The sequence below is a fragment of the Diplotaxodon limnothrissa genome, linkage group LG1 (assembly GCF_057381915.1).
Source record: "Diplotaxodon limnothrissa isolate DT_005_m linkage group LG1, D_limnothrissa_male_GT1.1, whole genome shotgun sequence".
NCBI lineage: Eukaryota > Metazoa > Chordata > Actinopteri > Cichliformes > Cichlidae > Diplotaxodon > Diplotaxodon limnothrissa.
This window is the reverse complement of record NC_140596.1, coordinates 12,510,123-12,571,070: the sequence shown is the minus strand read 5'-3', so window position 1 is coordinate 12,571,070 and position 60,948 is coordinate 12,510,123. Positions and strand designations below refer to the sequence as shown.

The 60,948-nt window shown below is 40.5% G+C and overlaps 3 protein-coding genes across 4 annotated transcripts in view; all 3 read right to left on the bottom strand.

Moving 5' to 3' along the window:
- Window positions 1–1,805: 1,805 nt before the first annotated feature.
- arpp19a (cAMP-regulated phosphoprotein 19a) lies at window positions 1,806–7,045 on the bottom strand. Its single transcript, XM_085352861.1, has 3 exons — window positions 6,859–7,045; window positions 6,042–6,164; window positions 1,806–3,238 (listed from the first exon to the last, which is right to left on the bottom strand). The coding sequence occupies exons 1-3, from the start codon at window positions 6,913–6,915 to the stop codon at window positions 3,068–3,070; spliced, it is 351 nt and encodes a 116-aa protein (XP_085208987.1). The 5' UTR covers window positions 6,916–7,045; the 3' UTR covers window positions 1,806–3,067.
- Window positions 7,046–9,135: 2,090 nt separating this feature from the next.
- Window positions 9,136–44,718, bottom strand: atosa (atos homolog A). Its single transcript, XM_085366084.1, has 12 exons — window positions 44,631–44,718; window positions 20,760–20,944; window positions 18,352–18,548; window positions 17,145–17,270; window positions 15,027–16,908; window positions 14,679–14,804; window positions 14,040–14,128; window positions 11,762–11,858; window positions 11,310–11,468; window positions 11,121–11,189; window positions 10,524–10,723; window positions 9,136–10,393 (listed from the first exon to the last, which is right to left on the bottom strand). Exons 1-12 carry the CDS (start codon window positions 44,659–44,661, stop codon window positions 10,240–10,242), a joined length of 3,315 nt encoding a protein of 1,104 aa, XP_085222210.1. The 5' UTR covers window positions 44,662–44,718; the 3' UTR covers window positions 9,136–10,239.
- Window positions 44,719–54,225: 9,507 nt separating this feature from the next.
- onecut1 (one cut homeobox 1) overlaps window positions 54,226–60,948 on the bottom strand; it is an 8,235-nt gene continuing 1,512 nt past the window's right edge. For both annotated transcript variants that reach the window (XM_085365899.1, XM_085365976.1), the window contains exon 2: window positions 54,226–56,533. In XM_085365899.1, coding sequence (XP_085222025.1) covers window positions 56,244–56,533 — 290 coding nt within the window. In that variant the 3' untranslated portion in view covers window positions 54,226–56,243. The remainder of the gene's footprint in view (window positions 56,534–60,948) is intronic.

The following is a 60,948-nucleotide window of genomic DNA, read 5'->3' as shown; positions in this document are numbered from 1 at the left end:
TTCCTTCCTCCTTATCATCATCATAAATGCATGAAAACCACAAATGCTCTCTTGGCTGTTATAATATTTTACACATTTGTCCCCAGAGTTGGCACAAACTGAAGGCTCAAGAAACTGGCTTGAGATGATTTGATCTTTGCGACAATGTGTGTTATCCTGCTGTACACTGTGTGTATCCACTGACATGGTCAGCAACAATACTCAGGTAGGCTGTGTTGTTTAAAACCACCCATGAGTGGCACCTGGTGTACTTTTTTTGCTGCTGTAGCTAATCTGCTTCAAAGATTCGACATGTTGTGTCCAGAGATGCTCTTCTGCGTACCTTGGTTGTAATGAGTGATTATTTTAGCTTCTGTTACTTTCCTATTAGTTCCAAGCAGTCTGGCCATTCTCCTCTGATCACTGGCATCAACAAGCCACTTTCACCCAGAGAACTGCTGTTCACTGAATATTTTCTTTATTTTTTTCAGACAATTCTCGGTTAACTCTAGAGATGGTTGTATGGAAAAATCTCAGTACATCCGCATTTTCTGAAATAGTCAGATGAGACCATCTAACTGTCATAAGTCCATTAAATCACCTTTCCCCCCCTCATTCCGATGTTTGAAATCCAGCAGGCTGTCTTTACCATGTCTTAATGCCCAAATGCAATGAGTTTCTGCCATGTGATTGATTAAATATTTGCCTTACCGAAGAGTTGAACCAGTGTATAATTCATATTCATCTTCACATGACATTGTATTGTAATTAGTTTTAAGTATTTAGCTCCTTTTTGTTCTACCAAGCTGTTCTTGTATTCTTCACCCCATTGATGTATTCATTCTGTTGTATTTTAATGACAGCCCAGGCTCCATTTTGTTTGGAGTTTTTGGCCCTGGTTAGGTCTCCCAAGGCAAATTAGTCCTGAGTGAGGAAATGGAAAAGAGAACAAGGGACCAGCTTACCCTGACTGGGATAGGGCTACCTAGGCCTCACCCTGGAGTCAGGAATGGGAGGGAGCTTAAGGGAGAGCACTTAGGCCTTAACCCATGTAGGCCACCTGGAATTGCCCTTAATGAGAGGCGGTGGGCAAGGGTGGGTATCCTTGTATCCCTATTGCTTGCTGTATGCACCCTGGGGGGTTTCGCCCATGGATGAGGGGGTTGCTTACCTGTGCCAGTGACTGGGTTTGTGCCTATGGACCGAATGATATTTTAGAGAACACAGCCTTCTGGGAGTGACGGGGTGTGGCTCTTGAGTGTCCTCCATTTAGTGACTTTGTCATCCTACTGGTGGACTTGAATGCTTACAGGGGAAACGACACTGAGACCTGGTGGGGCGTGACTGGGAGGAACGGTCTGCCTAATGTTCTGTTCGAACACCATGTTCGAACAGAAGGGTGCCCCTAAGTGCACATGACACCAGGACACCCTGGTTGCATGTCGAGGGTGGATTTTGTAACAGTATCATCAGATCTGCAAGTATATCTTCTGGACACTTGGGTGAAGAGAGGAACTGAGCTGTCAACTTATCACCACCTAGTGGCGAGTTGGACAAATCTGGCGTGCCTAAACATTTAGGCTCCTCTGCTTGTGTGACCATATTCCAAGGTAAGCAGAAGAAAATGGATGCTTGAATATTTATTCTTATTTAAAGCTGTACTTAAATTCTGGCTCCTGGAACACAGAAATATTCTAACTTCTAGAAAATAAACTATTTTAAATCTTACTATGTAAACATTAGATTTACCATGTAAACATTAGCAATCTGAAAGCACCTTAAATACATCGTAGGTCTTTAAAGATTACACAAAAGTATTGTGCAAAACTACTTTATTTACAAAACAAAATGGCACAATGTGACAGCAGGGCAGCCATGTACATGCACAACTTGGACAGATGTCCTAGCTTTGATTTATCACACCACAAGTAAATTGCATCTGGCCAGTAAAAACTTCTGGAAAAGCACTATGCAGGGCTAAAGATAAAACTACTTTAAGTCATGATTACACAAGATTATTTCCCCAAAACTTACACTATTTGTTCCTTGTTTTTGTCCACCAATGTATACAGCATAAAGACTGGTCCCTCTGAAGGATTTTACCCTTCAGGTCCTGTATCCCCTCTAACCCTTTAAAACCTGATTCATTCATGATGACTCCATCCTTAGGAGAGGACTGTGTCGGCATATAAAATGGAGCAGCACACAGTGTAAACTTAAAAACACTGCATTTTGCTCTTTTAAGAAGAGGATCTATTTCTGACACTTCTTGAAGGAACTACCTGCTACCAGCATTTGAGCCGCACCCAAGCTTTTTAGCATCTCTTTTAAACATCTGCTCAGTGCACCTTGATGAATAAAAATGCAGTATGTGAAGCTTCACCTTCGGGAGCCCAGCATCACACATGCAGTTCAAAGTGACACCCCAGCCTTTACTGCAAGGTCCTTTAATGCAGACACAATCATAGTGTTAATAAAACGGAACTTGGCCTCTGAATTACTATATTCAATCATTCAAGCATATTGACAGCATAATTTAGAGTAAGGTCATACAGTGAATAATACAAATCTGATGTAAAACATTCTGCCCCTGTGCCAGACAAATATATATCAGATACATACACACACACACACAATCATAATCTCCAGACTGAACACCACACTAAATCCCCCCCGCGCCCAAACCTCACAAGATGCAAGCTTCTGCTGCTCGCCCCTCACTTCAGCTCGTAAACAGTCATATCTGCTGTCCATCCATTGTTCAGAGGCATCACAGACCGTTTCTTCAGTGTACATGGACAAACATGGAGGTAAAGACAAGACATGAAGGAAATGTAGGAGGACAATAACAGAGGAAAGGATGTGGTGGCAGTAGAGAAAAAGCCAAAGGGTGGGTTGAAACAAAAAAGAGGATTTGACATGGTTGACCTGGAGGTGTGGAATCCAGTTGGGTGGGGCCCAGGCCAGTGTGGAGAGGGTGGAGTGATAAAGTGAGACATAGGAGAGGTAATATTAAATCTCTGAGACTTAAGTGGAGAGGATTAGGGGCTGGGAGGTGCTGAGGGGGCCATCTGAGGCTGCGTGTACATCAGCCTGCCAGTTTACTGGCCACAAGAGAGGGTTTCCTCTGGGGCAGGTCCTGGGGGGTGGGGATGTGGTCCCCTGTGATCTCGGTCTTCTCTGGTGCAGCTGTTGGCAGCTGTTTGTTCTTTATCTTCGCTTTTGCCATGTTGTAGTCACCAGAGTCAAAGTACTTTTGCTGCAGAAAAACAGAAGATTCAAATTAAACAAAAGTGGCACCAATGAAAATAGACACCAATTTAAAAATGTCAAATTTTTTTAAATGTCAGAGTAAATCCCACAAACTGCGATCTACAGGGTGGGCCATTTACACCGTAATAAAATGGGAATGGTTGGTGATATTAAAGTCCTGTTTGTGGCACATTAGTATATGTGAGGGGGCAAACTCCTCAAGATGGGTGGTGACCATGGTGGCCATTTAAAAGTCGGCCATCTTAGATACAACTTTTGTTTTTTCAATAGGAAGAGGGCCATGTGACACATCAAACTTACTGGTAATGTCACAAGAAAAACAATGGTGTGCTTGGTTTCAACGTAACTTTATTCTTTCATGAGTTATTTACAAGTTTCTCTTTGTTCACAGCCATTGACATGTCGAAGAGGTTAACACGTGAGGAGCGGATTGAAATTGTGTCGATATCTGGTGAACGCAGTAACCGGGTCATTGCAGCAGATTTCAATGCAAGACACCCTGCGAGACCACCAATCTCACATGCTACAGTTAGCAAACTGCTTGCTAAGTTTCGTGAAACTGGTTCAGTGTTGGATTTGCCAAAATGTGGTCGCAAGAAATCTGTCACTAATGAAGAAACATCAGTGGCTGTCCTAGCTTCATTCAGCAAGAGCCCACAGCGTAGCACTCGCCGCATGTCGCTGGAGAGTGGCATTAGTCGAACATCTCTTCGGCGGATATTAGCTACTCACAAATGGCACCCTTAACAACTCCAGCTACTGCAGCATCTCAATGAGTTTGAGTCTAAGGTTTATTTTTTAGCACCTGGCGGCTCTTTTTTTACTTCTCATCTGTAAATAATCTGCTCTTTCACGTGATTGTTTATTTTGAAAAGTCTCAGTATATGGGGTACAATGATAGTGGGTCCATTCTTCATCAATGGAAACCTCAAGGCCACTGGATATTTGAAATTGCTACATGATGATGTGTTTCCCTCTTTATGCACTGAAGCTGGCACGTTCCCTGAGTTTTTCCAGTAAGATGGTGCACCACCACATTATGGGTGCCAGGCATTCCTAGATGAACAGTTTCCTGGAAAGTGGATTGGTCGTCGTGGGCCAGTTGAATGGCCCCCAAGGTCTCCCGATCTGACCCCCTTAGACTTTTATCTTTGGGGTCATCTGTAGGCAATTGTCTATGGTGTGAAGATACGAGATGTGCAGCACCTGAAACTACGGATATTGGATGCCTGTGCTGGCATTTCTCCTGCGGTGTTGCTATCAGTGTGTGAAGAGTGGGAGAAGAGGGTTGCATTGACAATCCAACACAATGGGCAGCAAATTGAACACATTTTATAAGTGGTCAGAAACTTGTAAATAACTCATGAAAGAATAAAGTTACATTGAAACCAAGCACACCATTGTTATTCTTGTCACATTACCAGTAAGTTTGATGTGTCACATGGCCCTCTTCCTATTGAAAAGACAAAAGTTGTATCCAAGATGGCCGACTTCTAAATGGCCAACCTGGTCACCACCCATCTTGAGGAGTTTGCCCCCTCACATATACTAATGTGCCACAAACAGGACTTTAATATCACCAACCATTCCCATTTTATTACGGTGTATCTATATAAATGGCCCACCCTGTAGATCAAAAAGGTACACTCCTGAGATTTTATTAAGGAATTTTAACCAGGTCTTTCTTTTTTCTTATTGACAACTGGTGGAGGCTTTCTGTGGTCTCTCAGGGTATCACACAGGAAATATAAATGCCAAATTGCCAAGACAAACTTTCCTCAGAGAGGACCATGCAAACACTGAAAGAAAAACATCCACTATGAGAAATACACACAGTATAACATTAGAACACATACACTCAGTAACAATCTTGATCAGCAAATTAAATGCAAAAACTAGAAAAAGAAAAAACTAGTGTCACCCAGGTAAGGAAATCCCAAAAAGTTGATTCTGTTCATCTGGACATAGCGCTTTAAGTGGGAGAAAAGTTTCATCACTCATCCAAGTGACTTCTTCAGTTTCAGCTGACTGCAGGTTTCCCCACCCTTATAAACAGTACTTCTGCACAATGACTGAAACTAGCATCACTTGCGAATAATAATTTTAGGGAACATCAGTTTTTCAAAAAGAAATTACTGCAGCAGGTAATTTCTTGTGAGAAGTACAAGAAAAATATTTATTTATTCAAAGAAAATTAATCTTGGTTAGTGTATTATTATCACAACAAACATGATTACTAAAATGTTCTAAAAGAGAATGGAAAATTTCCTGGAAGCTGACCACACAGGTTAAATCATGCTGTGATATATTATTAAGCCCTTCAGCAGATATTAGATTGTCTTCTACTGACAGGTGATTACTTTTAAAAAGTCAAGTAATTATTACGGTGCCAATCGCAAGTTATTTAAACCTAAACCTATTTTCGATTCTCTGCTGTCCCAGATTTTACAACATGACAGAAGCAGAAAATCCTTAAATTGCATCCACAATCAAAGTTGATTTTACCGAGACTGAACTGTTTTCTATGGAAGACAATTCTGGAAATATACTCATTTTATAAGTTAAAAAAACCAAAGAAAAATAAAACAGAAACCCCCCAATATGTGTCAGTTTCTCAGTTTAATTTCCTGATAAACTGGGCTGGACATATTTCTCTATTAACTATGTCCAACACCAATAACTTGCTAGTCAGGACCGTGTAGCGCACCTATATAAAATAGCAAAAGCTTCAAGGACAATCCTAAAGTGAACCCTTTATGTTTTGAAGACAAACACATGAGATTACTCACCCCTTTCTGAAGGCGTTTCCGAAGTAAATCCGACCCTCCGGGTTTATTTCCCAAATTTGGATATCTTGCTTTCAGTTTAGCCTCTTCTGCCTTCTCGGGGCTGATCGTCTTTTCCTGAACCTCCTGTAAACAAACAGAAGCATAAGATTAGATTAATCAGCTCTCGGTCAGCTGGTAGCTCCAGACAGCACCACACTTACACAGACGTTTAAGCCCGTAAAACTATGAATAAAACCTATCTAATGACGTTTGAAGGCTGCTTATTGAACAACTTTACTGAATACGTTGGTGGCAAAGGGTGGTCCTCCATGGAAAAGCGTTTAAATTCACCGCTCCCGCTAAACAAGCTAGACAGAAGCATTAGCATATCCTACTAGCTAGTAATGTGTAGGTTGGACCACCGGTTGGGATACTCGTTTCTGTTTTAAAAAAATAAAATAAAAATCACGCTATCAATAGCCAGGCTGGCAAGACAGTTAATTAGACAGGCCCTGATTTAGCATTTCTAGTTTAAAGAGAACTGTCACTGTGCTGAATGAGCTAAGCTAATTTTTTTTAGCAGCTAAGCTAATAGACGCTTTGAATGTCACGTCAGCTAGCGTCAAAACACTTCCAGCTGAAAGACAAAGCGCGAATTACTACGTAATAGAAGATCGTTAGGATACCCGACGAACAATATTAATCTACCTGGGTCTCGGTAGCTAGTTGTGATTTATATGTCAACAACGAAATAGAGGAAGAGGAGAAGCTAAGCTACAGTGTTAGGTTACCACGAAGCAACCGTCCCCGGGGCTCGTGAGGAAAAGCCCGCGTTTACCTTCTCTTCCACCGGCGTCTCCTCAGCTGTCTGAGTCTCTTCGTTATCCCCCGACATGTTTAAACAGTTGTGATTTTTGTCAGGAGACCGCTCACCAGCCGAACAAGTGTTCCACAAATCCCCCGCTCGCGTGTTGCTCGCCCGATTCGACTCTGACTCACCGAACCCAACCGAGAGCTGCCGAGCGCTCACTCCCGCACACAATACTACGTCACATGCGGAGACACCACGCGCGCTCCCGCCATGCACACGCACCGGGTACGGAGTTCAGATTTAGGTTGCATAATGACACAAAGATCAGCTGCTGGGTCCATGTGCTGTGTCACAAATCCAGATCTCAGAAAATAATCCGCAGATCTGGAGGATGGAGAGCTCGGCACCGCTTAATGCTGGCCGATTTATTTTCCGTTTCCTCACTACATCTCATTGCACAAAACCAAGAGGAATACAGCTATACAAAATAAAGTGTTTTCTTTTTATACCCACCCCCAGAGTAATTTGTTTTTCCTTCTGATTTAAAAAAAAAAAAAAAAAAAAAGAGCCAAATATGAGCACGTGCAGCGTAAACGAATAATGTTTCAGAACCCATTTGTCATTTTTTAGAAATGTATTGACATGTTTAATGAACCAGTTTGAAATGATTTGAGCTTTTGTGACATGATGCGTTATGCTGCTGGAAGCCGCCATTAGAATATGAGTACACTGGCCATAAAGGGATGACACGATCAGCAGCAATCAACACGTTGGATGTGGGATTTAGCTCAGATCATGCTAAGGGCCCCCACAGTGTGCCAAGAAACAAGTTTAAACTAGTCTACTTGAACAAGTGTACTTGCATTACTTCTTAAACCCTTTTACTTAAAATCAATGATATTCACACTACCCCTTCAAAAGGATCTTATTGTATCAAAAGTAAAACTTTTCTAGTCATCTCCAATCATTGTATTGACAACAAAGAGGATCCTTCAAGCTGTAAACGACCAGTCATTTAATCTTTGTTATGATACCTCAGATTCCAGAAATCTATCATTTTAAAGGCAAAATACCTGGAAATACCTTGCATGGTGGATCCGGTGGTTATGTAAGCTGGAAGTCATGTCAAGTCATTCTTTCAACAAGTTAATTAAAAGAATTTGGTGCAATCCATTTATTATTTGGCTCTATATCTATCTATAGATAGATATATAGATATCTATATATGTCCCTATAAGCTGCACGCACGCAGCTTATAGGCAACATTGCTCTTAACATCAAGTTTTCACAGATGCCATTCACAATTTCCTTTCCTCTTTCTCAGACACACACTGAAGGACAACAGACCACAGGCCTAGACCCTGACAGTGCCCAACAGGTGTGTGTCAGATACAATACAAGCCCCCAGTTTCTTAATAAAAAATATGAAAAATTATGTAATTTTCTAAATAAAGTCCTCCAATATAGGAAACTATTCAGTTGGTTTGATTTTCAAAATAAAAGCCCTGGAAACAGTATAAAAGTTGATCAGGATTCTCTAAAATTTAACTTTTTCAGAAAAGAAAAAGTTAGTTTTCATCAGAAATGTACGATTTTCAAAAACATCGCAGTTATTTATTTTATAAATTTGGTTAAGTTTAGCCTATTCTCAGTTTTACAAATTGAGAGACTGATAAAAAAAAAATAACTGAAATATCTGAAATGCATTTGGGGTGTATGGTAACAAAGACTCACTGTTTTGAACCGGAGGAAAACAAAACGAAACAAATTTCTGTAATTACATAAAGCAATTTAACTTGTGTTTAAACTTTCACTTACACTTCAGATATACCGTTTTTACTCTCATTGTGATTAAAATGGTTCATGTGCATATACTTTTACTGATTACAGCCTAATATACAAGGAATGCTTGTGACTCATCCCAAAGAGTGCGCTATGCTGTCTGTGTTTGAAAAACATCAACAATGTACTAAAAACAAGGGCTGTCAGTAACAGATCTCAACACATGTATTTATAGTGTTGTTTTGCACCAGGATGAGTCAGTGACTACTGGCCAATGTTTAAAAAAAAAAAAAAAAATGTGTGGGGATGTGACAGCTGAAAATCAGCTATCACACCCCACACATCATTCTTGCCATTCCCACGTTCTCTTATGCACCTTTTATCTTGCATTTAGCAGAAAACCAGTTACTGTTTGCACATAAAGACGGAGGTGAGCATCAAGACACATCAAAAGGCAGAACAGGAAACATAGTGTGAGAATTAAAACCACAAAGAGACACAGCAGATTCCAAATTGCTTTAGAAGATATATAGATATATTTTTTCAGATTTGAATATTAATGTCAAAAATACATACTATGATATACAGTTTGCACTACATCATCTTAGCATGGCAGACGTCACAAGTAATAACTGAAATATTTAAATATTAAATAAACCGATGGTAAGTAAACTGAAAGTGAATGTGTAAACACTAAACTAAGGTTATTCTTTCTATTGCAACACTTCCAATAAAGTGGTTTTGTAACAGTACAAAAGTATTAGAATATTTCTATTTTCTGTTTCATTTCCAGTTACATTGAGAAAAAAAAATCCACAGTGCACTTCTGATGTTCTGCTGTGATGCTTTCACGTAAGTCTATCTTGATTGCTCGTTCGACTGGTTTTTTTTGGGTTTTTTTTTTTGTTGTTGCTGTTTTTTTTTTTTTCTTTCAGTGGTCCATGGTATATGTTGCATCGCAGTTTGCCATAGGGTTCTTCATCTATATGCACAACCTCTGCTCCGAGCTCAGGAATCACAGAGAGAAAACTGAGTACACGTTCAGCTGGGTCAATCTAATCTTGAAAAATTTAAAATCGGAATCGTTTATTATTAAAAGGCCATCACATTCAATTAGAAACAAATTATTTCTTATTTCACACTCAATAGGTCCAATTAACATTTCGATTTAACGCCTCGACTCTTTTCAAATAAATTTTTTGTCTAACTTTATGTGTGTCTACTCTCCTGCAAGACGCTGGAGGGGATACACACAATAGAAGGTAAGCATGTTACCCATGAAATCTGTTAAACACATATTGACCAGGAGTACAACATTAGAAATACATCCTAAAACCGAAACTTTTGACTCAGCCACTCTGCTCCAAAGCTGTAAGCTTAACAGAGAACAAGCTTTTATTTCTGATGAGTCTCCTAGGATCTCAGCTTGCTGCCCCCTTTGCCAGTTTTGGATGACAGGGGATGAAACATAAGTTTGTGGAGACAGACCATGAGAGGCTTTTGACTCTGGTCCTTAAACCTCGTCTCTTTTCAAATGGACTAACGGTCTGAGTCTGTCGCTGGCATCAAGTTGTGACTAATGTTTCAGTAGTGGCCTGCCGGGTGGAGGAGGGAGGGCTTCAGGCCTCAGCAGCGGGAAGAGTACGGCGGGTCAACAGGGGACTCTGTGAAGGACTGGAGCTCGTAGGCAGCACCGCTGTCCACCTCCATGGACTTCCTGGAAAACAGCAGACGGATGTCCCTATGGAGGTAGATCTTCCCAGACTTAGAGCTCTGGAACCTGGTAGAGGTTGGGAGAGGGAGAAAAGCATGAAATGACAGGCCAAAAGCATGAAAATGGGAGTATAAACATGGGTGCTGCTGGATATGCTCCACTTTGAGTGTTCAGACAAAAATAACAGCCATCTCACCTCAGGTGAATGAGGTAGCGCAAGGTTCGTCCCTGGCCCAGGGCGAGGGGTTTCCTGCTGGTCTGATTGTTTGTGTCACGACGGACGGGAACAGAGAAGGTCCTCTGGCGTAAGAAGGTCTGGTGTCCAGCTGGCATGGCTCGTAGGTCGTACATCACAACAAACATCTTTACCACTGTCTTGTTAGGGTTGAATAAGGTCTGAGGGGTTTAACCGGAGAGCATGGCAGGGTTAAAACCATTTTAAAGTCAGGCTTTGTAATAAGTTTTAACACTGTCTTTCATTTAACTATAGCAAATATTTTTTTACACTTTACATGCTGTGATCAAGATACATAATATGACTATTCCTCTATACCTACAATCCCAACAATGTAATCCGAGTATTAAGGAGATAAGAGCTTTCTGCACTATAAATGAAACAAAACAGCCTTGAACAGGTCCCTGTATGTTTAATGATGCAGTTTCCTCTACATCCACAAGGAGTCTCCATTCACTTTTGTTACTTCCTGTAATCTGCTCTTTGTTCTCAGCCACGCTGTGATGTAGCTATATTTTGAAAACATGTCTACTGTCAATTGTGAAAGAAAATCCTCACCACTTGAATGGTTCCTGATGGAGGTACACGATAGCCCCTTTTTCCCAGGGACTCCAGGTTTATCACACCCTGCCAGAAAACACATGGCAATCAAAAACAGGCAAACAGAAGTAACACACATGAGCTAATATGGTTTTATCTCTAGGCTTAGGGGGCTTTATTATTACTTTATAGAAAAAGAAATTTTACCATATATGGTGAGGGAGCGTTGTCATCAGAGACACTATAGAATGACACATCTGCAGGTAAGGTAAGGTGACTGGGGCAGAAGGATCCGCTGGCGCCGACCTCTGCTGTGAAACCCTCCACTGTCCCTAAAGGCTCCAGGCGGTAGTTCAGCACACACTCCTAATGGGACATAAGTTCAGCTTTAAAAATGTCACTCTTACTTTTCTACAGGTTGACACAGTTTTGGTTTTCACTTGAAAGTTTTAAAATCAGGACTTGTTAGACCATGTTTCACAGCTATGTTTTCATTTTTCTTTAAAAAAAAAAGTACAACCTGCAGTATGGTGGTTGCTCGAGGTTAAATCCCTTTGAGAATGTGACAGTTTAGGGATCCAAAAAGGAGAATCGGACTTGAGCTAATGTCAAAAACGATAGCTGAAGAGAACAGATGATTCTGTGTTTGTGTGCTATACCTCAAAGTTTCCCAGCAGGCTGAGACTGGCAGGTGGAGAACTAGCACTGAACAGCTGCTGTGACTCATCAGTGTACCCCTCTCTCTTTAGACACACCCTGTAGTAAAAAAACACATGCTGGATCAACACGTTTTTAAATGCGTTATGTAAATTAGGGCTGCTCAATTAATCGAATTTTAATCACGATTACGATCTGGGCTTTCAACGATCATTAAAAATGACTGAGCCGATTATTAGCCCCTCCCTCATTTATCCGCGACACCTTAAAGGCCGGTCCGTGAAAATATTGTCGGGCATAAACCATCCGTGGCGCAAAAAAGGTTGGAGACCGCTGATTAAGAGGACCCGAGGGAAGCTCGGAAAGCTAAGCAGAAGTTATTTGGAGAGGAGACTGACTGCTGTTGGTTGAAAAGAGAGTTTAAAAAAAAAAAAACTTCAGTGGTGTTGCACACTATTTTATATTATTTTTTTAAAGTCATTGTTAACCCTTTAAAGCCGGTCAGAGCAGCACGCTCCGTTTTGCGTAACTATTTTTAAATCCCTGTAGAACCTGAACCGTGTAAGCTAGCGCAATAATTTGTTTTGCATATGAAACCGGAGGAGTTGTACTTACATCTTATGCCATCAGCTTGTCCTCGGTCACGGTTTCGTTCCACATATAGCTTTGCAAAAATTGCATAAAAAGCGCTTGCAGGAACAAAAACATAATATTCCAGAAACACGCTTTGCCGTTCCTATCAGCTGGTCGTAACACTTCCCACAGTGAAATGATGCACATGCTGTTTTCTTTGCAAATTTGCATCATAGGATTGTTTTTTGTTTTTCCTGCAGTATATAAAAATTGCTGTATCTCCAAAATAAAACTATGAAGACACTCAAAATAAATTTCCTGTGGTGGGAAACTATTTTTTGCAACTTTATTGTATTTAAAGTTTCGAGGGATAAACCTCTTAAATTTCTCCAAGTAGAAATATATGTAAACAAAACAAAAGCGATTTTCAATTTTTTTTGTAGTTTATTGCACTTTTTTGCAATTTATGTAATTACTATGGACTTAATGCATACATATTATTAAAATATGGGCTATAACAGTTGTATTGATGTATAGCAACTTGAAATGCTCCCACAAATGGCACTACAGCATGTAAAAAAAAAAAAAAAAAAAGCTCTGGTGGACTTGGTTCTATAGTAGGTCTTAAAGGGTTAAATAAATATCGTCAAATAATCGTGATCTCAATTTCAGTGAAAATAATCGTGATTATCATTTTTGCCATAATCGAGCAGCCCTAATGTAAATGCCTAAAGGTATTTACATGGCACACATTTCTAGTGTGCCTTAATAGATATGAGTCTCAGGTGAGCTAAAATGATCTCAAACCGGCTTCCATCTGTGTATAAACACGAGTGGCAACTTGAAATGTTGGTTACTCTGAAATCCTAATTCATTTGAAGTGCAAATAAAGTGTTCAGGCCCACAGGTCACAACATAGAAACTTTACATATGACTCTTTCAATCAACCATATGTTTTTGGTGAAATATAAACAAATAATATCATATAGTGCCTTTTACCAACCAGAGCAAAACAGCTCTTTTAAACAGCTAAAATGACCTTTCACCCCCGAATACCAAACTCTTCAAACATCTGCTGTACAAAAAAGCAGCACTGAGCTTCCACCCACATTTGCTGTGTGTAGGCAGAGCCATGAATCTCTGTGTATATAAAGCCAGTTCAGTGCTGTCTGCCATTTTGAGCTGCGTGTGTGCATTTCTAGATGCAGTCACAGTACAGCAGAGCTTCAGCAGGTGGCACTGTGAGAGGAAAAGTCAGCAGAACGGGGCTGACCCAGCTTTAGCCCTCTGTGAAGCTGCTATGGTCTCATCTTTTCTCACACAGCCTGATTTATGCAACTGTTTATCTGAGGCTTTTGTATCCAAGGGTTCGGGTGTGATTAGGATCTGAATTTTCTGTACTTTACAATATAAGCTGTATAATAAACAAAATACCTCCATCTTCAAGTTTTTCTCGATATTTGTTACATATAATAAAAGCTGTGAGCCTGGAAAGTGAGCGAAACATGTAGGTTTTAAAAATCATGATGAAAAGTATGAGTAACTAGATCCAGATGGTACTGTAATCATCAGATAATGTGGGAGGTAACTGTAAGACAAAAGACTGCATTGTAACTAGTCAAAGCGCCCAAAACTTAGTTTCTTGTACAAAATGAGTTGGAAACTAGTAACTATAGTAACACAGATCCCAGGTGAGAAAATGTATACCTTTTCCCAGAGGCCCAAGGCAAACCCTTACAGCCAGCCACAGAGGTGTCCAGGTCAAAGTATCCTGTTTGACTTTTCCTCTGAGGAACCTGTAGCAGACACACAGGACACCATCAACACATATTTTTATTTATTTATATTTTTTATAGAGAGAGTGTCATGACCTGCATGTGTCAGCTTGCTGCTGGTGAGACTTAAGTGTGTGTGTGTGTGTTTACAGTATGTGTAAAAGTGATCAGAAGAAACTGTGATGATGAAACTTGTGACTGGTGAGATGCTGATGAGTCATTTAGCTTACGTATCGCCACGTGTGCACATCAACGCTGAAAAACTACTCAGTAGCCCAGCAGCCCAAAAAAAAAGCTATCCTAATCATCAACATTTAAAGTACTGTAGTATATTCATTGGTGAAGCACTGTGAGTAATGCTTCAACAAGAGGTGGTGAGCATGGTGTTATGACAAAGACTTGCATGGACTCTGACAGTGACTATTAAAGCATAGCTAAAACATTAGGTAAGCCTGCATCTGACTCAAGTGTCTTTTCCGCAGATGTTCAATTTTGAAGCTGAGAACTGTTTCAGTTAGAAGACATGAAGCTACTGTACATGAATGTGTGTGTGTGCTTGTGTGTTACTTACAGGGCTGGAGAGCAGAGGCAGGCCAGTGCAGGGGTGGAAGGCCTTGGTTGCTGTAGCGTCTAATGAGTGGCGATTCTGTTTCTTCCAGCTGTTGCAGGGACGCAGAGGGGAGGGACTCTGAGTACGCTGGGAGTATAGAGAGAATACATTAAAACAGCTTGCAAGTGGACAAGTGAACTTACATCATCTTCCTACCCCAGCTGAACTTAGAATAAAGCATGTTACTCTGTTACCTTTTTTTTGTCTTACATATAAAACTGTGATGAGCACAGGTGTGATACATTATTGATGACTAAAAAGGGTATCACACATACTGGACAATGCTCATTAGAGAAAGAATTGTCTTACGAGAACAGTAGAAGGTGGAGTCATATCTAGACTTGATGTGCTGGAGCATCCAGAATCTGAGGGTGCCTGGTTCTCATCCTGGAGGGTCGGGGCCTGGGCAGGTTTGCAGTTTTGCATCTGCATTTGCATCTGGGATTGAGCTTGAGGCTTGCTGTGGTCGTGGCTTCTGTTACAGTTCATGTTTGGGCTGGCGTAGTCGCAAGTCCAGTTCGAAATCTGGGCTTGCCAGGAGCGGTTTTCAATGAGGGGGGAGGCAGGGGGGGATTCATGGCTGCTGGGTGTCCTGACTCTGAGCTTTTCCTTTGGAGGAGTTCGTAAACGCTGACCAGCCTGTGCATGGGACTGGCCTCTGAATGAGGGTTCTTCAAGTGTAGACTGAGCACCATTTTGGGCCCGGGGAGAATGGCATTCGGAACCCCGATCAACTCGGGGCTTGTCTGTGCAAACAGGCGTGTGTGTGGCAGCGGTGTGCGTGCTGCCTCTGTGAGGTTCGTGGCTAGGTATGTGGCCGTTGGTGTAGCCGTTGGTGGCAGTGTGTGGGGCATGTGGGATGTGTGTGGTGTGCGAGTATGTGCGGACTGTGTGTGTCACTGTTGTTGTGTGAGTATGGTGCAGAGGGCTGCCGCTTCTGCTGTGCCGGGGGGACAGAGAGGGGACAGACAGTCTCTCCTGGATGAGCCTAGTAATGTCTTGAACTGCTTGGGCAATCAGAGAGCTGTCTGTATCCCTCTCCCTGTCTTTCTCCTTCTCTCTGTCTGACTCCTTCTCCCCGTTCCTCTCCTCTTCTCTGTCTCTTGTCTCAGTCATTTTTAGCCTCCTGCAGGCTGCAGGTTTAGGGGAGGAGCTTTCCCATTTCCCGAAAGAAGTGTCAGTCACAGGTGTGTTAAACGGGGTGGGCCACACATGTCCCACAGACTCATAGGGCGGTACCTCAAGCTCTTTGGTCTTACTGGCAGTTATATCATCATGGTTACTGCCCCACATGGCTTTGGGAGGGTTGTCAGAAGCAAAAAGGCCGGGAGGGAGTGGGGGTGCTGTGGGGTCACAAAAGTTGAGCCTCTGTGCAATACGGGCAATAACTTCCTGTCTCTCCTGCAGCAGGGAACCAATCAGTGGGTTTGTCTCAGGTGCAGCAGGCCTCGGGGAGGGGCAGCGGGGTGGCTCGGCCATGGAAAAATTCTTAAAAGCTCTCAGAGGCTCGGGGAGTGCACTCTTTGACCTCTCGTTGTTGTTGCTGGTACAAGAACCATAGTCTTCTACCTGTGTGGGTTCAGATGAACCATTGAGAGCTGAGTACAGCCACTTCCCTGCTTTACTTGTAGGAAGTGGGGAGGGGGAGTGGGAGCGGGATGGCGTGGGGGAGTGAGAGGGCCTGTGGAAGAGTGGGGAGCCCTGACGTTGGGGGGCGTTGCCCTGTGGGAGCTCTCCGTTCTGATACGAGTGATTTTCACCAGGCTCTTGGCTCTTCTTGCTGTATGGATGTGGCACAGATGTGTGAGGAAGGCTGTTAATGGGGATGTTGTTGATGGGGAGATTGGGAATGGGTAAACCATTGAGGAGAAGGCTGGACATTGAGTTGGAGCTCTTGCTGTACGTATTAGAGTTGTTGAGGAGGTTGTCCTTACTGGGGTCCTGGTTCTTTTTGAGGGTGGGCAGGCCACCATGGCTGTTAAGGTTTGGGTTGAGGCTGGGAGTCTTACTGTAAAGCGGAGGAAGGCCGGTATGGATGCTGCAGGCTAGGGTGGGATAGGTGGGCTGTCTGGGGAGCGACTGGACACGGACCTGCAGTGCAACACTCTGGGAAACATTGGGGACTGGGAATATGTGCTCTGAAGGTGGTTGGGAAAACTGCCACACCAACTCTTCATCAGCAGCACTGATCCTATTGGATGGAAAAATCCTGATTCAATAAACAGGGTCCCGTTAACTGTTAAGTTTAAAAGAACGTTCTGGGCTGTAATAACATTTTAGCTATGCACACAAACCTTACACATGTGTATATAAATGTGCAACTAACATAACTTTCGCTTTAGTGTGGAACTAGCACTAGTGTGGAAGCTTGACTGAACAGTCTTCAGCTCATCACTGTTAAAGTCTTCAGTGAGTGTTACATCTGACCTGTACAGGATGTTTCTGGGGACGATGCCATGTGAGGCGCTGAGCCAGGCGCTGAGCTGGGAGAAGAAGACGTAAGAACGAACAGCCAACAGCAGGGTCTTCTCTTCAATGAAACGGTCGCCGCTTCTAGAAAAAAAGAGAAAAAAAAATGGTGGAAGTGTGCCAGTATGTCAGGTTAATGAGAAAACGATGTGTATTTTTTTAATCTTTCACAGTGTTCCTTGTTCCTACACATGTGAGAAGGAAAGTAGGCCAATATGTCAGACTAATTAACTCCCTGAGTACCGCACCAATTATATATATTTTTTATTATTAATTTTTTGGATTTTTGACCATTGTTTTATTTTCTAGTTCTTTTAAAGCTTTTAACTGTGCTTTGTTTTTCTGTCCTTTTGGGGGTTTTTTGTTTTTTAACTAACGATTTTTCAAATTTTTGTTGTTGTTGGTGAAGGTTTTCCTTGTCCCCCAAATATAAAATAAAATGCCGTTTTTATGCAGCAGTTTTGTAAAACACATGATGTCATACTAAGAGGACTGTTATGCCCCATGTTTGGTCCATGTGCAACAAGTCTGCTGGTAAACAAGCACATGTTAATTATACTTAGAGACCCAACATACCATGTACATCCTTTCAAGTTTAGCAGCTGCAGTGACCCTTACAGACGTGTTATAAGTTTCTGCTGTTGTCCATTTGGCTCAGAGTGATGTCAGTTTTATCATCAGACTGTGAGCGTGAGGCTCTGTCCAGTCAAGTTAAAAAACGTTTGTAGCAAGATTATTGATATCATTTCCCTATCATTAAGGCATGAATAGCTCTGACAGTAATAACAATTTTGTATTCCATAAATCAAGTGCTTTTTCAGCTAGTCTCAACAAGATCAAACAGGGCTGAGAGCCAGTAAACAAGTTATGTTTGTGTTGTTTTTCTTCTTTGAAAAATCTGACTATTCTAGTAGCCTGAGCAAATAGTGTCTTGAACACTGTCAAATCTTTTTTTTTTTTTTTTAGAAAAACCTGCCTGCACAACAACTTCTTTGTGCTTAAGATGATTCTTCATCAGCAAAACCGAACATTAAAGTAAGCAGAGAGATAATGCTTCTTGTATAGTAAAAGAGGACAGTGTACGTTACGAAAAATAACAAAATAGACATTTACTTGCATTCCCCATCTTTAAAATGGTGTGTGTGTGTGTGTGTGTGTGTCATACTGTCTAGGAACAGCCTGCAAGGTCCATCTCTCCAACAGCAGAGCATCTTGTTTGATGACCGGGTCACTGATGAGATCACTTGGGGGGCACTCATCGCCATAGCAACAGTCTGGAAGGAGCATGACCTCGATCATAATGGGTATGTTGTTCCTCCAAAGTAGGATCACCTCAGAACGGGTACGCCTCGCCTGCCGACACTAGGCACACACACACACACACACATCCGTGGACAAAGGTGAGCGGTTAGTGTTCATTAGTGAATGTCAACACCAAAGTTAGGGGCACAGCAGGTAGAGAGTAAATATTGCTATTAACCTCTGAGTTAAAAAAAAAAAGAAGATATTTTTATCCTGCACGGCAGTCCAGTGACAGAGGGATATACTGTAGACTCAATTTATTAGCTAACAGCCTAACACAGCGGTTCGTTACAAAGTTACAACTCTGTTGCCAAAGTAGAAATAAAAATTTATTACAGAGCTTCATTATCTTTACTAATGCATCAGTACAGTGTGTATACCATCAAATCAGAGCAGCTTAGGTACCACTCACTGAAACATCCTGTTAACATGTTACACTTCATTCTGAATATGTAATTTTTTATGATAGCAGTTTTCTTTTGCTTTTATTGCACGAGGGCTGTTACCTAGTCTTACGTAAAACATTACTTTTCAACTGTCAGGAGTTAACAACATACAACAATAACTGAATGTGTTTAAATATTATTGTTTTGGTTTTTATAAATGCAAAAATAAAAGAATAAATTCAGCTGACAGTTAATTCTTAACAGGTCACCTGTTATGCTTTGAAATTATGTGTATATCTTTTTATTGTTGGTGTTTTTGAATGAAGTCAGCATACCGCATTCTTTACATTATTGGGTGCTCCTCTGTCATTGAGCTTAAACCCACAACACTGCAAAAAACATTATTATTTATTTATGTTTTAAACACAACTTTTGAGACAGCAGACTCAGTTCCCGCACATCTCCACTTTCCAATTTATCTTTGTTTGTTTGTCTGTCTTGGGTTATTATGTTGAGATGTTAAAACTATAAGATTAATGCGCAACTAATGGATACGACAATCTATACCTGAAGCGCTCAAAACGTCAGCTGTGGATTGGTATGACAAAATTTAAAAGGAATTCAGGGCAGTACACCAGATAAACTGGATGAACTGGTATACCGCCCAGCCTCAGGAAAGTCAACTTTTAGTTTACATAACAAAGACTGCATGAGTAACTGTGTACATTGACATTGCTTAAAGCAAGGAAAAATTCTGTGCCTGAAGGGGGACTGGAAGGTCATCCCACAGAAGGTTATCAGCGTTTTGTGCCTTTTACACCTCAATTCCTGATAAAATGTTTACTAAAGTGATGGATGGTGCAGGTTGTTAAAATTGAGGTGGATCTATCATTTGGCTACACGTAACATGGAGATTGGCTCTGTATCGACCTGTTAACCATTTCAGAAAGACAAGAACGCAATATAATTGTATTAAATGTGATCCCCCTTATGTTTACATGTAAGGTTGATCCAAACTGCAGATAAATGCATGAAGTCACACTCTACTCACTCAGAAACATTAAATTAAATTATAATGTATATTTTTTAGACCTTAAAAAAAAAAAAAAAAAATTATATATATATATATATATATATATATATATATATATATATATATATATATATATATATATATATATATATATATATATATATATATATATATATATACTTTTAACACAGATTTTCTAACTGGAATTTTATATTGTAGGTCAAGCTTTTTAACCAGTTGTTTAAAGCAACGCTCTTCGACCGTGTAACCACAGCACTAATTTCCATCCACCCTTTGCATTTCCGGTCAGATGGACTCTAACTGCCGTGTACTGCAGCTCTCAGTAGAGTCACTTGTTTACATTTGGGTAGCATATCACCAGTTGTACTTAATGGTTTGTTGTTTCCACGCTTAGTGGGAACAGTTTTCTTGTACATTTTGCAAAGCATTGCGGTTGGTTGAAGTAGTTCTCTTTTTAGGTACTAAATCATCATCTGAGGGTGACGCACAGCTCTCAGACATGCCTGGGCTTGTTTGATAATTGTGTCCATAGCATGACTATAGTAATAATATCTCCACATGGAATTTTTAATCATGTAAAAATCTGTAGCGCTATCAGTGCAGGTGATATGACATCAAACAGCCCTCGAGGCCACGTAACTACCACTAACTGCTGACCCACAGCGAACCAAATTAGGCCTATTTTACGAATACAAAACATAGGGCTCCTTTCAATATGTACATGCAGCCATATTCTTAATGTGGAACAGTTTAAAAAACACAAGCCTTTAAATGTAGGGTACAGTACCAGATAACTTTATGCCTTGCCTGGATGTATGAAATAAATCTTACCTGGGGTAGTTTGTCGCTGCATTCATGCTTGTGAAGAGGAGGCATGGCTGACTGGGCTGGTGGACAATGTAGCCCCTCAGTCCTGCCTTTCACAGAATACTCTGGTGTCCTTCCCTCTGTGATGAGTAAGGTCAGGAACACCAGGAACTCCTCCGCATCGTACTCAAAAAACTCCTCTGTTGCATCTGGACAAGACAAAGAAACAAAGGGTCAGCAGTAGCTATATGACCAGTGCACATTCAAACAAACAAATAATAATAATTTAAAAAAAAAAAAAGGGGGGGGGGGGGGGGGGGGGAAATCAGCTGGAAAAAAGTATCAATTAAAAAAAACAAAAACAAAATGTAATGTACCCACGGCAGAAAGCCACCTGTTCTGCCTGTTCAGTGTTGCATGCTTGAAAATGGCCATTTAACTTGGGCTGAAAAGACTTGCTTAGAGAAGGGGTGTGGGGCAATGCAGTGAATGACACAAGTTTTCCAGTTTGGCCACTTCAAAGGAATATATTTAGATCATCCATGTCAGCTGAGTTGTTGGGTGAAGCCACACTGATTGTTTCTTCTCTATGTGGCGTGCACATAAACATCAGCCGCACTGACGATGACATCATTAATATTCATTGGAAAAACATTTGCAAACAAAAGATCAACCAGTTACACGAGGAAATCACTCAAGAGAAATCATAAGAGTGCATGCTCCACCAGTTTGGCCAGGGGCTGTGGGTGGGGCTGGCACGAGAGAGCAGGACCTTTAACGGCGCTATTCCCCTCTGACTAACAGCTATACAAGAGCACAAAGGAGAACTAGATGTCACAGTAAAATTACAGCTTATGCTAAGTATTTGATTTCATTAAATGTATTTGATTCTCAACTACAAAAAGGTGCAGCTGGGTCAGTAAGATGATAGTCAACTAGCTCGCGTGTCTCCTGCCACAACAAAATTAAACAAATCCTGCTGTTTGTGTTATAAATGAGCTTAGACCTTAAGGAGGGTATTTTTAGCAAACAGCTGAAGAGCCTGTCTTAGTTCTCCATCTCCTGCTCTTCTCCAGAGAAAACTCCCAGAATCCCGCAGGAGGTCAGCTGATGCACAGCAGCACAAAGAATCATAGCTTTCTTTCTTCTGACTCACAGGAGTTGCCTGTACATATAACCTCTGCAGGTCTAAATAAGTGAGCCAGCAGCAAACCAAACTCAAGTCAAATTTAGGTGAAAACACTGCTCTCACTCTCTCTCTCTTCTTTGAAACTATGACTGTGCTGGTCCTCACAAGAACACAAGTACAGAAGCACATAAACACACCCTGTCCTCCTCCCACCACAGCGGGGCTGGGTAGAATAGAGTCCCTCTCAGCTGGCTATGCAGAAGTGTGAGCTATGAGCTGCTGCTGTATATATGTGTGAGTGCATGCATATCATAGCCAGCCAGTCGCACACATTCCACTCAGGGAACTCCTCCTACATGCCTTTGAGCTGGTGCTGCACGTGGAGAGAGACGCAGTCGCAGTCCAATACAAAACATGAGGAGGGAGGGAGGGGAAGAGGGGGTCTGTTAGCCAGCTGTAGGCTGAATAAAAGCAGGGTAAAGGAGATGGAGAGGGAGGCTATATTCACAGACAATCTCCTTTTCTTTATGGGCTGAATCAGAACTGTGTGAACAAAGGGAGTAGGAGACCAACAGTGAGCTAGAACAAGAGAGAAGAGACAGGAGCAATGGGGTAATGTATGACAAAGGTCAGCATTCAAGGACACCGTCTCTCGTATTTACATGAGGGCTGGTTGCACACACTGGGTATGGTGGGTTCTGGCTTGCTGATTTCCAACCAAGGTTTGATGTTCCCAGTTGGTCAAAGAGGCTCCTGGTACTACTGGGATCTGGGCTAAAGGTGACACTCGGGAACAAAATGAAGCATGGGCTGATGAATTGGCGTGGGGGGGGGCAGCGCTTAAGTGAGCAGAGGGAAAAAACAGCCTCTGAGAAATGGTTTGCTAACCCCCAAAAGCAGACACACACACACACACACAGCTCCCAATTCATATGTGCACAGTGGGTGTCAGATTACTTCGCTCTAGGGAAAGCTAGACTCGGGAACGCATACACCCCTAAAGCACATATTGCAAAAACACACATGAACGCTAACAAACAAGGACAACATGACACACAACATGCACACAAAGGACCAGTGGTGGAGGCTCTGGTTAAGGGGCCCAGGCTCTGTATGTGTAGATGAGAGCTGTCATTCATTAAAGGACTGCGCCTGAATAGAGCATTCCTATGAAGCCTACACACACACACACACACACACACACACACACACACACACACACACACACACGCACACACACACACACACACACACAAACACAAAGAGACACAACTTGAATCAAAGTTAGGAGATAATCAAGATACAGAATAAGACAAAAGAGGCTAAGGCGAAGAAAACCTTTGGACAGATGAAGTGTTCAGAAAGAATCCCATTTGTGTCCGATTTCTGCTACTTGAAAGGATTAAAAGCAGAACAAAAGTCAGAGTAAGGCATTTTTCTCATCTTGCTGGTACAGAGACTGATCCTTCTACATGGGAAAAACTCTCACCCAGAAAGCTCAACTCAATGACTGATGGAAGTAATGCAGTATCTTAAGAAAAATAATTATTTTCAACCCTCTCCTGTTTCTGGAGAAACAGGTTGGTATATTTTCCCTTCTCACATGTAGCATGTGGCAGGAAAAAGCCCTGCTCTCTGCACCGTGAATGTTTTAAAGGCATTCACACTACAGAAAATACACTGTGTGTTTTAAGGGGCCAGCATCATTGGGTGGTGACCTGAGACCAAGTTTTCCAGACTTAAGTCTACATGTTGTAGCTGTGTACTGTCAACAATGGGCAGTGTCAAGATTATGTGAAACAGCAGGTCTGTAGTCTACTTCTGCTTGTGATGCGCTGTTGTTGGTCCTTTAGCTTAGCCCCTGCTGTGGAGAAGACCAAATTAGATCTTCATAGACAAATAATGTATTTGAAGTGAAAACAAGTGTAAAAAAACAAAACAAAACCCCCAAACAATGAAAACTGTACAGTGCAGCCTATTTCAGTGCTTTTCACATCTACCTTCTTCGTGTTTAATGGTTTCATAACTCCTTCCTTTTCTTGGAAAACTTGGCTGTCTTTCCCTTTACTTATCAAACCAACTTTTTAAACTATCAGAAATGCCAGACTATGTGCTGGCTTTTTGCACTACAGCACACAAGCATGTCTGTGTAGGTTGTATACTCGAAATCCTACGCAAAAGACATAAATGATGCACAAGAAATTTTGCTTACAGCGAGGGAGCTGTCTGAGTAGTGTGTGGAAGAGGCTGTGCACATAATACACAAGAGTTGGCAGGTTAAAGACTGGGCAGTGTCTGATCATTGCATTAATCCAAATTCCATTTATAAAATCTGAATAATTAGTTTGACTGAATAGTATTATTGTTGTGGACAACGAAGGCAGCAGAGCTTCAACATCTAGTTGACTAGCTCTCACACGCACATGTGACCTTTAGAAACCTGAAAACTTCAGGGCTTTTTTTTTTCATATATCGTTTTAAGCTAATAAATATATATTAAAATTATTTCCTAAAGCTAGAGGCATGTAACAATGTTTTAAATCATACCTACAAATAGTTAATGTCACTTTAAAATTTATGTAACAGTTGTTTACTTGTCATTAAGCCTACAAGTTCAACGTTCAATCCTGCCTTTTCCTTCCCCTCATCTTCCGTTTACCCACTGGACCATGACTGATTAATTCCTGCCTCTCCATCTTTTCAAACGGTCAGTTTTGTCTCTCATTAGCTGATATGTTTGTATGCATACACTTTAAATTAATGTTTGTCTGAGATACATTATTCCTTTCTTCCTTCAATTTGTTTTTGGGTCATCTATGTGTGTAAATTATGTTCTTCAGTTTACATTAGACCTCTTAAATTGTTTGAAAGAAGTACCATAAGCAACTACTAACAGTGCTTGAGAAATGCAAACAGAAAACAATTGTGTGTTTAGGTCCAGTGACACTTCACTGATAAATGCTGCACTAAGCAAACCCAAACAGTAATACATGTACACATGATGGAAAATGTTATTTTCCTCTTTTCCATGTGCATGTGATCTCTCATCTGTCTCCTGATCATGTGTGATGTGAATTATGTAACAGGTCGGATTAAGATTCGGGCGTCTTATTATTAGACCTATGACCGCCTGCCACCAAGAGCAGCCTGAATCCGCCTACAGATCGCCTGGTTCAGCACACACACACACATGCACACAATCACATACACACCTCTCAGCTGTGTCCATCTCCTCGAGCCAAAAGATCAGTATAGAGTCATGTGGGATGGAAAAAGGCCTCCAGGACAAGAGCATAGGGGTCATTCTCGATAGCCAACATTGTCGTCACAGTAAAGTGCCTTAGCAACCTGTTCAGTGTGCCTTTTTTTTGTTGCATGTGTTGCAACAGATTCTTACACTTGTTTCTGTCTTTATAAATTATACAATGTAAATGCATTTAGTCTAGTAGAGCATTTACACTGTGTACCCAGTAGCTTTTTAAAAACACAAACAGATGGCATGAAAGAGGGAGCGAAAGACAGAATGTAAGAGACACACATTTAGATAAGATGACCCATTAATCCGCGCACCATGGCCACACAATCACTGCATAGTTGTGCCTCTTTCTCTGCTCTCTACACATACAAACATTCAAACACATACACTCACAGCTAATTAGAATGCTGAGTAAGTACCCATATGTCCACCATTCTCATCCTCCTCTGTACGGCCATTACTTTACCCGGTTTGTGCCTCTTCCAGAGTAGCATGGTTAAAAGAGACCTGCGATATATAAACAGTTACAATGGTGGGTTTTTTTTAAATAAATTAGGTCAGCATATGCTTTTAACAGTCAATTCAAATCATTCAGGCTTTGTTCTGTATGATGTTAATCAGAAGGGCTATCTCTAACATAGTCATCTCAGGTACACAGCTCCACCTTTGAGCACAGAAGCCCCACCCATCCCACTGTTCAAGCCTTCCAACTATGAGGGGCAGCCAATCAGAAGAAAGATGGGTTAAAAAAAGAAGCAAGCAAAACAGTTCGTTTTAGACAGAGGATTAAATAACTAAGCTAGATTTGTATTATTTTGATTTGTGAAATATGCAAAGCTCTGTTTTCTTTAACTAATAATTATTTTCATTACTGACCAATGAACAATTTTTTCTAGAATCCAGTTTTAATGAAATGCCAGAAAAACAGTTCCCACACCAAAGAGGCATCTTCAAAAATCTGATGCACAGAAGTTTGGTTTACTCTCTCTATTTTGCGTTTGTGTTTAAAAGAAAAAAGAAAAAAAAACAGCAACAACTAACTAAAATATTCGCTGCATTACCAAAAGTGAGATGGAGGTAACTGGAGACAAAAGCTGGTGCAAGATCAGTCACAGATCAAAGTTACAGTGGGAATTCAACAATGCAGAGTTCACCTACCTAAAGCTGGGGTACTGATTATCAAGGAAAGGATATATCTCACTCAAAAAAGAGGGGGGATAACATACTGCAGGGCAGCAGCCAGAGCTCACAAAGAGAAAGACGGAAGGTCTGTAGAGATACTGAAGGAGACAGATGACTGAAGGGGAAAGCGGAAACCTACACAGTTAGTTCAAAGGGGAGACAGGAAGTCATTTTAACCATGTTTTCAGTTAACTGTCTGTCAAGTGAATTTCATTCAAATGTTTGAACCTTGGAAAAAATTTCTTAAAAATAAAGCAAATTATGTGACATTTATCTCAGCAGAGTTCCTCTCAAAGAATACTCACAGGGACAGAAAAGAATAAATAAAAGACTCTGGAGATGAAGCAGCTCTTATAGATGAGAACAGCACATCAACACATTTCAACATATACCCTATGCACTGTGAGAGTCCAATTTTTACAGTGGGGATTTCCTTAATTTTATTTTAATTAATTAATTAAATTAAGTGAGTGTAACACTTATTTTGCAATATAGGGAAAAAACAAACAAAAAACCAGAAAACCCCCCCAAACATGATTCAACATTTACATAACAACAAAGATCTATCAGTGGGTGTTCCACTTGCCTTTGTATAAAACATCCACGTCTAATATTAGAATAAACTTAGAAGCAAGAGAAAAAGGAACAGTAAACACACACTTGCTTTGTTTAAGAGCACAAGTATGCTGTAAAAATAATAAGTATCTCATAGTAATAATTGATTTTCATCCACACAAGATACTACAGCTCTGACTGCTCTTACAGGCTGAGACAATTTTCTCAAGATGAATATGCAATAAAACTCTGAACAAAGATCTGTACAAGTGGACCCATTTCTGGAGACAAATCAAGGAAACAAAGACACAAGTGGGTATTTGCAACTTACAAAAGTTCAAATGCCCAGTCTTAGTCCTGATGTTTAAAATCTTTTGAGGTTTTAAATTGATAAGTGTAAGACATTTGATTTTTTTGGGTCTGCAGACTTCAGATAACCAGCCAGCCGGGAGGCATTGCATTAAGGCAATTTCCAGGCAGCTTCAGTGCAGCAGCAGTCTGCTGGGCTCACTGAGGTGTGTCAGCTTAACACACAATGATATCTAACTCCTTCTGAATGGAGCCAAACATAGAAGGTTCAGTCTTTCCTATCGCAAAATTTCTTATTATGATCGGGTACAGCAGTGGATGTCCTTGATTCTTGAACAGTTCAAAGTAAAGGGTTTTTGGGGTTTTTTTGGCTGCACTTACACCTCTTAGTCATCACTGCAGGAAATATAAATTAAAAATGTGACGCAGTAATGAGCTCACCTTCAATCATGCATGGACTGGACACAGCAGATAGTGCCAAAAGCTCAAGGGCTGCAATATATACGCAGTTGTATTTTTAAGCCAAAGCTTTTCTCAGAAAAACTAAACTTCTATCATGTACAGTATGCATTACTGAAAGGATTAAAATAAAACAAAACATTGATTTCGTGTCACATGACTTTTAACTGTGCATCAGTAGAGGAAAAATAAATAAATAAACACAAATCTAACACTCGTTTCTGTTTCACTCATAAAATACGAGTGAGAATCTACTGTGCTGAATGCAGTTTCATTGAAATGAGAGATTAAAAAAAGCAGCATACATCACATCTTCTTTGTCATCTTTGCAAGAGCAATCAACACCAACAACCAAAGGAAGCAGCACCACAACATGTGACATTATGCACTACTGGTGCACAGCATAACCTTCATCTAACAAAGCACCATCATTGCTTCTCAACAAACCCAACAATGCTCAAAAGACATTACAAAATGAAAATTTTCATTATCTGGACACAACTGTCCTCTGGATTTTGAATGGTAAAAAACACCAAGGCTCTCTTTTGAAATCAAGAATTTTGCAGTCCCGATAGAGATATAAAGACACACTCACAGCTGCATTTTTACAAGACAGTTCTTCTATGCTAAATGCCTTTACTGCAGCCCCCAGTGTGATAAATATAGACACAACTTGGTAAGCACTCCTTTTCTGTTTTTTTCTCACTCTTATTTCAAAGTGAAGGTTCCCACAACCAACTATTTGATGACTTTGTAATGGTGTCTGCTATGAAAACCCATATTAGAAACTGCTAAAGTAGAGAGTGCCTGAAGTCATGTGCTATTAAAAGATAAGAATAATCATCAGTATTTCAAAAGTGTGAGAAAAGTTCTAACAGCCACAAGTTACTTGTTAAAATGCTGACATCCATGCAGTTCTCTGTTCCTTTTGATTTCTACATATTATAACTGTTATGCTGAGCTAACTCTGTACAAGTATCACAGTACAGACAACTTTGTGGACTATTTCTACAGGGACTCCCATGAAGTCCACCACAAAGCTATGCTTATGCAAGCAGCCTGATGTCCACTGTGCAACTACCTCAAAAAAAATGAAGGCATGCTTTTCAGCCTTAAAGTATACAAATGCACTGGTGGCAAAGCAGGTGGCAGTTTTGAAATGTCAGCAGCTCTTGCGAATGCATTTCTACCACTATGGGAATTGTTCACAAGGCTGCCCCCCCCCTTTTGTTCCATAATTCTGCAATGTGACTGATTATATTTGGAGACCAGGTGGTTTTTACAAGACCAAATTAATTATATCTATTTCGCTTTACATCTGAAGGATCACGACTATCTGTCCCGAAATCTAATATAAAAAACAAAAAAGAACCAAAACAGACCTTCACTATTCTTCCCAAACAAGAAGTCACAAAGCAAGTGTCTGTTTTTGTAGTCAGCTCCGACTTTTCATTACATGAGTCATGAAGCTCTCATGTTAGAAACATCAATGTTGTCTTAGAGTTAGATGATCTCCACAATGTGAACGACCAACTGTCTCCAAGTAAAGGAATAATTCATGTATGAGTTAGAAAATGAGAACAAAGCACTGAACACAACTGTCATGGCATACAGATGTTCCACTTTAAAGCTTTGTAAGAGATTAAGAGGGACCTACTAGTTTATGCCAAAAGAAAACTGACACAAGCTGAACAGGCAACAAATTGCAAAGGGAAATCCGGAGATCCTCTGTGAACGAGGCCTTTCTGTATTCTCAAACTCCCAAGGATTTGGAAAAACTGCCTTAGGTCTTAATATTGTTTGACCAATATGCAATACTTCCAAACTATAATATATATATATATATATATATGAACAACAATGTTGTTTCTCCATTTCACAGCAATAACACAAGTTTCTGTGCGTTAAAAATAACTACATTAGAAAAGTATAGTGAATATCACAGCTAGAAATGAGCTGGGTATCAAGATGTAGGTAAAAAGGAGACCTTTCATATAATATAGGCTGTTTGGACCAGGCATTTATTCCACATGGTGATGTCACCCTTGCACTTTTTTTTTTAAAAGGTTTTCTCCAGTAAACTGTCAGAAAACTCATCAAAAATCCACAGTACCAATGACTGTTTCTATTCCTCTGCATTAAAGACATTATATTGGTGAAGTGTTGCGAAACTATGATATATCCTGTAATGCTGATGCGTGAATTTGGTTATAAAAAAAAAAATACTTGTGCTGAACAAAAACAGGAGTTTGGATTTAAAACAGTTTTGGTTGACCCAAATACTTTGACACTTTGTTGCCAGTCAACACAACACAGTCAAAAAGTACTACCACTAAATCCCAACGAGCCCATGAAACAAAATAATAACCTTTAATTTTAGTTACTGTAGATCAAAAACTTTATCACTTTTTGACTGGGACAGCATATTGGTTTACAGCTTTCATCTAAAATTACCATTACTCACACTGGGACAGTAACACACAACCACAGGACCGGGTTACAAGTTAAAGCCAAAAAACAAAAACAAAAAAAGTCAAACATCTGGATAGAGGGAACAGTCTTGTATAACTTCACAAGCTGGTCCAAAAAACCACCCCCATGCCATGTACCACATATCACGAGCTAACAAGAAGCTTAGAGTATCACCAAAAACTGTAACATCGTGGGAAATTCTAAGGAAACAACACTGTGATGCACATGGTTTCAGACAACTGAATTAACAACATTTATCAGATACAGATGACAAAATTTTTAAAGAGGTTCACCAGTGAAAAATAAGAAGCTGTACTACAGTGGGGCAAAAAAGTATTTAGTCAGCCACCAATTGTGCAAGTTCCCCCACTTAAAATGATGACAGAGGTCAGTAATTTGCACCAGAGGTACACTTCAACTGTGAGAGACAGAATGTGAAAAAAAAATCCATGAATCCACATGGTAGGATTTGTAAAGAATTTATTCGTAAATCAGGGTGGAAAATAAGTATTTGGTCAATAACAAAAATACAACTCAATACTTTGTAACATAACCTTTGTTGGCAATAACAGAGGTCAAATGTTTACTATAGGTCTTTACCAGGTTTGCACACACAGTAGCTGGTATTTTGGCCCATTCCTCCATGCAGATCTCGAGAAGATCTGCATGGAGGAATGGGCCAAAATGCAGTGATGTTTTGGGGCTGTCGCCGAGCAACACGGACTTTCAACTCCCGCCACAGATTTTCTATGGGGTTGAGGTCTGGAGACTGGCTAGGCCACTCCAGGACTTTCAAATGCTTCTTACGGAGCCACTCCTTTGTTGCCCGGGCGGTGTGTTTTGGATCATTGTCATGTTGGAAGACCCAGCCTCGTTTCATCTTCAAAGTTCTCACTGATGGAAGGAGGTTTTGGCTCAAAATCTCAGGATACATGGCCCCATTCATTCTGTCCTTAACACGGATCAGTCGTCCTGTCCCCTTGGCAGAAAAACAGCCCCATAGCATGATGTTTCCACCCCCATGCTTCACAGTAGGTATGGTGTTCTTGGGATGCAACTCAGTATTCTTCTTCCTCCAAACATGACGAGTTGAGTTTATACCAAAAAGTTCTACTTTGGTTTCATCTGACCACATGACATTCTCCCAATCCTCTGCTGTATCATCCATGTGCTCTCTGGCAAACTTCAGACGGGCCTGGACATGCACTGGCTTCAGCAGCGGAACACGTCTGGCACTGCGGGATTTGATTCCCTGCCGTTGTAGTGTGTTACTGATGGTGACCTTTGTTACTTTGGTCCCAGCTCTCTGCAGGTCATTCGCCAGGTCCCCCCGTGTGGTTCTGGGATCTTTGCTCACCGTTCTCATGATCATTTTGACCCCACGGGATGAGATCTTGCGTGGAGCCCCAGATCGAGGGAGATTATCAGTGGTCTTGTATGTCTTCCATTTTCTGATGATTGCTCCCACAGCTGATTTTTTCACACCAAGCTGCTTGCCTATTGTAGATTCACTCTTCCCAGTCTGGTGCAGGTCTACAATACTTTTCCTGGTGTCCTTCGAAAGCTCTTTGGTCTTGGCCATGGCGGAGTTTGGAGTCTGACTGTTTGAGGCTGTGGACAGGTGTCTTTTATACAGATGATGAGTTCAAACAGGTGCCATTCATACAGGTAACGAGTGGGGGACAGAAAAGCTTCTTCCAGAAGACGTTACAGGTCTGTGAGAGCCAGAGATTTTCCTTGTTTGAGGTGACCAAATACTTATTTTCCACCCTGATTTACGAATAAATTCTTTACAAATCCTACCATGTGGATTCATGGATTTTTTTTTCACATTCTGTCTCTCACAGTTGAAGTGTACCTCTGGTGCAAATTACTGACCTCTGTCATCATTTTAAGTGGGGGGACTTGCACAATCGGTGGCTGACTAAATACTTTTTTGCCCCACTGTATATCTATTTCTCAACATCTGCCAGTTTTAAAAGTGCTCCCGAACACAGTGCACCCATGTAAGAAATCTAAAAGCTTCAATCTTGCTAAATTTCCTGTAAAAGAAGAACCAGCAATAACCACACAGGCTCTGTAGCAATAAATAACCTCCGCTTTTCTTATTAAAAACAAACAAAAACAACTTCCAACACAAACGGAAGAAAAACAGATATGGTCTTAGTCATTTTCCTCCTGGCTGACTGACCTGGGAATGGAAGAAGACTGTGATCAATGATCATAACTGCTGACCAGGGAAGAAAGGTGGGTGGGACACGTGTTACCAAGGCAACAGGAAAATTGTGTTAAAGATTCCCGTCACGGTGATTGAAGAGTGTCTCTGTGTAGCAATGATCTGCGCCAATATGTGTCCTCGCAAGTGACAGTTACCGCTTCAGCTGTGCTCTGTAAGGGTGCAGTGAGGTGCTCTATGCCACGGCCTTGCTTTGCACATTATGAGTTTCTGTTATGACAGTTAAGCTGTTTATGTGATCATGCTCGCTTTGTGAGTGCTGAGCCCTCTCTAGGTCGCTGTGCATGTTATCCTCAGCGTTTATGGTACTCTAATGTGAATCGCTATACAGACAGAGCTTTTACTCTCCATCTCTGCGGTAAAACAGCAGAGGACTGTTGCTTTGCTTAACTTCACTTGTAATAAACAGGGTCAGCTGTGTTTCCATAGCGTTTTAAAACATGAATCACACATCACTGCCAGCTCACCTTTCCTGCTTTTGTCTGCCTTGTGTTACAAGATTACAAAACACTGGAAGTGGTGAAGTCTGCCAAGAAACCGGCATGTTTTTGCCAGCGGCTGTAAATAATGGTAAAGATCTCTCATAAAGAAAGAACTCCAGCTTCAATTTTAAAAACAAAACAAATCTCAGTTGTTTTAGTTTTTTTACTAACAGAGTGAGAGACCCTGGTATTTTAAATTTCATCAATAAGCTGGCTGCCAATGTATCTCACCACTAAACCTTGGACTCTGTTGACAACTACTAGTTTTACAAAGACTATATTGGGATTTTCCTCTGCCTTTCTGAAAATGCTCCCACTTTCCTTTAAACTATGGACTCTGTAATGTGTGTGTGTCCCTCTCCCACTAACAACACAAAGGGGCAGATTCACATGAGACATAGCAACAAGTTCTGATTGGCTAAGGGACTTTAGTCCCACTACAGCTGAGGAGAACCCTTCTTTGTGAACTCAGCTTTTATTCTCCAACTGCCAACAGACAAATGACACACAGACACACAAACACATGCACAACCCAGACTGGCACCCCACCTTGTCCTCTCTATCACACCCATTATTGTCAGACATAAAACAAGAGCTGTTGTTTAGTAGCTGAGTAACATACTACTGATGTTACATGATAAACAACCTCTGAGCTCATGGGAAAAAAAAAAAAAATCACCATTGTGAAGCTTAACTGGACTCCGAAGGACTAAACAAACAAACCTAATCTGAGCTGAGGTGCAAAAGGTTAACTTCAGGCTTTTTTATTTTATAAAAGAGCTATAAAGAGCTATGCATCTTGTCTAAACTGCTACTATTCGACTTTACTACTTTACATATCCTCATCTCCATGTCCAACTTACAGGTGGATATTTCTCATTTGGCTAATGAGAACAAAACTGTATGTCACCGAGTTCAAAACCAAGAAAACTTCTGTTCATACACACAAATCTGTTCAGCTTTCTTACAGTATTAGGTCAATACTGGATGATGAAAGAACCAGTAACAATGGCAGGTTATTGTGGTTAGGTAACTGCAATTGATGGAGTGAATGAGTCTGCAGGATTTCACTGAACCTCCACAGTAATTAACGCAGCTATAACTATACCGACTGGCAAATTCAGCTTCTACAGCCTTTCTGAACTGTAAATCTGCACACTCTTGGCTAGCCAGTGAATACAAATGTGTAAATTCAAATCCTGTACAGACATCCAGGGTTAAAAATGAGATGCAGTATGTTCCCTTCATCTTTGACAACTATAGCAACTGAAGTCCTTAAGTAAGGTACTTAAACCCCTTATTATTCAAATGAGTTGCTTGGCAGCTAACTGTATAAGACTGGTTACACTGGGCAGCTTCCTGGTGTAAATGCAGCAGAATGAACAACAGTTAAGCAGAATGAAAAGTACAGTAAAATTTCATGAGATTTAACAAAAGACAGGCATTTGTGACATTTAGTAATAATAATTAATCACCTCTTCCTGGAGGTCTCCAAATACCCCCCGATTTCACCTGAAATATCCATAACAGTATCTTTAAAGGTCCGGTGTACCCTTCCACGGTGCCCTTTTTGACCTCAACTCTCTGCAGTATCCTGTTTGACCTTATTTGCACACACTGGAGCTGTGAGGCACAAAGCCTCTGTTATTCAAGCAAGAGTGGTTCTTTTCAACCTCACTGTCTAACTAATATCTGTTATCTAACCTGAACTGGAGTGGAGTAAGTACAGCAATAGTGGACAAGGTGGGCAGTGGTCAAAGTGAGAATTGCTAAGCTCCAGTGGGGCCAACAGTTAAGTAGACCTCTCTAACGTAGCCTTTAAATGTACACTATAGAGTCTACTTTACATCTACTCGGATTCTTATCTTGCATTACTTCCCGAACACTACAAACACGCAGCCTGATAGTATACTAGATGTGCTGGAATGAAGATGAAAACATTATCATTTTTATGATAAATTTAAAATACAAAACAAAATCCTGGTAATTTTTACGGTTATATTCACTCCACATAAGACCACTATTAAATTTCAGCAAGCTGAATGCTGGCAGTGACAGGACACTAGGGCAGTGGGACAACCCAGCCTCTCTCTGTAATCAGAGCTACCCTGTCTAACGCAAATGCACAGGCCTTTGACCCCTCCTGTGCTGCTAGTGTCAATTTCTAGAAAGGGGAGTCTGAATTAAGCAACCCGAGCAGTGTAGCTCCAAAGGCTGTGTAAAAAGTGGGCCAGACTGATTTGGTTGGAGACTGGAAATAGCTGCTGTGGACAAAGAATCAAAAGGCTAAAGCTGACACAGTTGCTTTAAACCTTTGCCTTACTGCTGGCAGGGTTATACAGAATGATTAATCTGGTAGGAAAGGGCAAGGTTACAGCTCCTGACAGCAAATTTCAACAGCATTCATTAAAAGCATATACCTATATGAAAAAAAAAATCTAACGACTAAAGCCTGTCGAGCAAAGGTGAAAAGAACAATAACGCAGTTGAGCAGGAAAGAGTGACTGTCAGCTGGTTTGCTGGGAGGATGAAGCAATGTTTGGAATGATAAGGAATCACCTGACTCATTAGATAGCCTGGTTGTTGGCCTGAAAGAACTGAGATGAGACAATAGAGTTAAGGAGAGGGGGTAGTTGTGATGAGTTTCAAATGAACTCAACCTAACACTGTGGTTAATAAACAATGTGCTTAACGCCTCCACAAAGAGCCCCGAAGGTGTTCTCCATTAACAGACACCGGGAGTCTGTGTGTTTGTGTATGTGTACCCATTATTTCATTACTCTAAAAGAAGAGGTCACATGAGAGAGAAGAACCCAATTAAATTTACAAAAGAAAGAAAAAAAAGTTGCATCTAATAATTTGATAAGTGGACAGAATCACAGTCACAGAAAACAATGCATTTATTTTATTTTATTTATTTGTATTTTGTGTCTTAATAGTGTCATCTGACATTTCATTTCTGAGTCACCTACTTTGGTCTTTTAGTAATTGACCACAACAGCACACAGTGAGCATGGGAACAGAGAAGCCAGTGAGGTGTGTGAACTTGATTAAAGTGGTGCTTATGTAAGACTCTTTGCAACCAAAGATATGTGGTGTCTGGTAACAGAAATTAAACCCTTCAAGAGGATTCAAAAGCCTTCTGATTCACTCTGGACTGTTGAGGCTATATTAAACATCAACCAGTCGAAAAACAAAACAAAACAAAAATGATGGCAACTGACAGTAGAGGTTTTGATTTTATAAACACTGGTTAGAGAATGGAATATTTATACTGCTATAAGATTTGGATTGGATCTTAGCTGGATCAGGTATTGGTGACGACGTGTTGGGCTGAACTATTCAGTGCTCTGTGTTGTTTTGTGTTTACTTTGCAATGTGGCAGCAGGAGCTATCAGGAGAACTAACAGCATAGCAGTTTGGAGGCATTTCACTTGTATTTTTGCATATTTTTTTAACTTACTACTACTAGTTCTACTAATTTTCATTTCCACTTGTTATGTTTGGTCTGAGAGAAGTTACATAAAGTAGAGGCAAGAAGGACACTGGATCACTGCAGCTCATGCTGGGATTCGATTAAACATTATTTCACATAAGATGTTTCCCATCATTTCCACGTTTTGTACATGTGTGTTAGAAGCCTAATCAGACTGCGTTAATCAATTATGCGAATATCACCCTTTTTTTCTCCACTGCATTTATCATGGACCTGCTGTCATTTATTATTTTACTTACAAATAAATACATTCTCTGAACAAACTTTGAAATCTGTTCATTCCTCATTTTATTTCATTAAGATAAAACAGCGCTGTTGAGGTTGATCCTGATTTTGCCTTAAAACATATAAAAGATTCCCTGTCTCTTACAATGAGGAAAACAGCTATCAAATGCAATACTGGCATTGGATTGTGAGCAGACACCCAAGCCCCAGGTTTGCACTGTATCACAAATGGGAATTATCTTGACCAGCACACCTTTAAATGAAACACAGTCGAGAAAATGTTTTTATATGCAATGCCTGGAATACGAACAATGTAATTTACACACAGAAGCTCTCATAAAGATAAAATTTAGATTTGGACTCATTGGCCACTCTTGACTTTCTGGTCATATCAGCATGAAATGCAAATTTAATTTGCATTTGCTTTATGACACAGTCACTCTGACTGCCAGTCAATAGGATGACTTTTTCCTGAACTCCCTGCATTATTACACATACAAATATTTGCATAATGCCTTCTTTGAGAAGCCTGTAAAGATACATGGTACACTGTCAGGTATTTAGTTCTTGTGTATAAAATAGTAAGTCAAGGTAGCCCTATTTCTGTCAATATGTTTTTTCTCTCAATATTATCAGCAGATAGTGGAGGTGGGGGTGTTAAACGCTGAGGTCTATATGTGATATGATACAGAGGAGTGGAGAGAAAATGGGGAGGAGAGAAAAGGGAGATAGGAGAAGTAAAAGAAAACCAGTGGAGCAAGGAAGTCAGAAAGAAAAGTAATTGCCAGGAGGTTTTCCCTCCTCTCAGACCTGGCAGAAGAGTGATAATCACACATCCCTTAACATACTGTCTCCAAACACCGCTGAGATTAACAAGAAGCTGTCATTTTGGTTTCTCAGTTCCAGAAATAACTCAGAAACCAATGAATGGATACTCTAAATATTTCTAACAAGCATGAGTGCCTTGTATTTTTGTGCTTTTCAAGCTAACAGGGCTCATCCCGCAGAGCTTATAGTGTAACAGCGAGGTTGTTATGTCACATCAGGGATTAAAACTTGAAGTGGAAGGAAGGATGCACCACCCAGATTTGATTTTTCATGGAGATTAAGTTCCTATACATAGAAACATGGTTTGTTTACTGCATTAATGCTGTTTAGCTTGTCTCCATCAATTCAAAAGCTTATACTAAAGGGTAAATTTAGATTTTAGTGAATTCATCTAGTTTTCTTTTCTTTTTTTTTTAAACCCTAAAAGTATAAAAGGGAGACAAACTAAACAGATCAGTAATCAGTGACAGATAGAACTAAAAACAAAGAAACTAAATGCACAGAGACAAAGAGACACAGACATCACCACCATCACCACAACACCACCCCCACCAAGAAAAATCACCAGGCCCAGATGGCTCTTCCTGTTCCTGCAGAGCTGGCTGCTGGTTGGCTATGAGGAGCCACAGGGGCGGGAGGATGTGACGAACAAACAAGCAATGACATCACTCACTGGCAGTAGAAATATGACCCATGCTGCTACTTACTGCTTCAGCCAGTCCAGGGCCAATTGTGGACTCTGTATTTTTGATTGTCCAAAAAGCGTGTTAACAGTGTGGGTTAACAAAGTGGCTGGGCTAAGTGTTCCTGCTTTTATGTCTGCGTGAGGATAAAGCTCTTTAAAGTAGTAATCTTAAACTTCACGTCTATATATGCACACACAGAATGTACATACAAGGTAAGAGCACACTTGCATTTAAGTCCAGATAAAGGTTTGGTGTTCTTAATAAAATGCTCAAGCATTATGTAAGAGCATTACTGGTCTGGGAGGAGTGGGTGCCCAATCCCATACGACCGCAAGGCTAGGCTACTTACAGTGAAACCTGTCACAACAGCATTGATTTAGGCTGATTACACCAGGGGCCAGGATAGTAACTCACAGCTGAATGGTATTCGTTGCGAAAGGCAGCTCTAAAGCTGGGTGTACAATGGGCAGTCCAATATCCATGTTCATTGCAGCTGGGTCAGCAAATGGCTGTTTTGTTGTATTGAAAAGGCAATATGGAAAAGCACTTAGAAGATAAAATTAATTCCAGCTGCAAGACTTTGACAGAAGAAATATCCCCAGGTTAAAAAACAAACAAACAAACAAACAAACAAAAAAACAGACAAAGAGAACAAACATTCCTTAAAATAAAAAAAACAATAAAGTAGTTTTGTATTGAATATATTCATATTTTTAGTTTTCAGGTGCCTTACAATCAGGAGGGATAATGCATAAATGGCCAGATTTTTTTTTTTACTTTACTATATAAAGTGAGATGACTATTGCTGTGATTCAGTGCTATACAAATAAAACTGAATTTGATTTAATGAAATTAAATGGTTAATCGTTTTATTAAACCCTTTGAATTAAAGCCAGACATCTACACTTCTCCACACAATCTCATCATAATTGCTTTATTTCAAATCTATTGTGATGGTGTTTAGAGAAAAAAAATTACAGAAACTCTGTCCAAATAACTTTGGACTTCACTGAAGCTAAAACATGTTGAGAACAGAAGCTCGGTAGATAAATGAGTAAATAAATTAAAAAAGACAATGATGGCTCCAACTGTGTGAGAGGAGTAAAACAGAAGAGAGCACCTGTTGTGTCAGCCTCCTGCTGTGGAGGTAAATCACAGCTGAGGAGGATGCAAAGACAGCACGAGACTAGACAGGTGCTATACGGGACAACAGTGCATGTCGCTCGGCGTTATCTAGGTCTCTCATCAGTGAGAGTGTAGACGCTGATCCGCTGGCAAGTGTTGGGGACATCTCGAGGCAGCTGTAATCTGGCTGAACGTATGGCAGAAGGCAGGCAGTGGTACGAGCCTGGAGGGTGGGGGAAGGTGGACTTGTACTCGACTCCTCTTTCAACTGGAAGCACTGGTGTACAAACACACCAAGTAGCATTATAGAGAGCACAAATGCAGAACTGAGGCTTGCCAGCTGACTAAGTCCGACATGACTAGCTCTGAGATCATCTCAGACTATACTGTTTGAAAAGTGGACAATGAGAGCTGTGGTTGAGGGCATAAGGAAACTTGCTCATTACTCATCTATATGATCCCTAGTCAACATCTAATGCAAATCAGCTTTTATTTGTAATGAGCCTCCACTCATCTAAGAGTGAAAAACGCCACAGCTGAGCAAAACGGAGGATTTTATACCATAAACAATTCCAAAGTGGTTTTGAATCGTGCTTTCCTCTGCTACACAAAGAAAACTTATGTCTTTTTAAAACCCAGCTTTACCACACTTAAGCAGCAACAGTTTGGAACAATACAAAAAGCCATTTCCCCCCCGACTAGTATAAATGGTTCTGGAGTTTTCCAAAGCTGTTCTTTATGGCACCTGTAAAAGCTGTCAGTTGAGCCACATGGTTCAACGGTACAGCGCTTATTAGGGCCAACAGCTATCTGTTGAATACTGTGCCACACTCACTCTGTTCTCACACCCACATACACTCACACACATGGTGTCCTGACTCATAGCTCAACTCACAGAAAAACAAGGGGGTCAGATGACTCTGGTTAGGCCCCGGAGCAGAATATAAGTGCTCCTTTTTTCATAAATAACAAACACACACTTCACTAAGGCCCCAAAGAGATGCTGAACTTTAAGAAAAGTTTTTTTTCCTTTTTCTTGGATGTCCAAATTATCTGGGAGCTGGGCTCTTTGAAGACCAAGACTGATTTTGCTTCTTTCCCCTAAATATCAGATCTGATAAACTGATACCTGAGAAAGGGTCTGACATTAGTGCTCTTTTGTGGTTTTAAATTTAAAACATGCACTCCTGCGTGTATGAATTCATTAAGCTCATGAAGGGATAAGAAAACGCAAAATTTGGAGCATTTTCATCCAACTTACATGGGATCTGATAGGTCTGCTCAGCACAAAGACTAGTCTGATATGTTGAATTTGACCATTGTTAAGTCCACTAATTCTATCTCAAAAGGGTTAATGGTGAAGCAAGGAGCAAGATGTGGCAGAGTACTTCTTTTTCATCTTATCATTTCCCCAGAAGGTATGACTTTTTCCGCCAAGCTGATCAGGAGGTCAGAGGCAGTACAACTTAAGGCTAGGGCTGCTCAATTAATCGAATTTTAATCACGATTACGATCTGGGCTTTCAACGATCATTAAAAATGACTGAGCCGATTATTAGCACCTCCCTCAAGCTTTACTCTCGCGCTGCTCCGTGTGGCAAATCGAGCGCACCTCTCTGCATTTTGAACACGTGTCACAACAATTAAGAGGACCCAAGGGAAGCTCGGAAAGCTAAGCAGAAGTTATTTGGAGAGGAGAGTGACTGCCGTTGGTTGAAAAGAGAGGTAAAAAAACCCCAAAAACTTCAGTGGTGTGGAAACATTATGGGTTCGCGGAGTCAGACGTGGATCAAGTAGACACAGTGTGTAAACTTTGCTACGGTGTAGTAGCTGCACCACAGAGCAACACTGCAAAGTTCACTAAACATAGATGTTTATATTTTTCATTTATTTCTTATATTGCAAACATTTGCACTGTTATCAGTATTTGGACACTATTTTATATTATTTTTTAAAGTCATTATTCAATACATTGTTATTGTTAACCCTTTAAAGCCGGTCAGAGCAGCATGCTCGTTTTGTGTAACTATTTTTAAATCCCTGTAGAACCTGAACCATGTAAGCTAGCGCAATAATTTTTTTTGCATATGAAACTTACATCTTATACCATCAGCTTGTCCTCAGTCACGGTTTCCTTCCACATAAAGCTTTGCAAAAAATTGCATAAAAAGCGCTTGCAGGAACAAAAACATAATATTCCAGAAACACGCTTTGCCGAGCCGATCAGCTGTTCGTCCAAAACCAGAAGTGACGCCATATTCGCGGAAAATGTCGTTTTTTACTTGTAGGCCTTAAAAGCCTATACTGGTGTTTTTATAAGTCATGTTTGACTTTTCTGAATAGTTTCTGGGATGCTTAGAACTCGAATTGCACAGCTGGAAATAGTTTATTTTGATGCACCTGCTGTTTTCTTTGCAAATTTGCATCATAGGATTGTTTTTTTGTTTTTCCTGCAGTATATAAAAATTGCTGTATCTCCAAAATAAAACTATGAAGACACTCAAAATAAAGTTCCTGTTGTTGTAAACTATTTTTTGCAACTTTTTTGTATTTAAAGTTTTGAGGGACAAACCTCTTAAATTTCTCCAAGTAGAAATATATGTAAAAAAAAAACAAAAACGATTTTCAATTTTTTTGTAGCTTATTGCACTTTTTTGCAATTAATGTAGTTACTATGGACTTAATGCATACATATTATTAAAATATGGGCTATAACAGTTGTATTGATGTATAGCAACTTGAAATGCTCCCACAAATGGCACTACAACATGTAAAAAAATAATATACGGTAAGCTCTGGTGGACTTGGTTCTATGGTAGGTCTTAAAGGGTTAAATAAATATCGTCAAATAATCGAGATCTCAATTTCAGTGAAAATAATCGTGATTACCATTTTTGCCATAATCGAGCAGCCCTACTTGAGACAGTGTGAAATAGATGTGTCTGGACTTGTTCAATTTTTTCTTTTGGACTTACAAAGCAAGGCACTCCTAGGAACTCTCAGTCTGACCTTGGTGCCCTTCAATAGCCTGAAGGTCTTTCCCCACACAAGGGGTCAGATTTACTGACAATCAGCAGCAGTGCAAAGCCCTCTTTTACCAGTAAAAAGCTAGTGTCAGCATTTACTGAATAGGTGCAGTATAAATTTTGTTACTGAAAGCAGGGACATGGTTGATTTTCCTGCTTGCCTTATTGCCCGTGTATTTGTAACAGTTTGACTTTCACAGTGCAAAATTTTGCTAAGAAATTATTTAAATGTACCACACAAATGTTGTTTAATAAGGTTTGTGACACTGTCTTATTTTTTCTCCTGATGTGGCTGTGATAGATGATGCTCAGAGTAAATCATTTAGAAATGTTATCAGAATGAGTTTGTACTGGCATGAGTGAATGGCTTAATGATGTAAATGTGGTGCCAAAGCTTCCCTGTAGCTTGTCACTGAGTTTCAGGTTTTCAGCCATGCAAAGATGAGTCCTTCATGAGAACTCCAGAGCTCACACAATGCTTTGTGTGGTTTTTCTCAGGAGTGCACATGCACACACAGCTCTGCGACATCGCAAATGAACTTATTTATGGATTAAAGTGTTTCAGATTAATGTCTGATTCTGCCTCCCAAGGTATTCAGGTTAAAAACAAAAATAAAATCCAGAACAATGCAGGTATTATGCACAGTAACCGAGGTAATGCATAAAACCTGTGCTAGCATGCATTATTTTGGACAGTAGATTACTTGCTCCTTCATCAAGTTGACTAATTTGTGCTACTCTCTTTATTGTTAGTAGATCATCTTTAAAGCCAATATGGGCTATATCACTGAACTTTTATTTTTTAGACATTTGATGTGCATTTAAGAAAATAAATCCCAATCCCAATAAGCAGCTTTCCTGATGAAACTCTGAGCCCATGTGACAACATCCCCAAGGTAAATGTCCAGAGACTATCTCATGCTGTCTCCTTCATGTGATAAAGGGCAGCTTTGTGGATAGTGACTGTCCTAATTACTCTGACAGTGTCCAGAGTTCAGGTGTGAAAACGCTGCTTGAGTAAACAGCTCCTCTCTTCTCCACTGCAGTCCCTTCTCTGAGAAATGAAGCAAGAAAAAGAAGGCATCTAGCCTATAAGCAATCTGGCATCTCCACCACAAGAACAGCACAGTATGTTCAAAATAACAATAGCACCACGGTATCTGCCAGTCAAACGGTGAGCTGCTGCTGTGGTGCAGCTTCTACTGGCACAGGGTTTCATAATTAGAACATGACAGCGATAATCCATGAAGGGTAAAGAACAGACGCACTGTAGAAATGTGTTTTAGGCCAACAGCTCTCAATCTACTGGCCTGCACAAGGCAGGAAGACGCATACAGATTATTTGTAAATCAATTGCACCAGCAGGTTTGTTTTTGGCTGTTTAGTTGACCTAGTATGCTGTGCTGCATTATTAGGCTATAATTACACTGTACTATGTCAACCAGTGTGCCCTTTACTCTGGCAAAGCACATCCCACAAATGTTTGGCTCTGTGTTTCTATATAAAGGATCCTACAGGCAAGGAAAGGTAAGGCTGGGATTAAAAGCCTATGCCCTTGTGGGGCACATGTTTACTGTGCGGTGTAAGGGTCCTATTATCTGCATATCGTGCTTAAGTAAGAGCCCACTCAAACCAGTCAGCAGCCTGTCTGCAGTTTCACAACATATGTAAACACAAAGACTATAACTGGCTGAAAACAGTCAGCCTTCACTGCTCCCAAGTATGGTGCTATTTTGGAATTTCCACAAATTCAAGCAACCACAACTCTGGGTCACAAACAACCACTCAGTCACCAAATGAATCATTTAGTTAGTGAATAATTCAACTAACATAATAAAGGAGCTTACACAAAACCTATTGTTAACAGTCTGAGGGCAGAGATTTAGGCACCGAGTTACCCTTTGCAAATTGATGCAATGGTATAATTAGCATAATCACACTGAAAGAAACAAGGATGTCCCCCTCCGTCCCTGTTTTACCTCTTGCTGCAGATACAGTGAGCTGTAAACAGGTTGCAGAGCATAAGGCAGGAGCTTTATTTCCACAACAGGGTGGGTGTCAAGAATATTTTGCAGCAGCCCAGTGCAAGAGACTACCAAAACAAGAGCTGCAGGTTATATGCTGATGCAAAAAATGAGGAAATAAAACAGCTGACAGGGTTAACATTGTAAATTAGAGCAACAAATGTGTGTTTTACTGCACACAAACGTACTCATTTACCCAAGTCAGGATCTGTTAATTCAAATAACCAGTGACCAGGCTGACCAGCTGTTACATAATTCTTTGACCCGATTCTTCTCTCGGGGAAATGGGTACAGTCAGTCTACTAAAAAGCCGGAAATGCACAACTTACCCAAACACTGACCACCCCAGGGAGATACATTATAAATATATGTCTGTGTATGCGTGTTTTTCTGGTGGCACACATACCTCGCTCGGGCTTCATGTTGTCCAGTGTCATCAGGTTGCCTTCAGGTGCTCCTGCAGAGATCTTCCCAGTCTTCTTTTTTCCTAACACACCTAGCCTGGACAGCACACACAACGGGCGTCTGCCCCCCTTAAACCCCTCTCTGTGACTGAGAGCTGCTGCGTTACCTAAGCAATAATATCAGCTGTGAAGCCTGCGTGTTGGTGCCAACTGCCCCCTATCCAACAACAAAGCATTGCTTTGTTAGCATGCTACTGTCTGTTCCCATCCAGTCGCGCTGTATTGTCAAACACAAAGATAACAGATAGCGTGTGCCACTTACAGTGAGCGTAAGGATTGTCAGTCTGCTTGGTTGCGCCTAGCCGTTCTGACTGCAAATAATTTAACTAGCAAGCCGGCTACTCTTGCAGCTAGTCTCAAATTCCACCACCTGAACCGTAGTTAAGTCGTGGTTCATTTCGGTGTCCCCGTTTGTGTAAGGCTGGCTCCTAACTACCAAGACGCGGGGGATTTGCTAACTCAGCACTGCTATTCAGAAAGCAAACTCAACCAACTATATAACCCCTACTGTTTCTGTATTGTTAAGCTGGTGCTAGTGACGACGACCTCGCAAACATCCCCAACCCCCCAGTAATGTAGCACAGGTAGCCACGGCTCAGCTGCTAATACCGATGACGGGCGGTCTCGGTATTTTTCTCTGCTAAGACGAGAACATTTTCAGCGTTATCATTCCTCTCGCGAAACGATAACCAGCGATAATCACACGGACATAGTGCACTTTCTGCCCGTCAACAAAGCTCGAATCGTCGCCATCTACTTTGCGTTAGAAACGCCACCTGTACAGACTTCCTTTGTGATCCTCATTAAAACTTTTCAAACCGACAACAAATAGTCCGACTCCGACCGAACGCTTCGGGGACGACGGCGACGTTTCCCACAAGCTTTTTTTCTATTTTTAAGGAGCAACCGTTGTTGTCAGGGCGCTGACACCAGCTGACTACTAAAACTAGAGGACTAGGTCGGTACTGATATTATTCAGGCGAAATGCAGATGAAAGGAACAGTGAGTCCTCCTAGTCGTGATGCTTTACAGTCTGCCTCACTTCCCTCCCCGCTGCTTGTCAAAACAGATCAGTGCAGCTCTAGTCACGTGTCCCAACAACAGTGCCTCTCGTCACTTCCCTCTCTACCAGCCTCGCATGAACTCGCAGCCATAGCAACCGCCAACTTAGAAGTGGTACCAAAACTTCTGAGGAAGTCGCGCCATGTGTGGCTAAAAAATGTAGATTTAAAAATAAAACACAAGCCCAGCAGCGTGCCTTTTCACTTCCGAAAGACAAACAGCGATTAAAAAGTCCGAGCGGAGACGAGGACGCACAAGAGATGGGCTTCTCTCCCAATGCTGATTGGTCAGAGGAATTCGGTGCGCGTTCACGTGCGCGCGTGAGGGTTCGTCTTTTTTTCCGTTGTGGACATTTTGTTCTGGCTTCAACCTAAACAAGGCCAAGATTATTTTTGGAGATGCTGTTATATGTTAGTTGGCTACAAACTGGATGACAGTCATCTAAACTCACTCAGAAGTTTCTGGAAAACAGTAACCCTTGGCTCACTACGTCTTTTTCCTCCGTAGAAACTCCCCTGCGGTGTTTTTTAACAAAGGCGATGGTTAATAGAACTTGATTTTTTTTTTGTTGTTTAAATAGCTCGAAATGTTTAAGCTATAGGTTGAGAGTTTCAAGGTTAAAAGCGAAACATTTTATAAGGCATGGATGACACTTGAAGATTCCCCACAGTCAGATGCTGGTAATGAGAGGTGACTTTAGGCATTAAGGCAAGAAATCCAAAGAGTAGGCAAAAATGAAGTAAAAAAACAGTAGGGGAGCCTGGGGGTGATTGGAACACTTACAGCTCGCAGAATATTTGGGCCACGATTCTTACACTTTGGCATAAAATAGCCTTATGTACCCACTGCAAGTAGAAATGTTTGTAACCTGTTCAACTTTCTCAGGCAATTAATTACCTGATGCATAACACAAGGAGTTCTATTGTTCATAGCCTGCCTCACTGCTGGGATAGTAGTAACACAACCTGGGGTAAATTATAACAATTAGAGTAAAAAAAAAATCAAAATTGAGACCATATGCATCTTAGTCGTTTTATTGTGCATTGCTTCAGTAGTTTTAAGGTCTTCATCTAGGTCAAAAAGCTCCCACCTCTGACTTTTAAATCTGAGTCAGCTCTTGTCAGAAAATGTGCAGTAGAAGCAGTAACAGAAGAACAATGTAATTGTATTTCCCACAAGAGTAGTCATGTTTTTCTCACCCACTGTCCTGGCACCCAAAAAAGTAAAAAGAAAAGAAAAATCAAAAAAAAAAAAAGGACATGGGAAACTGTTTTTCTTTGTCATCATGGGGATAGTTTTAATACTTTTAAAATAGGTGTTAAGACCACCCCACCCATTTCAACCATTGTTTAGCCAGCTGGAGCACCATGGGGGTCTGAAATTAGCATAGGTTAAATGCCTCACATTTTACCCAAGACACTGCTTTTTAAAATTACAAGTTGCATTTCAGCAGTGTCAATGGTAATACAAATGCACACTTGATTAAAAAAAGTTGTTCTGTGTTGAAAATCAGTTAATTTGCTGTAAAATCTGAATGGTTATTCACATGGATTAGCAATTTCACATTCAATGTCAAGGAAGATGTTATACATTAAACTAATGATATTTTTAAGTGAAAGCAGTAGTTTTGCACTCATTCCTTTGTTGCAGTCTCACCTGCAGCGTTTTTTATTCCTATCCTGATACATGTAAGATGTGGTGTGTTGACTTTCTGGTGGAAAATAGAGGACAAGGGAAAAATGCTCTGATTTAATCAACACTGTGATGAAACACAGTGTTGATTAAAGGCAACAATAACAATTCACTTCATGAACAGACTCTGTAGACCTGGCTTTAGTTTGCTAGTGAAATGACACTATTTGGGATACAGAACAAAGATAGCAAAATATTGTAAGATACTGCAAACTAAAAAAAATGAAGCTATTTGTTGAAAGTAGGAATGTTAGTTCAAACATAACCACGGTTATCTGATAACGGGTGTGATAACAAATGTCAATTGTGTCAAAGAAATTTTGTGTTGAATAAAATGGCTTTGACTGAAATATTGTAAAGGAGTTTGTTTTTTTGTTTTTTTTATAAATTTTATTTTCAGTCACAGCAGCATGTTAATAACAAAACATTGGACATACAGTAGTTTGCTGTTCAGTATTTACAATACCCAAAAAGATAACAGAAATAGAGAAGGAAAACAAACAAACAAATCAAAGAAACCCCTACAAAACAACAAAAAACAAACAAACAACAACAAACAAATATAAAAATAAAATGTATAAGGGACATTCAGTGTACAGTTAACTATGATAGTGATATAGAGATATGGCATCCGGTCATGATAAGGTGGTCATTTTAAATGTTTCCATGTACATCAGGAATGGCTGCCATGCCTTAAGAAATTTGGTGGTTGAACCTGCCAGTGTATATCTCATCTTTTCTAAATGTAAAAACCTCATGAGCTCTGCAAGCCACTGTTCATGTGTGGGAGGAGCTCCCTGCTTCCATCTTAAAAGTATAAGGTGCCTTGTGATAAGTGAAGCAAAGGCAATAGAATTCGAATAGTATTTTGGCAAAGTGATGTCTTGAGGTATCACCCCAAAGATAGCCGTTAGAGCAGAAGGCTCATATTTAACGTTATACATCTCTGACAGAGTGTTAAATATAGACACCCAATAGTTATGAAGATTGGGGTATTTTTTTAAACTAAGATTTATTTGTTTCTCTTGCATAAAGGGTGGGGATAATAAAAGAAATAAAATAAAACATTTTTTAGTATCCATATGGACTGCCAGCCAGACTGTTGCATAAAATACTGGTAACAGTATCAACCCAGAGTTTGACAATCAATCCACTCCTAGCTGCAAGCCTTTTAAATTTTAATTCAGCTGATTTGTGCTTTCTCTCTGATACCAGATGCATGTGACCCAGAGAATGTGGGTCATTTGCACAATAAAACAAACACTTACCAATTGATTGTGGGCTTTTATCGACAAAGCAGGAGCAAAGTTTACATATGTATGAGGACAACACTAACTGTTGTTTGTGCTGAGTCAAACATAGTGGAGCTCTGCATCCCATCCTGACAAAACCCCAGGAGCTGTTGCATATCACATGGTTGAAGATACACATTTCTTTAAAACCATGGCATCCCCCATACCGTCTGCACAATAGCCATAAATTATGGTCAGTAAAATTAAACATGTAAATATAGCACATCTGAATAAAAAAAAAAATGCTGTTCTTTGACATCTTACAGAACAAACTGCTTCATAAAGTTGCAATGTGCTTTAAATACACTATGATCACCGTTCTCCCTGAGAAAACTGGCTATGTTATTTTTAAAAACCAAATGAAAGTCAGCAGACATTTTGAGCTGCACAATTTAATTACCTTCAAATACCAGCAACACAGTGAGGCCTGTAGTTTGTTTGATGATGTAATTTAGCAATAAACTGTTAAGCTAATAGTAGACAGTCAAGCCCCTGCTGATTCTAATGGGGGCATTTTCTTAATGCATATAAAGCTCATTTGCCTTATCGTCTTAGCCCACGGTCAGAAAATCAGCTCAGTGTGATGGGGATAGTTATCTTCGTAGGTGCTGCAGTACAGTACCCTGAATCTTTGTTATTCTTTTTCTTTTTCCTTTAAAGATGTTGGTAACTGCAAATAATGATTGTTTGTGAAAATTCATGTCACAGCTCCATCTAGTGACAGGATACAGGTGGTGCATTTAAAAAAAACCAGTCGGCTACAAGATTAAAACCCCTAGTAGTTAAAAGCACTGATCATTTCATCACGTTAAAGTGTTCTTCAGGTAAACCTTTGTTCACGTCCTGGACAAGTACTGACGATCATTGTTGTATGCAGGGAATCACTTTATTGTTGCACTTTGAGATCATTCAGTTAAATTAGTAATGGGCTACAGAGTAGATAAATAGACTCACGTGTAGTTCTCTGAGAAAGTTAAAATGATAACCCAGATGTAATTACATTTTGTTTTTCTGCACTTGGCTGCTTAAATGTGACTCACATTTTTAGCAATAAGAAACTGGTGGCTCTAGTTTCTTTGGCGTTATACATATTTTATAGTAAAGACGGACCCCTGTTTGTTAGTAGTTCATGGAGATTTAGAAAAAAATGAAGGTTATACAGGTTTGTTAAAACAGAAGCTTTCAGGTTGAGATACTTTACTTGTTGTGGCAATGTGATTCATTTTGGAACTTTTCCAGACTAACAATTTATCTGTCAATTAAAAGCCTTCAATCCACATTTGTTAGAGGTAAAAATTATTGTGTGTGTGTGTGTGTGTGTGTGTGTGTGTGTGTGTGTGTGTGTGATTAGCCCGATAACGAGGCCGTTGTTATGTTCCCATCGGTCCTGGGAAAGCTCCCTGTCTTCGCGGGCCTCCCGTGCGGGGTCGGGCTCCTCTGTGCTGGCTCCTGCTGTCTGAGTGGCCTTCACTCGTGCTGATTTATTGCAACCCTTACACGAGGAGCTCCGGCCCTCTGTTAATATTTACCTGTACTGGAGACAACGGGCTGCTCATACTCACAATTATAGACCCACTCCACTTTATGGTCATGCTAACAGGCCGCTTCGCTGTACTTTAGCACATGCTGAAGAAAGTGCTTGAAATTAGAAATCATGTATCATGTGAGATCTCGGCGGGGGGCAGGTCCTCTTTTGATTTTATAATTCTAATCGTTTTTAAAGTATCGCGTAGTGTTACTTAAGCTTTCATTTGGAGATAATACACCAAAACTAAGAACAACAAGAGGAATAAAGTAGAGTTTAACGATAATATGTAGTGCTTTACTACAATATAGAACGGGAAGTCATTTTATTAGTTTATTAGTGTAGGGAAACACTTACTGTAGTTGTTCTCCTCTACCCTTTTTTTTTTTTTTCAAAAAAGGTGTCTAAATTTGGCTGATCGAATCATGATCCATCATGTTCTCATCCCACGGTACAAATGCTGATGCATAAGATGGGCTGCTTGTATCACAGTGAATTCGTTTAAACTCTTTAATATTTGCAGCAACATGTGTGCATACATTCTAGATGTTTCTAGGAACACAACTTCATATATTTTTGAAGATGAGAAAGCCTGTGCAAATGAAGCCTCTAACCTTGAGGATCTATCTTCTGAAACTACTTGTCATGCAGGTTGACATCCAAGACAGACTCATATACCTGGATGTTTCCTACATGCCGATTCAATTTGAAGTTTTATTGATTCAATTTGTCCGTCTGAGCAAGAAAAGACAAAACCTAGTAAAAAGAAAATTAAAGTAACAATGTTAATAATACAACAGCAAAGATTCAGAAGCTGGAAATACCAACAGTTTATTTTCTACTTTTTGTGACTACAGAAATGTTGAAACATTTGAACACTGAAAAAAGCTGAATGACATCATCACTTGCTTCTCAATTTTCTTTCTTTTTTATCATTTGCTTAGCAATCACAACAGATGATATTGCACGGCACTGAGAAAGCAGTAGCAAAGCCTGGGAAACAGCAATGACAAATCAAGTCATGAGACATGGAGTTTTACATCTGAGAGTAACACCAACAGTATTGCCTCTCTGGCATACACGCACGCACACACACACAAACACGCACACACACACACACACACACTGACACGCAGACTAAAAACCGAAGAAGCACTGTGAGTTGATAAGGAGGTCAAAAGAAAGAGATCGAGTCTGACAAGAGCACAAGGCTGACAAGAGCAAGGAGATTTCATTTTGAAATGCAAGTGCAAAATGAACTTCTACTGTAATTTATTCCTAAATGTCTATGACAACAAATATGCTTGTTTATCAAAACCCTTCAAGCATCTTTGTATATGAATAGCTGGAGGACACCCCTCTGCGGGTGGGAAACTAGTTCCCCAGCGTAAGAGATCCAGATGATTGTCTTAGGTGCTGCAGTATTATTATGAGACTTGTAGCCAAGCTACCCATCATATGGGAACTCCTTATGGGCAAAACAAATAATAAGAGATGAATTAGGAAACAGGAAAACATAGGCCCACGCTGCATTATCCTTTTGTTCACTTTACAGGCCTTTTTATGTAAAATTAAAGCATCTGTACTTATTCATTCAAGACACAATGAATGCATAACATCCTGATGTAATCTGTCATGGACATTTTGGTGATGACCCCTTAGTCCGTGGAGACTCTGTGCTGTCTGAGCATGACAGAGAGGAAACAGTACTAACAGTGCGGCCTCTGATACCCAGAGACCTACTGTTTTAAAATGTACCAGTCAGCCACACACATACATACACATCAGCAAAAAGCTTGACAATATGCAGTACAAACACATTAGACAATGGGCAACGACAGAATCAAAGAGATGCATGCAAATGAGCTCACATACAAACTTGCATACTTCAGCAGTACTTGACATTTGAGGCGCACGCTCACATTCACAGACAGAAAAACAGAAGAGCAATCCGAATAATCGTCTCCATACACACTCGCACACGGATTCCTTGGTAAGGTTCTTTGCAGTTTTATTAGACTTTGCTTATAGTCATTACACGAGTACGTACCAAAAGAACAGATACTAGATGGAGCAAGGCGGCGGTGCCACGGCAATAAAAACAGACCCAGCTCCGCGGCACAGCCCCTGGCAGACCGGCTGCCCAGCCTAAACTCCACCTCACTCTGTGTATGAGACAGCAAAGTGAGCGGGGCTTGCAGCCCTCGTTTCAAATGCTCCAGATTGTACATTGAACAGGAGATTCCCCACATGGTAGAGTAAGCTTGCCTACATAGCCCTACGCCTTCTACATTCTATACCCGTGCGAATGGCAAATCAAAACTCAACAAGTCTACCTCACAAATGCCAGTGCTTTTCAACATTATACATATTTTTTTTCCAATTTTTGGTTTGTTTTAAAAATCTTTGGATGTGCAGTAATACCCATAAAATAAGTGTTTTTAAAAAGTCAAAAGAATAGAAAAACACACACACGTACACACTGCTTTTTGCCAACTGTTCAACAAAGTAGCTCCTGTATAACTTTGTCTGCATTGGCAAATCAACTGTCTTGGTTTCTGGCAGTGTTTAAAACACACATTGAAATGCCGGCTAGGATTTAGCTGAAGAAGAATAAAAACTACTCCTTTGTTATATCTAAGCATGGGAAATAAGGCTGTAACATAAATGGTCTTTTTTGTTTCTTTTCTTTTTTCCAAAAACCTACTATATACAAATCTAGAGTTTCTACAAATGCATAAATTAAAGTAGTGGTTAACCAATACAAAAATGCAATTAAATTAAAATCACAACACAGAAGTAGAGAAAAGGGAAAATATGAACACAATATCACAGCAGTTGGTTTTACCCTGTAAAAGCAATAGTCTACCATCATAATATTGGCATAACCCAGTGTCCGATAAAAAATACGCTTCTCCCTCCATCCCAAAAGTTTCCTACATCAACCCTGAAACTTGTCCTCCATGTCTTGAAACAGAGCACTTCTGCCAAAAAACAAAACAGAACAAAAAACAGCAACTTCAAAATAGATAATCATACAGCTTTTTGAAGTAACAATAACAATTACCACACAAGTGGAGTTCTGCCTAACTCACAGATAGACGTCTCAATGCAGAACTCAAAGGAATTATTACTATGAGGTATTCAGACACATTGGTAAAGACATGCACGGCCAGAGTGCTGGACCTTCCTACACACAGCAGAGAGACAAGCAAGGTTAAGGGAAAGAGGGATGGAGGGATGAAGGGCGGGCAGGGGAGAGGATAAACAAAGACCTTTGGTTTAAACTGTAGAAGTGGACAACAAAAATTCCTTTGGTATGTTTTCATTGCATGGTTGCGCTGGCGAAAGCACCACGGTGTGATTAAAGAAAAAAATCTTCTCATTGTTTCTTCAGTAGTGGCCCTTCTACAGGCTGAGGTATTCACAGAGTCAAAGGTGAGAGGTCAACAGCGGTTTAACACTTTGGTTCAAGCAAGGCACTCGTCCTGGGAGTTTTAGAAAGATTGCAACACGTCTGCTTCTACTTTCAGGAACATGTCTGCCTATAGTTGAGTCATCAACTCTGCCCATGGCTATGTCAGGTTGTCTGCCTGTTGTAAGGTGAAGATGTCTGACCTATTTGTTGGATCAATATTATCAGCCTATAGATACACACTAACAGGCAGGCCAGGTGGAAATAAAGCTGCAACACTGAGAGCTCTGGTGGGGTAAGGCTTCAGATGCAAATTTAAAATCATTAATGAACCAAACTAAAAGCCTTTCCTGTCAACAAAGCGGTAGACAGTAATGTGTTTCTGTTATGAACAACCACTGATCACATTACTAATAAGGTAGTTGTACCCCACAGGCACCAGCATGGCTGATTGTGTGTATCTAAGGCTAGTTCAGCACATCTGCCTATAGCTACATCAGTATGACTATCTATGGAGCTGTAATCAGAGCACAGATGAAGCAAGAGCACGCATAGCGGGGGTGCATGGGTTGAGTGCAGGTGGGAGGGGGAGAAAGAGGAGGAGAAAGGAGAAGGGAAAAAGAGACAGGAGATAGGGGGGAGGGGACACATACATCACATCTTTGAACACCACTCATAGAGGCCGTGCAATGAGAAAAAATCTTTGGTTATCTTTGGTATCATCAAAGTGATAAAAATCACGTATGGAACTTGAGTGAGGTAGCATCTTTGGTTCACACTATAAAACATCAGCAGGTCTTGACACATTTTTTTTTTTGGTTTCTTGTCGTCTTTTTGGTTTTTCTCTCAGAGATAAAGAAAAAGCAGCTCTCTCTTGCCTCTCCTTCAGCGCTTGTTCTGATGAATGTAGAGCTGCTAACCCTGGCCATGAAGAGGATGACGGCAAGGGGCCAGCGTAATATATCTAATGCTATGCTGCCCTGGGCCAGCCCTGTGTAGTGCTTTCCTCCTAGTGCTGAAATGCATAGCTTACTAGGAGAGTGGAGGCAGGGAGGGGAGGAAATGCAGGGTGGATTGGCAGCAGGCAGGGAGCGGGGGTGCTTTCGTATTCAGGTGACAAGCTGACATTGCTGTGTAAGCGCCTGAAAGTGATTTGATCATTGATATCATCTCCTCCGCCCAACATCTTTGATGAGGAGATAAAATCAAATACATATGAAGTGCTTATTAAAACCACCAGAGGCACTGTGGTTTTGACACGCTCCCTCACACAGTGTCAAAACCACACATAGATCCAGTAGCTTGTGTTTTACATAGAAAACTGAAGAGATTTGTCTTTGACAGGTGCTGGATTTTGAACACATAAAGTAGAACTAAACCTGCCGGCATTAGCTAAGCAGATTAGAAGGATTAGATGTAGCTGTAATGACTAACCTTAACATTGAGTACAATGATCATAATTCAGGAGAGTGTCTGCGAAGTTAAAAGTGGTATAGTCTATTTCTTTCCAAGAAGGCATCTATAAGGCAAATATCAATAGTTAATTTTTAGGGTTATACCATAGAGTATTTCCGTTTACAGGGAGCAAATATTTAAATGTGACTCAAAATGTTCTGTGGAGAAGGACAAGTATGATTTCCTTCTTCGTGGAGCACACTAACAGTCTGTCTCAGGAGGTAAGGGAGGAAAACAGGTAAAAAATACTTTTATCAACTACAAAATATATTCTTTGGTCAAATTACTTCAAAGGATGTTCTTAAGTGGTTTGATTTCTAAACTGCAAAAGAGGCTTCAAGGTGTAGAAGGCTTTGGTTTTTCTTTTTGAATTATTCAATGCCTCAGCATGTTGGAAGAAAGCACTACCATGTGGGTTGATGTTAGGCATTCTTTTCTATTTGGTTTGGTTTAGGGTTGGACCTTTTGGTTTTAGGGTTAGCAGTCTACGCATGGACATTTCCCTGTCTGTCTGGAATGCTTGATAGAAAGACAGACAGTTGGACAAACAGTCAGACAGTCCGCTCCACTGATCCGAACAAGGTTGCACAACAATCCAGTCTCTCCTGTGGGATTTTTTTTCTTTAAAGTTGATTGGCCAATCCCACTGGAGCTCCACATTCTGGCTGTTTTCGAGGCCGTGGACAACTGCAGATCAGACTGTCAAGAGGCTGATTAAACCTCTGTTTAGGGACCCATCATCAAAACCAACCAATCAGATTAAAGATAACAGTGGCGAATGATAGATTCATACTGGGTGGGGAGGTGAGGGGAGGGTGTAATAAAGCTAGAGACCAGTGACAGCGAGTGTGTGTGAGAGGGGGAGTAAAACTATAGTCTTTTTGCAGTATGTTACACATAAATGTGTTGCTAAAACAAACATTGTAAAGCAGGTCAAAGGAGAAGTCTTTGGTTTGTTTTTTCATCTTTGGATACTATAAATATCAATATAGTACAGGTTTAAGGGCAAAACGTTGCTTCAAGGTCTTTTTTAAGTTTTCTTTGTTTCTCTTAAGTTTTAAAGCTTTTCCACCGAGGTTGAGTCAGTCCATGAGTTGGTCAAATCAGTCCTTCTTCAGGCTTTGGTGCAGGCGTTGGGGCCAGAGTTGGCTGAGTGACCAGAGCCGTCATCCACCCACTTATCTAGGCTCCGGCGGCGTGCGTTCATAAAGAAGTTGCTGACTGTAGCCAGCTCGAGGCCCAGCTGTTGAGCAATGGTGAGTTGCAGCTCTTTGGATGGACGCTTGTTCTCTTTGAAGATGGCATGGAGTGTCCGCCGCTGCACATCTGTGAACACAAGCCGGGACTTCTTGGTCACATTTCCCCGCTCGCTTCTGCCGTGGTCCTGTTCCTTACGTTTACATGCTGTGGAGATTTCAGCAAAGAGACATACAGAGAGAGAGAGGGGATTTGTGAGAGAGGGCAGAAGACAGAAAAATGAGAATCACAACTTATCCTGGGATTTTAAAAAGTCCTGAGTAAAGAGTGTGGCCTGAACCATGAATTGGTTCTTTTCCACAATATTAGGCTGGGGGAGGCAGGTTGTAGTTTCCACTCCAACTCTGCAAAGTCCTCAGTGCTAAAATGTTGTTTTATCTTCATAAAAAGTAAAACAGAGGTTTTGTATGTGACAATTTGTATTTTTCGCTTTTGTATCCTGATCGTCAAGACCTGAGACCTGTTCAAAATACAAAAATTACATATTCTGATAACATAGGATTGGGGTCAGGGGTACTTAATCCTCTAGGGACTAAATGTGCTAAACTAATGTGATTATCTAAAGCCAATCCAAGCCTCTTTACTGTGTAATGTTATAGAGAAGTCAATTTGGATCTACTCTGATATGGACTTTTTAGGTCCTATGGATACACATGCAGCTGAAATTTGTTTTTAGTGATGCCAACATGAAGAATATTCAGTTGTATCAAGAACCAAATTATACACAAGCTCTTATTTGTATATCTCTTTAATTTCCTTTAATTCCTAGAAACATATATTTTTCTTGTGTTTCATGCTCGCTCTAATAAAATATTAGCCTTCAATGTAAACAATGCACAGCCTGTTTTGAAAGCTTCCTTATGTTTGATGTAGCTTGTGTGTGGTTTGAGTTTGGTGAAATCAAGTAAACTGTCTTTGCTGGTCTAAGCAAATTTTTGGATACTATTTCATATTTCACATTTTTGGATACTAAACCAGTAGAACTGGTAATTGAAAGGTTTTATCAACATTTTTCACAGACACATTTCTATTACGGTTTTTGCATCATTTACTCTGAAAGAATCACACAGCCAATGATTGTTGGAAGTAGTGCTATTTTTGTTCAAAACTCCTCTTTTCAGATTTTTTAAAAGGTACATGGGATATAATAGCAAAATTAGACTCATAGATCCACATAGAGCCTCTTTTGATTCAGGCACCAAAGGTTTCGTGGGTCCAGAAGAAGAGCAATCAGCAGGAAGCATGCCAGAACAATGAGCGCTGTCCACGGTGCTGAAAGCAATGTCCCCCGCAGGTGACGTAGATAAATAAAGAAAATGGCCTGGAGATGATTTTATACTGGAAAAACAAAAACTTGGGAATCCATCTGATAAAAAGTCAAACTTCAGTTAATCTGAACTCTTTGCTACATGGCTACAGCTTTTTTTTTTTATTAACACCCCAAGCTCCAGTCATTTAAACGGAGAGTGAGGTCAGACCAGGAGGGGGCAGACGCGGGCTGCTAAGGTGAGACCAAATATGGGCTCACTGGGGAAATTAATGAACAACACATCACAACCACAAAACAATTCTCCGACCAGCACCGATTAATTTTGCAAAGTGCACGAAGTAAACAAACGCATTTCATGAGTCAACCCGAGACAACGTGCTGAAAACAGAAAACTTCGATCAGCCAAATTTAGACACCTTTTTTGAAAAAAAAAAAAAAAAAGGGTAGAGGAGAACAACTACAGTAAGTGTTTCCCTACACTAATAAACTAATAAAATGACTTCCCGTTCTATATTGTAGTAAAGCACTACATATTATCGTTAAACTCTACTTTATTCCTCTTGTTGTTCTTAGTTTTGGTGTATTATCTCCAAATGAAAGCTTAAGTAACACTACGCGATACTTTAAAAACGATTAGAATTATAAAATCAAAAGAGGACCTGCCCCCCGCCGAGATCTCACATGATACATGATTTCTAATTTCAAGCACTTTCTTCAGCATGTGCTAAAGTACAGCGAAGCGGCCTGTTAGCATGACCATAAAGTGGAGTGGGTCTATAATTGTGAGTATGAGCAGCCCGTTGTCTCCAGTACAGGTAAATATTAACAGAGGGCCGGAGCTCCTCGTGTAAGGGTTGCAATAAATCAGCACGAGTGAAGGCCACTCAGACAGCAGGAGCCAGCACAGAGGAGCCCGACCCCGCACGGGAGGCCCGCGAAGACAGGGAGCTTTCCCAGGACCGATGGGAACATAACAACGGCCTCGTTATCGGGCTAATCACACACACACACACACACACACACACACACACACACACACACACACACACACACACACACACACACACACACACACACACACACCGCTGCTGCTCCCGGCTAATCATTACAAACACGAGATAACTCCACACACTAAAACAGACTGCACACATAGCGTGTACTGACACAATGTGACGAATGCCCCGCGTTTCATAACCGTACAGAGAACAACAAACAGACATCTGAGCTGAAAACGTTGCGAAGATTTAGCCCAGCGTGTATTTATTTCAAGAATCTACATCCCGATTAAGTGGAAGTAGATAATTATTCACCAAGAATAATAAAAAAGAAAACACAACCACCATCAAGAAAGGTCTATGCAATCACAGCTTCTTTCCACAAAAAAAAAAGAAAAAAAAAAAGTTGTAATGAATTCCTATGCGCTGTCTGGAGTGGGTTCTCTCCTCACTTTTATATTCCATTGTATTCTATTTTATTCTATTCCATTCTACACATACAAATATTCAGATGGGTAATTGAATACGTGGGAAAACGAGAGAAGGCCCAAGATTAATTTCATAAGCCTAAAATCAATGAACAGATCAAATCTACCTCAGTACAAGATCACATATCCAGTTCACACAGGAACGAACGGATCAATAAAATGGCGCTCAGACTATTTTATTCTGAATTTATTTAATTTTTAACTCTATTTTCCCCCTCTTTCTCCATTATCCATCTTCTTTATCTGACATTTTCTAAATAAAACTCGCAATTGATATTTTGGTACTTTTTTGGCCAACCCCCCAAAATAAAAAAAATCAACAAAAACAAGAGTTTATACAGTTTAAATATGTTTTTTTAAGTTAGGTAACATCGACAAAGAAAAATACAACAATAACTGAAGCAGGCCTGTTACATTTTCCCTGCACTGTATGAATATCTATTTCTCTGAAAAATAAAATCAGAGCTTTAACGATACAAGTCAATATGCTGCTGGTCTGAGTTTAGTTTTAATTATATGCTCATTCCACTAATGATAAAATGATGCAAATGCAATATCAAATATGCGTGTGCGCGTGTGTGTTTCACTCATTTTCCACTGATAAAATCTCTTCAAAACACACACACACACACACACACACACACACACACACACACATCAGTAGCAGCAGATGGGAAAACTGAAAAATAATCAATTGTGATTACACTGATGTGCACACGCGCGAGCATACACGTGCACAAAAGCGCGCACTTTCCACCGTGTAGCCTCACTTTTCAAAAAGCACAAAAGCCCCATTTGTAGGTCATTGATCGGGCCTATAAACGTAAAAAAAATCTATTGGGTCTATTGGTGTGTGTGAACGCGCACGTGCTATTTGGGCCTCGCTGGGCGCCTTAATTGACTCGTGCGTACCACAGGGACAAATTCATACAGAGGTCTACCAGTTAATTAGAGAAACTTCAACGAAGTCAGGGTTTGTTCACCAGCTAAACACGAACACGTGCTCTTTTCAATTCTTTTCTGCTGAGGAACTGAAGTCTCTAATTTTGCCAAAGAGAGCTCCAAACGTCTTTACACCAACTAAATAATGCATGACTCCGGCGTCGCTTTGATTCGGTTTATGACAAACTCCCAGGAACACGTGCACACACACTCTGTGTTTACATGAAGGGCAACTCCAAAAAAAGGAGCTGATCGGTTGCATCTACACCAAAATAAACACGTTCCTAACGATTTCTGGGAGAAGGATCAGTTTACGCACACAGTCCAGCGGTCGATATTTTGAGGTAAAATGACATGAGTACTTGTTCCACACAAGCCCCAAAATCAGTGTAGAGACAGAAAAGGGATGCGTATTGATGTCAGGCCAGTCTCTGCACGGTCTTCAGCTCAGTGAAGTTTGCTTTCGGCTCTAATTCCTCCTGTTGTTTATCTGACTGTATGTTGAATTTAACCACTCAACATAAATAATAGTAACCAGGGCCAACTTTTCCCGATTCCGTCCTAAAGCTGATATCATTTGACTTCCAGCATCTGGAGGCAATTAGAGAGATTACAAGTTATACATATCTTTTAAAGACCTATCCAGCACAGAGGAAACGCCAGTCCTGAATGTGACTCTTATGTGAATTTGAATGTCTTACAGTTGGTTTGCTATATTTTTTTTTCCAGTATAGCAAAAAACAAACTACAAGCCCAGTTTCAATTCCTCTCTCCATTGCTCAGCACAAGATAACATTCAGCGCCAGTGACCTTCTGTGCCAAATTACAGTCATTTGCCGATCGTTTTATTTTTCTTTGGAAATCAAT

Bases quoted from the DNA above. Each gene is read 5' to 3' on its own strand.
- arpp19a (XM_085352861.1), bottom strand. From the start codon at position 6,915: ATGTCGGGGGATAACGAAGAGACTCAGACAGCTGAGGAGACGCCGGTG. The intron at 6,165-6,858 runs GTAAACGCGGGC...GTTTGTTTACAG, and splicing joins AGACGCCGGTGGAAGAGAAG to GAGGTTCAGGAAAAGACGAT. The intron at 3,239-6,041 runs GTGAGTAATCTC...GTTTTTCTGCAG, and splicing joins GGAAACGCCTTCAGAAAGGG to CAAAAGTACTTTGACTCTGG.
- atosa (XM_085366084.1), bottom strand. From the start codon at position 44,661: ATGACACTGGACAACATGAAGCCCGAGCGAG. The intron at 20,945-44,630 runs GTATGTGTGCCA...TGTCTTGTCCAG, and splicing joins CAACATGAAGCCCGAGCGAG to ATGCAACAGAGGAGTTTTTT. The intron at 11,859-14,039 runs GTATACATTTTC...TTTTTACTACAG, and splicing joins CCTTGGGCCTCTGGGAAAAG to GGTGTGTCTAAAGAGAGAGG.